Here is a 72,089-nt window from a genome sequence, read left to right as displayed (position 1 = left end):
ATGGGTTCGAGCCCTGGTCCAGGAAAATCCAACATACCGCAGAGCAGCTAAGTCCGTGTGCCACAACTACTGAGCCTGTGCTCTAGAGCCCGCGAGCCACAACTACTGAGCCCACGTGCCACAACTACTGAAGCTCACGCGCCTAGAGCCTTTGCTCTGCAACAAGAGAAGCCACGACAATGAGAAGCCCGGGCACCGCAACAGAGTAGCCCCCGCTCACCACAAAGAGAGAAAGCCTGTGTGCAGCAACGAAGACCCAATGCAGCCAAAGATAAATAAATAATTTTAAAAAAAAAAGATGGAGAAGGAGTTGAGGGCATAGTATTGGCAAAACCACTGACATGCAAAAAAGCAAAATAGTGCACTGGTCTCCAGGTGCTCCTGATGTTTCAAAGTGGGGATACAGGATTGACTTAAAATAGGAACACATCCATGGAACAAAGCAACATGTTAACCGAAAGCACAAAATCAACTCATTCCACGTGAAGAAAGGAAAGGATGAAATGACAAGGGTGTTCCACACTAGGATACTGACTGAGACACTGGGACACTCAGTGAAAATTTTTTTATCACAAATAAGTTTGACAAAGTGCCAAAGTGTATTGGGGAGGGCAGCTGTCTTTGAAAAGGTAATGAAAACTACGGATCCTCCCACGAAAATTAGATGTACCTAAAAGTTTAGAGAGTTCACCACCCTCCCCAAAACCTATCCACAGACCACCATGGGCCAAAGATTGAGAATCCTAATTAAGAGAAAAGAATCCCACTTAACAATAATAACAATCACTTGAATGAAAAGGATGCCTGGATAAAAACGTGGGTAGTTGCAATTCTGAGCTGTAACATTTTGAGTAAATATTTGAAGCTAAAGTTTACTCTACTAAAAGAAAGGATCCAACTGTCATGTCTTAAATGTCCAGTAGAATTAAACATCCCGAAGTTACCTCAGTGAATGTGTAAACTGAAAGTTTCTTATTGCTTGATATAAATAATTTTATAAAGTTCACAACGTAATCAGAACTAAGACTATGAAAACAGCAAACATTCCATCCAAACAGTCGGAGCTATCGTCTCTCTGGCTTGTGTACAATTTTATCATTTAGTGTCTTTCATCTAAATAATTCACAAAAATGATATTAATGAGTCTTGCTTCACTACCAAATACTCCTTCTCTCTGTACCACAGAATCCAGAAATAATTACAGGAAGTTCAGCTTGGATAGTTCTTGCTCAGCTATATGTCTGGAGAGGGATATGGTAAGGGAAGGGAGAGGGTCGTATTTACATCTAAATACAAACAGCTCTTTATTCGCTGAGACCATTTGCGACACTATAGTAACACGAATGCGAAGAACTCCTCTGTCTGAAATCTATTCCATATCCGATATCTGACTCCGATCCTTACAGTGATAAAGGCCACAAAAGCAAACCCAGAGGCACTGAATTTAAATATAGTCCTGAGAGGTCTCTCTGGTTGGTTTCTTTTCCCTGTTGACACTCAGAACAAATTTCCCAACAGCCATCAGCCGAATTCATCCAAGCTGGATGCAGGCCAAGAAGCAGCAGTATTGTTGAAATCTGGGCAGCGAGGGGGAAGGGTGACTGGCACATCAGTCGGGTGAAAACATGCGGGAACTGATGGGCAGCAGCTGGAAGAAGTTTGGCCACGCTGGCAGGGGGACATACGAGTGGTTAACCAGTGAACCGAGCCTACCTCTTCCGGAAACCCACCTGCAGGTTTGTACCTATGACTTATGCCTTTTCTTCCCCAAAGTATCTTTGTTAGCTTTAAAACCAACAATGCCTACATTTTTAGGAAAACTTAGTGGCAACATTTTGTATTACAGGTGTGACAAAAATATGAATTCACTGAATGGCTTGGTCTAAGGAACTACCTTGAAAGTTGGTATCTTCTGACAATGATAAACTCAAGTAAAACTTGTCACAAATATATTCTAAGAACGCTTGGTATATCAAATATATCAAAGAACAGCGAAGCTAGAAGTCAACAAATTTTTATGCCTTGGTATGACAACTTTGTTCTTTGCTCAGTCTACATTAAAAAAAAAAAAAGAGAGAGAGACTCCCTTTGGCTCTCCAGCTATTTCTAAGAACTAGCAGAAGCGAAGGATCTTACTTCAGGAAGGGCAGCAGAGGGCTAAGGACGCTTTGCCTCTCACTAAGAAATGCAGCAGCTGTTTTGCTTTACCTGGGAAATCCCCAAAGAAGTCTCAATCTGAGGCATCATTAAGGAAAAATATTTGTAGAAACCTAAAAACTCAGAATTAATTTTACGATCAGCAGGGAAATGAGTGATACTACTGTCCCATCAGAAAGGGGGAAACAAACCTATTTTCTTGTTTTCTGGAAAATCGAGTGGTGAGATTGGTATTTAAATTCTCTAAAACCACTTTTAACAGAAATAAGTTATACACATATATATGATATATCCTGCAGCAGTTACACTTTCTATTGGTTATTTCTTCAAAGTATTCCCTGAACAGCAAAGTCTTTGAGAAATATTAAAAGTTAAAAAACCACATTGAGGGTAGTGAAACAATTAGAATATTTGACTAAAACAAGACATCCTGGAAGGGTAAGCTGGGACAAAGTGAGAGAGTGGTATATACATATATACACTACCAAATGTAAAACAGATAGCTAGTGGGAAGCAGCTGCATAGCACAGGGAGATCAGCTTGGTGCTTTGTGACCACCTAGAGGGGTGGGATAGGGAGGGTGGAAGACGCAAGAGGGAAGAGATATGGGGATATATGTATAGCTGATTCACTTTGTTATAAAGCAGAAACTAACACACCATTGTAAAGCAATTATACTCCAATAAAGATGTTAAAAAAGACATCCTTTCTGCATTAACAAAATCCACAACAATTTGAACCAATAGACCATGAATCATTAAATAAACAAATTAAGGATACCATCATAAATTCGTTCATAGCTCTGTGATCTCTTAACTAGGAAGGAAGAAGAGTTCTTTATCTTAAGAAATTGTCCTAATCTGCGGTATTAAATAAGTCTTTCAGTGCCACTCAATATTTGGACAAAATAACCAATGGATGTACCAATTACAGAAGGGGACTGTAGCATCTCTGTTTTCACAAATTTTTGCAACTAATAGCATTAATAGCATAATGGTAAGCAAGAGGGTCTATTACAGAAAAGCTTTTAAATAGAATATTAACTATCTTCATATTCTATGCATACTGAAGTTAGAGAGTTTAAATAGAGTATTTAAAATTTGATGCCCACAACTGTTTAGAAACTATTATCATCCAGTTACTGAAGGAGAATGAAGGAAAAATCAGTTATGCAAAATGGCTCTTGTTTATCAAGGTTGAAGAGTGATTAAGTATTAAGAGATAATAGCTTTAACATTTTAAATGATTCATCTAGTGGAAGAAAATAAACATATTTAAATTGCTTTTTCAGTCCAACTTGATTTTTTAATAACTGTAGTAAATTTATTTGAGTTCTTATAGCTTTTATAATAAAAGTCCTTGTTACAGCACAACAGATTTTTAGTTAATAGTTTTGATAAACTAGATTATGTGTGAGAAAACAGAAAGAATTCATAGTTCATTGATGCATTAAATTCTCATGCCAACCCTCCAAAAAAGATGTTCTTATTCTCATTTCATAGAGAAGAAAAAGTAGATACAGAAGGGGCAAGTGAATGGTTCATGGTCACGCAGGTATCAGAAGGTCATATTGGAATTCAAGACCACAGCTGTCAAAGCCCAAAGATGATGTTCTGCTTCCCAAGAAAACCTTTAATTGTATGCACTTTAAGTTAAAATATCTTAACTCATATCTTAGAGAAAACAAAATATTTAGCAGTGTAAATATTAAATAAACCATCTAATTTTGAGTCAGAATTAACAACATAGTTGTAAATTCTTTAGGAATTATAAAAGATTATACGAACAACACTAGATAAGTCAGTCTCTTAAGAGGTCAAGACCAGCAAAACATTTGTTCTTTCCACCAAAATCAAGGCAAAAACCTCAGCTTTCATAGTTTTATTACTATAAGTTTTATTTTAAATCAGTAGACAAAGATCTTAATATGCACAATTATAAGGCTTTACACTGTTTTCTTTTCCTCTGTAGTAGTGTATACTAACATTCACATGTGTTGTGAGTGAACAGAAGCTTTTTAATACTTCATTATTTCTTAGTAGCTTTGTGTAAAGCAATGTGTATGCAATTTGGAACAGGACTTAATTTTTCATATGGCTTTTCTACCTTGCCGTTGGAGTATCATTTCATGCCTATTATTTGCTCCATCAAGAACCATCATTATTGTGAAAAATCAATACCTTTTAGGTTGCTTAAGAATGAATTTATCTGCAATTCTTGGGCTTCTCTGGTGGCACAGTGGTTAAGAATCCACTTGCCAATGCAGGGGACACGGGTTCGAGCCCTGGCCCGGAAAGATCCCACATGCCGCGGAGCAACTCAGCCCGTGTGCCACAACTACTGAGGCTGTGCTCTAGAGCCCGCGAGCCACAACTACTGAAGCCCGCACACCTAGACCCCGTACTCCACAACAAGAGAAGCCACCGCAATGAGAAGCCCGTGCACCGCAGCGAAGAGTAGCCCCCCACTCACCACAACCAAAGACCCACGCACAGCAACAAAGACCCAACACAGCCAAATAAATTTATCTGCAATTCTTTTTCTTGAGAGAATTCCAAATTTCCATATTTATCTTACAAATATTGCAAAAACATATTGAGGAAATTTCAAAATCTCAATCATCATAAGCATCAGCTATCCAATCGGATTTCAAATGTTGATTACATGAGATCTGAGCACATACCAACGGCAGATTTTACTCCAGAATTAAAGAAGTCAGTTCCATATAATCCTTCTGTGGCAATAAAACGTTATTGGTCTAATTCTAAACAAAATAAGTACATAAATAGTAAGAGCTCTCATTCAAAGAATGAGTGATGGACCTGCCAACTAAAACTTATCCTAAAATTTTTACTTCAGGGGAAATATTGTAGGGTACCCTTGTGTACTTTGGACATTCTGAATTCATACTTTATCAAGGAAGTACACTTTACTTCATGCAGGCTCAAGCTCATTGGCATAAATGAATGATTAGAGTGATTTTTAGAGTCAGTAAATGATAAGGAGAATACAAGACGAAGACAGAGATCAGCCTTAGAAATGCAGCGGTCTTCTTTCCCCATCTTCTAACTCAATTCCGTTCCCTAACTCCAGGGCACCCAGAAGATAAGTTCCACCAAGTAAGATGTGGAGCCCTTCCTGTGCATCCTTCTTCCAGCCACCGTCCTGCTCTTCCTGGCTTTTTTGCTGCTTTTCCTGCATCGCCACTGCCAGGCCTCTCGGCCCCAGGGGCAGGTTTCCAGCCTCAACCTTCCAGAGCACCCGCCTGCAGGAGAGGTGACCGACTTCCTGCCGGGCTTACCCTGGAGCAGCGAGCAGACCTTCCCTTACTCCCCACTGCCCAGGGAGGTAGCCCTTCTCTCGTGTTCACCACCCTCCTATGAAGAGGCCACCAGGAACGCCCCTGGAGGAGAGGCCCTGGATGCGGGCCTTCAGTATAAAGCAGGTTCACCTGGACTGGATGTGCCACTATAAACCGCTCTTGTAACCATTAAAACAGCTCTCCACCCTTCACTGAGCCCTCCTGAGCAGGGGGACAAGGGCCTCTGGACCTAAGAAGCTGCAATTCACCTGGATGAATGGGGATGGGGGGAGCTTGACAAACGTCCATCTTGTTAATGCATTTTCAAGTTCCTTAGGGAAAAGTCTCCCCAGGTCGTTCTAAAGATGACCGGGCTCTTTTATAACATATAACGGCCCTGAGAAAAACAAGAAAGTTCTATGTGAAGGAAAAGAATTACTAGTGAACATAGGAAGGAAAAGGAGAAAGAAAAAGAATTACTAGTGAACATAGAAAGGAGCTCTGAAAAGAAAAACAGAAAAATGTTGATAAGCCAAAGATAACTGCTTTTGCCACCAAAATAAAACTTTTCTTCCTACAGAAGTGTTTCAGGGCCTCATCATTCCACTTCTGTGTGAAGATGCATGGAGAGTTCTAGAAGGTGAGAAAAACACCTCTAGAGCTGTAGTAGTAAATAATGGTGAAATGTTTCAATATTAATAATAAAGGACAGTTGCAAACATTTTAGTTTAAAAAAAAATAAAGCTCTCCAAAATTCTCTCCTTTGTAGTGTGGCTCTTGCTTACTTTCTGATTTGCTTCCTAGAATGAGAGGATTTGGCTTAGTTACATGCGAATGTCTCACACTAGAATACTGTGGGTTGTCCGACTGTGCTGTGGCAGAACAAAGGGTAGCTGCTCTGACACATTATCTTGGGGGACACAGTGACAGTGTGTGTCCTCACCAAGCAGCAGGAACAAGAATAGAAATCAGTTTAACATTGGAAGGGAAAAGTCGAAATCTTGGATCCCATGGTAAAGAGAAACACAGATAAGCTCTAACAGGAATCTTATACATCGCATAGTTCAAACTCTTGCCTTGCCGATGTCAAAACTGGAGTTCAGGGCTTCCCTGTTGGCGCAGTGGTTGGTTGAGAGTCCACCTGCCGATGAAGGGGACGCGGGTTCGTGCCCCTGTCCGAGAAGATCGCACATGCCGCGGAGCGGCTGGGCCCGTGAGCCATGGCCGCTGAGCCTGCGGCGTCCGGAGCCTGTGCTCCGCAACGGGAGAGGCCACAACAGTGAGGCCCGCGTACCGCAAAAAAAAACAAAAACAGAAAACTAGAGTTCAGAGAGGTTAAGTAACTTGTCCAGTGTTAAATACCACCTAAGAGGCAGAGCTGGGACCAGAAGCCTGGCCTCTCCATCCTGGGCCAGAGCAGCTTCCACGGTACCAGCTGGTCTCCCAAGAAATTGCAAATGTGGAATTTCAGTCCCTGCTCCTGACTGGGGGTCAGCACTCACAACAGGATGGACATAGCTCTGAGTTTGGAATGGGATACAAATCTCCCTCCATGATTTTCAAATGGGGAGGTAGAGGTGGGTCATGTACCACTTGGAGGCTGTATCAGGATACCCATAGGGGTGGGTATCAGGATAAGAACCACACATGGTTTTTAAACTCGTACTCATTGCTGTAATTTCGGGGGGGAGAAACTATTTTTAGTGTTTTCACAGTATGAACTACAAAACTAAACAACATTTTGATGGTTCAAAATGAACAACAAATGACTCTTTAAAGCTTTTTTTTGTTTTTTTTCCCGGTCCGCGGGCCTCTCACTGTTGTGGCCTCTCCCGTTGCGGAGCACAGGCTCCGGACGCGCAGGCTCAGCGGCCATGGCTCACGGGCCCAGCCGCTCCGCGGCATGTGGGATCTTCCCGGACCGGGGCACGAACCCGTGTTCCCTGCATCGGCAGGCGAACTCTCAACCACTGCGCCACCAGGGAAGCCCCTTTAAAGCTTTTTTGACATGAACATTTTTGTGCTAGATATGGTACAGTTTTAGAAAAATAAAGTAGGATGCATTACTTTTCAAACATAATCTGATAGAAATAATTTCTTTGAGGGCTGAAGCAAAATATAATCTATTTGAGTGAAAAAAACCAATAATGTTTCTTTCAGGAAAATTGTACTGAACAATTCTCTAATGGTCTTTAAGGGAAGTAAATAAACAAATGGAAATGAAAAGCTCAGCAGACAGCCTTCTTTTTTTAATCCTAAGAATCTAGTTCTCTTGGGAGACTCTGTTGAGTCTTTCTCAACTGCCATTTCTTCCTCTTCCCTTGCTAGCAGAACCCTGATTTGGTTCTGGGATCCTGGAACCCCCTGTGAGAGGCAGACCAGATCCCGCCCGATGACAGGGCTGCATCATGATAATTATGGTGATCTCAATTCCTTCACTGGTGGCTGATTTGATCTTTGGGACTGAAGGAGAGATCTACACAGGAGGAGAGGCTTGGTCTAAAAAAGACTGCCTCATTTAAAAATAAACGCATGGAAGGAGATACTCTTCCTCTTTGCTGGATGTTATGTATCTGCATGTGACGCTTAGAGCCGCAACAGCCATCCTGCAACCATGAGGCAAGACATCAGCCAGGACTAGTATTGAGGATGGTAGAGTAGAAAGATGGAAAACACCTGGATTGTTGATTGTCAAGCAGTTGAACAACCCTGCAACTATCTATGTTTTAATGAGAGAATACCTTTCCTACTGCTTAAAGCCATTTAAGCCATGCTTGTTACTTGTAGACAAAAGCATCCCAATTGCCACAATTTCAAAGGCTAATAAGGAAATACATTGCCATGTTTAAAAATGTTAGATAGACTTACTTGAAATAAGTAGTCAATGTTAGGACTCACTGAAGATGTTGTGAATGATGTAGCTAAGGAAACATTTTCTCTTGTGGAACCAAACTGAAGCATTGAAGAAAATAAACTACAGCTGAACTATTGCCAAACTACAGCCCCTAGGCCAAACCTCACTTGCAACCTGTTAATTGTACATCCTGAGACAAGACTGATTTTTACAGTTTTTAATAGTTAAAAAAACTCAAAAGAAAAATATTTCATGACATATGAAAACTATATGAATTAGAATTTTGGCAGCTAGAAATAAAGTTATTGGAACCCGGTCACGCCCACTTACCTATGGCTGCTACATCAAGAGTTGGGTAGTTACAACAGAGACCATATGACCCTCAAAGCCTAAAATATTTACTATCGGTTCCTTTAGCAAAAAAGTTTGCTGAAACCTGCTGCACACCAGTGGACTCCAACCCTAATTCCATGGTAGAATTACTCGAGGAACTGCTAGAAATACTGATACCAAGACCCATCTAGACCAATTAAACAGAAATAAAGCCAGTGATTCTAATACGAAAGCAAGGCTGAAAGTCCTTTCTCTAGGTAATGTGGGTGGGTACAAAATACAGGTGAGCTTCATTGTGGACAGACGTACGGTAACAGGTTTAGAGAAAACTAGATCTGTAAATCCAGCTTTGAACCATCATTTATAACCCAGCATTCTCTGTAAACCCCTTCCCGAAGCCATCAGCCCAATGTGTATCTGCCACCAATTCAATTCACAAAGCAGGATTTCCAGCAGAGTATTAAAAACAACGGTGTCAACAGTGCATCCTTGTTCAAATGTTGACACAACTGGCACCCATGGGTAGTACTAGCTGTTAGCACTCTGAGACCGAGAGTGGAATTTTAAAAAAGATCCAGGGATGAAAGAACTAGACCTTTAACAGCTAGAAAGTATTTGGGGAAGCAATAATTGTAGCCAGAAAAGATTAAGAATGGGAGGGAGTATAATAGGAACAGTGACCAGTATGTGGACATTTTCACTAAGTTCTACACGGGACGAGAAAATATCACTCAGGTAACATTTTATACAAAGGAAAAGGAGTCCAGTTTCTGGTCTGGAGTGAAAAGAGCTTGAAAGTCATTCCTCCATCCTAACAACAAGAAAAAGCTGAACAAACTGAAAAATCAACAACTCTTCTTAAATCCCTCAGAGAACTGAGGTCACAAACCGCTGTCCCCCAAATTAGGCAGAAGGCAGATACAAAGAATCACAACTTACCTGAGCAGAAATCCGCAAGCAGAAATGTCCTCAGGGACCAGCGCCAGGGTGGGGAAAGCTAAACTGTAATCGAAGGATTGCTGGAGGATCAGAGTACACAAATTTAAGAATTAAAAACTCCAGAGGGGCCCAAACTCAGTTAGTCTTGCCTCTAGGAGCCCTACCAGATTCTCACAGTGGAGCTCTGGGAAGAAAACCGTCTCGTGCTTCCAGCAGAAGGAGAAGAGGAACCATTTTGAAATACCTCAGAACATGCCGATCTTCTTAACGAGATCTGCCCTCGGGAGAAACTACTTCACCAGGGCCCAGCCTGCTGGGGTTTTATCAGAGCCTAACTCACCTGGGGGGAGGGAAATTCCCAGCCCCAGCTGGTTCTAGTCTTACTCTGCAGAAGGGAAATACCCAACTCCAGCTCTGCTAGTTATCTTGTTCCAGTTAATGGGGGAAAAGAAATAGCAACAGAGAAGCACGTGTGAAGTTCACAGCCCAGCGGCATAGGCTCACTACAAAACTGAGACCTAATCATAAAACTATAAAACGTTTTCCCTTGCCCCACACCTAACCACCAGCCACCACATCATTAAAGGCCTATTTACTGCAGTCCCTTTTACCTAGTACGTTGAGTTTACCTTTCAAGAAAAAATTGTAAGTCATACTAAAAAGCAAAAAACACAGTTTGAAGAGACAGAGCAAGCATCAGAGACAGATTCAGAGATGGCAGGAATGTTGTTGGAATGATCAGACCAGGAATGTAAAATAAATATGATTAATATGCAAAGGGCTCTAATGGAAAAAAAATAGACAACATGCAAGAACAGATGGGCAATGCCTGCAGAGAGATGGAAATTCTAAGAAAGAACCAAAAAGAAATGCTAGAAACCAAAAACACTGTAACAGAAATGAAGAATGCCTTTGATGGGCTTATCAGGAGACTGGACATAGCTGAGGAAAGAATCTCTGAGCTTAAGGAAATGTTAATAGACACTTCCAAAATGGAAAAGCAAAGAGAAAAAAACTAAAAAAAAAAAAAAAAAATCAAAGCAGAATATACAAGAACTGTGAGACAACTACAAAAGGGGTTACATACGAGTAATGGGAATCCCAGAAAGAGACGAGAAAGAAAAGAACAGGAGAAATATCTGAAGCAACAATGGTGGCAAATTTCCCTACATTAATGTCAAACCACAGATCCAGGAAACTCAGAGAACATCAGGCAGAAATAATGCCAAAAACAGAGCAAAACAAAACAAAACAAACAAACAAAAGCTACACCTAGGCACATCATATTCACACTGCAGAAAATCAAAAATAAAGAAAAAATCTTGAAAGAAGCTGGCGGGGGGTTGGGGGAGAGAACCTTACCTATAGAAGAGGAAAGATGAGAATTACACACAACTGTTCCTCAGAAACCATGTGGTCCCAAAGACCAAATCAGCCCCTGGTAAAGGAACTGAGATCACCATCTTCTGATGTTAGAATAAAGTATCATAAAGCATCAACAAACTCTTAAGTCCCACCGTATTCTCAGTGCAGTGCAGGGCTCTCAATATAGAGTTAAAAGTTACCTTCTCCTCCAATTCCCCAGCGTTTTCAGACAATACACATAGTTGGGTGTTTTGAAGGGCCAACATTAGCATTCATCTTCTCCATCTGGATTCGGAACAAGGTGAGGCCAAAGTTAAATTTTCTCACTTCAAACACTGAATCTTCTTGGTTCTAAATTATTCATTAGTTACTCCTTTATCACATTCATAAGACCTGTCTCAGAGGGTTGTTAGAAGGATACAATGTTAAAACACACATCTGCCAAAAAGGCAGAGTCAGTACTAGCGCCTTTCTGTATTTATCATCCCCTATAATACATCATGTGTTCTTACTCTCTTGTAGGGAAACTAAGACAACAGGACCTGCCTGTCCATTAGCCTCACCTGGCACCATGCTTAGAGCTCACATTAGTTTTAGGGGCCCATAAAAATATTTTAATTTCTTTTACAATCAGAATTTTAAAAGTTAACTTTGGGGGTCAAAATTATATTCATCTTTATACCAGCACAGTCATAAAATATAATTTTTGTATTTTTCTACAGAGGAAGGGACCCACCAAGGCAAAAGTACCTTGGGCCTGTCACAGTTATAATGCAGCCCTGGGAGAGAGGCTATCCCAGTTCAAAGCAAGCCAGCTTCAGGCAAGAGAAGAGAGATCTGAATTTTTTCAGAGGAAACACCTGTGCTCTCTCTCTCCTCCCTACACAAACCCAATGGTTCTAGCCACACTTTCCCTCCCTCTCTCCTCTCATTTTGTTAACATCATCATAAAAGTAAACAAGTAAGTGATCTCAGTAAGTCTTCTGCTGTAGGCAGAATGTATAAGAACGCAATATGTGTGTTCAATAGGCAAGGGATCAGGTGAGTTCAAAGAACCAATTTCAGTTCTTAATGAACAGGTCCAGGGTTTTTACTCACAAAAGACCATACTAATAAATACTTTTTAGCAGGACACAACATGCAAAACATTGGGCTAAGAGATAAACAGGCATTATCTCTTGGAATCCTCAAAAATCATATGAGGTGAATACCATCCATTTGTACAAATAAAGAAACAGATTCAATAAGGCTCTGTCACACAAGGTCACACACCAGGAAGTAGGAGAGCTGGGATGGAAAGCCAGACTCTTAATCTTGAAGGAGGCACCTTCTTCTGATCTGGTGGAGGGATGGCTTTACATGTTGAAGGACGCAAGCTATAGAATTCATGACTATGGCAGGATTGAAGCTATTGTAGGCCCAGAAACTGATACCCAATTCCAGTTCACTGGTATTAAAAAAAAAATGTCAACACTTACACTCTCACAAGTAGAATGAACCATGTACAGACCACATATGCAGGCTTTGCTTTGGTTATCCTGTATTTCAAGTGCAGGTCCAAAAGAGTTGCAGATGTGAAAGCAACATTTATGGAGTCCAACCTGTCTCTACTGCATCCATTATGTTCTCAGCCCTAGAGAAGCTAATATCAACTCATCAAATGATATTCCATTTGTACAATAAATATGAACCTGGAAAAATTCCCCATGTTTCTAAACATTAAATTAATAATAAAAACCAAACTAAAACACAAAATGTATGTAATATATTTAAATATGAATTTATATTAATTTCTTTTAAGAGCTTTTTGAGAACATTAGCCACCTAGTTGTGGTGTATTTGGTTGTCTACTTTTACTTCAACGCATGAACCTTTTAAAATCAGTGTGGATATCCCTCTGTTTTTACAAACACCACAGTCTCAGAAGTTATATCAGCCTCATATTGATTAGAATTTATGTTTTAATTTTTAAAGACATTCCCAGCTTTAGACCTTAGCTTTCTTATCCTCAACCCCACATTCAATCAATGCCTCTTCATTTTCTGTGGCCCATGAGAAAGGTGGTTCACAAGTGCTTTCTAAAGACACTCGATCACGGTCTGTGTCTGATAAATTCTGACTGGCATTCATTCAACATTTATCAAGCAATTACGTGTCAGGCACTGAGCAAAGTGCTAAGTGTAAATGGAGCTTCGTGGGTTGTTTTGTGTCTAAATAATGGATGAGTATTAAAATTCTCACCAAAGCTAAAGAAGAAACCAAGCAAAATAAAACATTACATTTTCTGTTAGAATACCAAGCTGCTACCCATTTTATAGTTATCATATTTGAGATCATGGTAACTATAAAAAGACCAATTATTTAATTACATTGTGGGTACAAGAATGGCCTCATTTTAAACAATGACCTGAATGTAAAATATATGGAAACTAGGACCAAATTTTATACACTTCTAAAACCCACGAACACCTACTACAGCACTATACATAGATGATACATATAACTCTTCCAGTTAATATTCCTGAAAAAAAGTCACCTCAAACAGAGTGGCATAAAAAATAACCATTTTATTACGCTCACAGTTTCTGTGGATACTGCTTGTGTCTGCTCCATGACCTCTGAGGCCTCAGCTTGGAAGAATGGAGGCTGTCTGGAGGACAGGGAGTTGGAGCCATCTGAACCCTTGGTCACTCACACGTGTGGTGGTTGATGCCACCTGTCAGTCAGGACATCAGCTAGGAACCTATACATAGCTCTCTGTGGAGCTGCTTGGGCTTCCTCCCTTCAGCATGGTTGTTGTATTTCTAAGAGTAGGTGTCCTTAGAACTAGGTGGAGGTCTTTAATGACCTAGCCTCAGAAGTCACACAGTCTGCCCAGTTTCAAGGAAAGGGAGCAGAGACCTCATTCTCTCAATGGGAGGTAAGTCAAAGTCCCAGAATAAGAACAGCATGTTGGATGGGAGATAATGCTGCAACTATATTTGGGAACTAAAATCTGCCACAAGTATGGAATAATCAATGAATGACCAAACGATATCTTCAGCAATTGGCATCAGTACTTCTCTCAAATATTTGAAATCTTCTTTGACGACACAGTGTGACTGCGCTTTCACACCCCCTTGAAGTCAGTTAAGGCCCGATGACTTGCTTTGATCAATGAAATATGAATGGAAGTGACTAATATAACTTAGTGCAGGAAGCATTTACAGTCAATCCTCATTAATCACAGATTCCATATTTACAAATTCACCTACTTGCTGATATATATTTGTAACCCCCAAATCAATACAGCACTTTCTGGATTGCAGGTGGATACGTGCGTGCGTAGAGTGGTGAAAAAGCTGAGCCACTGGCTGCACATTCCCAGCTGAGGTCGAGCAAGGCTAAGCTCTGCCTTCTACTTTGAGGTCTTATATGGTAAACGAGTGTCCTTTTCACAGTTGATTTAGTGCCACATTTTTCACATTTTTGTGCTTCTTGTTGGTGATTTTGCTATTTTAAATGCGCCCCAAGCAGTGCTGAAGTGCTATCTAGTGCTCCTAAGTGCAAAAAGGCTGGGATGTGCCTTTCAGAGAAGATATATGTTATATACACGTCATTAAGGCGTAAGTTACAGTGTTGTTTTTTGTGAGTTCAATGTTAGTGAATTAACAGTATATATTAAATGAGTTACCTTTATACAATAACACACATAAAACGAGGTTATATATTGATCTGTTGATGAAAATGTTGTAACCAGAGGCTCACAGGAACCTAAGTCAGTATTTCTTCTAGAAGCGATGGTTCAGTATTGACTAATTCAATGTCCATGGTGACCTTATAGAACATATATACCTGCCGTGAATAATAAGAACCAGCTGGAATTCCTGCTGCAGGATTCTCCCGTACTTGCTCCCTGCTGGCATGAACTTGGAGGCCCCTGGTGATACAAAGGTGCCACAAGTGCTGTAAATCTTAAAATATCTTCATAATGTCACATAAACATCAATTAAATATGAGCTAACAGAAAGAAAAATTTTACCTTAATTAATCAACAAGAAAACTAGCTAGATTATTTGACACGTGTATAAAACTTGAGCCTTCTGAATTTCATTGTTTGTTCTAACTGAAATTATATTAGTTTAAAATAAATCCTTTTCTTTCCTTCCTTCTTTTATGACTAATTATCACCTTGTAAATATAGATAATTCAGCTTGGTCACCTGCTGTTATCTTCATTAATTGTATATTCCACACCCTATAAAATGAATGTCTATAAATTTAGCCTCAGTTTTTCTACAAATAAAATGCTCTTGCCTTCAAAAAGCATCAATAACTGTAAAAGGTACGGTGCAGTTGAAAAAGAACAACAGATTTCTTAAGCAACAGTGTAAATTACTTCTCTTTCCTCTTTAAAAAAAAAGAAAACCTTTCTGTAAAGTAAAATTGTATTCTTAGCTTTGCAAAGTTACCTACATAATGGATCACATCTGTTACATAAGTTAAAATAATAAGGCTATTTAAAAAAATAAGTCAAAATTCATTATTAAGTCTTCACTAAATAATTCAAATTTAGCTCAGCATAATAATAGATTTGCTGTAACACTAGAAAGTATCAGGTATCCGCAGGCCACAGCATACCTGTTTGGGCCAGGAAGGGGAAGGAAAGGTAAAAACATCAATTGCTTTAAAAGCAGGAGGCCCATACAACAGGGTATTATTCAGCAATAAAAAGGAATGAAGTACTGATACATGCTACAACATGGATGACTCTTGAAAACATTACACTAAGTGAAAGAAGCCAGTCACCAAAGATCACATATTATATATAATTCCATTTATACGAAATGTCCAGAATTGGCAAATCCATAGAGACAGAAAGTAGATTAGTGATTGCCAGAGGCCAGGAGGTTGGGAGTGACTGCTAAATTGTACAGGGCTTCTTCCTGGAGTGACAGAATGCTCTGGAATTAGTGATGATGCCTGTATAACATAGTGAATATACTGAAAAACAATGAATTGTATACTTTAAAATGGTGACTTTTATGTGATGTGAATTATATATCAAAACAAAAAAATGTAAAGCACTAGGCATACCCACTAGGATGGCTACAATAATAAAGCCAGGTAATAAGAAGTGTTGGTAAGGATGTGGAGAAACTGCCCATATCCCACTGGTGAAAATGTAAAACCACTTTATTTACTTTAAATTATTTTTTATTTTTTAAATTTTATTTTCTGGCTGCACCATGTGGCATGTGGGATCTTAGTTCCCCAACCCGGGCCCTGGCAGTGGAAGAGTGGAGTCCTAACCACTGGTCCACCAGGGAATTCCCATGGTGCAGACACTTTAAAACCCAGTTTGGCAGTTCCTCAAAAAGTTAAATATAGAGTTAGCATTTAACCTAGCAATTCCATTCCTAGGTATTTACCCAAGAGAAAGAAAACATATGTCCATATAGAAACCTGTATACAAGTGTGTAGAACAGTATTGCTACTCATAATAGCCAAAAGTTTGAAACAATTCGAATGTTCATCAGCTGATGAATGAATAACAAAATGTTTATCCAACTGAATATTTTTCAGCCATTAAAAGGTATGAAGTACTGATACATGCTACAACATGGATGAACCTTGAAAACATTTTGCTAAGCAAAAGTAGTTAGTCATAAAAGACCACGTTCTATATGCTATGTTTGTGTCCTCCAAGATTCGTATGTTGAAATCCTGATGCCCAATGTGATGGCAATGAGGTGGGGCCTTTGGGAGGTGATTAAGTCATGAGGGCAGACCACTCACAAATGGGATTAGTGCTCTTATCAGAGACCAGGGAAAGCTCCTTGCCTCTTCCACCATGTGAGGAGACCATAAGTAGTCCCACCAGGAAGAAGGCCCTCATCTGACCTTGCTGGCACCCTGATCTTGGACTTCCAGCCTCCAGAAGTGTAAGAAGCACATTTCTGTTGTTTATAAGCTACCCAGTTTGCAGTGTTTTGTTATAGCAGCCCAATGTATTGAGATACTGTATGATGCCATTTATAGGAAATGTCCAGAATAGAAATAAGGAGCAGATTAGCAGTTGCCTAGGACTGGGTGGTGGAGGATTGAAGAATGATGGCTAAAGGAGTTTCAATGGCATTTCTTTTGGGGGGTTGAAGATGATGACAATGTTCTAAAATTCATTGTGGTTGATGGTTACACAACTGTGAATATACACTAAAAACCACTGAATGGTATGCCTTAAGTGGGTGAATTATATGGTAAGTGAATTTTATCTCAATAATTCTCTTAGAAAAAAATACAGAATAAATCTAACCAAAAACTTTCAAAATCACTAGGGTCTGGCCACTGTCCCTTCTCTCTCTCCCATCCCACCTTCCCAGCCTGTTAGGTCTGGTGGGATGACTCAGAGGCATGGGGGTCATTTGGGTGGAAGAGGACAAGAAACCAGTACAGTTGAAGATTTTCTCCAGGTGGGACTGTGGTCCCGCCCACTTCCTCTCCCTAGGGTCCCTGACGGCTATTTGGGCCCTAAGCCGCCGTCTAGGTGTGAGTGGGGCTGCCCACTCGCCCCGGGCTGGGTCCCCGGATCCAACCTGCGCACGACCATTCAGCCCACCGGGGTGCGGACTGGGACGACCAAGATCAGAGTCAGTAGGAGCATTCCCCCTCCCCGCCCCCACTCCCACCTTTCACTGAAGGCACCCAGAGGGCGGGCCTTGCTCACTTCCCTTCCCAGGAGTAGACCATCAGCAGAACCAGTTCCGAGCGGGTGGGGCCGTGGGAGAGGTTCCCGGACTGGTTACACCAGAAACCCCACTGGCCCCCTGCCCGGTCCTCTGCCTCCGGCTCCCAGAGTGGATGCCTCTGTGTACCTGTTAATTAAAAAACAAGGGCGGGCCCATGCTCAAAAGTCACCCCCCACCCACCTAGGTCTGCCCCACCCAAAACCTCACCCTTGCTTATGGTCCACCCCCATGCCTAAACTCTGCCCCCATAGCCAAGGTTTTTTTTTTTTCTCTTTTAGATTGGGGTTCTGTTTTACCTTGCTGATTCATTGTTGGTTCTTTTATATTTTTATTTTTCCTAATAAATCTTTTATTTTTCTAACTTTATTTTATTCTCTATACTTTGTTAGTGATCTCTCCTTTAGGCTTGTTCCCCCACCCCCTTTTTTATTCTATTTTCTGTTGTGGTTTTATTTAACCTTGTTGCAGTTGTTTCAATTACAGTTTTATTTTTCCTAATACATATTTTTTACCTTTCTAATTTTATTTTGTTTTTTATGCTTTTATATTGTACTGCTCCTCTTTTTCTTTCTTTTTTCTTTTTTTTTTTTTTTTTTTTTTTACCATGCCACGAAGCTTGCGGGATCTTGGTTCCCAGGCCAGAGATCGGGCCTGAGCTCCTGTGGTGGGAGCACCAAGTCCAAACCACTGGACTAACAGAGAACCTCAGAACCCAGGGAATATCAATTGGAGTGAGGCCTCCCAGAGGCCCTCATCTCAGCACCAAGACCCAGCACTATCCAGCTACTTACAAACTCCAGGGCTGGATGTCTCAGGCCAAACAACCAGTAAGACAAGAATACAGCAGCTCCCATAAAAAAAAAAATGAAATGACAAAATATTTGTTACAGATGGTGGAGCAAGATAAAAACCTACAAGACCAAACAAATGAAGATGAAATAGGCAACCTCTGAAAATGAATTCAGAGTAATTATAGTAAAGATGATCCAGAATCTTGGAAAGAGAATGGAGAAAATACATTAAATAAATGTTAAAGCAACATTTAACAATGCTCTAGAAGAACTAAACAGCCATAAAAGGGGAAATTGAAAGTAACACAACCATAGTAGGGGACTTTAACACCTCACTTTCACCAATGGACAGATCATCCAAAATGAAAATAAATAAGGAAACATAACCTTTAAATGACACATTAAACAAGATGGACTTAATTGATATTTACAGGACATTCCATCCAAAAACAACAGAATACACTTTCTTCTCAAGTGCTCATGGAACATTCTCTAGGATAGATCATATCTTGGGTCACAAATCAAGCCTTGGAAAATTTAAGAAAATTGAAATTGTATCAAGCATCTCTTCTGACCACAACGCTATGAGATTAGATACCAATTACAGGAAAAAAACTGTCAAATATACAAACACATGGAGGCTAAACAATATGATACTGAACAACCAAGAGATCACCGAAGAAATCAAAGAGGAAATCAAAAAAATACCTAGAAACAAATGACAACAAAAACACGATGACCCAAAACCTATGGAATGCAACAAAAGCAGTTCTAAGATGGAAGTTTATAGCAATACAATCCTACCTCAAGAAAGAAGAAATACCTTACATAAACAACTTAACCTTACACCTAAAGCAATTAGAGAAAGAAGATAAAAGAAACCTCAAAGTTAACAGAAGGAAAGAAATCATAAGATCAGATCAGAAATAAATGAAAAAGAAATGAAAGAAACAATAGCAAAGATCAGTAAAACTAAAAGGTGGTTCTTTGAGAAGATAAACAAAATTGATAAACCATTATCCAAACTCATCAAGAAAAAAAGGGAGAAAACTCAAATCAACCGAATTATAAATGAAAAAGGAGAAGTAACAACTGACATGGCAGAAATACAAAGGATCATGAGAGATTACTACAAGCAACTATATGCCAATAAAATGGACAACCTGGAATAAATGGACAAATTCTTAGAAAAGCACAACTTTTCAAGACTGAACCAGGAAGAAATAGAAAATATAAACAGACCAATCACAAGCACTGAAACTGAAAGTGTGATTAAAAATCTTCCAACAAACAAAAGCCCAGGACCAGATGGCTTCACAAATGAACTCTATCAAACATTTAGAGAAGAGCTAACACCTACCTTCCTCGAACTTTTCCAAAATATAGCAGAGAGGAACACTCCCAAACTCATTCTACAAGGTTAACATCACCCTGATACCAAAACCAGACAAAGATGTCACAAAATAACACTATAGACCAATAGCTCTGATGAACGTAGATGCAAAAATCCTCAGCAAAATACTAGCAAATAGAATCCAACAGCACATTAAAAGGATCATACACCACGAACAAGTGGCATTTATCCCACGAATGCAAGGATTCTTCAATATACACAAATCAATGTGATACACCATATTAACAAACTGAAGGATAAAAACCATATGATCATCTCAATAGATGCAGGAAAACTTTTGACAAAATTCAACACCCACTTATGATAAAAACTCTCCAGAAAGTAGGAATACAGGGAACATACCTCAAAATAATAAAGGCCATATATGACAAACCCACAGCCAACATTGTTCTCAGTGGTGAAAAACTGAAACCATTTCCTCTAAGATCAGGAACAAGACAAGGTTGCCCACTGTCACCACTATTACTCAACATAGTTTTGGAAGTCCTAGCCACAGCAATCAGAGAAGAAAAAGAAATAAAAGGAATCTAAATCAGAAAAGCAGAAGTAAAACTGTCACTGTTTGCAGATGACATGATACTATACATAGAGAATCCTAAAGATGCCACCAGAAAACTACTAGAGCTAATCAATGAATCCTGTAGAGTAGCAGGAACCAAAATTAATGCACAGAAATCTCTTGCATTCCTATACACTAATGATGAAAATTCTGAAAGATAAATTAAGGAAACACTCCCATTTACCATTGCAACAAAAAGAATAAAATACCTAGGGATAAACCTACCTAAGGAGACAAAAGACCTGTATGCAGAAAACTATAAGATACTGATGAAAGAAATTAAAGATGATACCAACAGCTGGAGAGACATACCATGTTCTTGGATTGGAAGAATCAACATTGTGAAAATGACTATACTACCCAAAGCAATCTACAGATTCAGTGCAATCCCTTCAAACTACCAACGGCATTTTTCACAGAACTAGAACAAAAAATTTCACAACTTGTATGGAAACACAAAAGACCCTGAATAGCCAAAACAATCTTGAGAAAGAAAAACAGAGCTGGAGGAATCAGGCTTCCGGACTTCAGACTATACTACAAAGCTACAGTAATCAAGACAGTATGGAACTGGCACAAAAACAGAAATATAGATCAGTGGAACAGGATACAAGGCCCACAGATAAACCTACACACATACGGTTGCCTTATCTTTGATAAAGGAGGCAAGAGTATTCAATGGAGAAAAGACAGCCTCTTCAATATGTGGTGCTGGGAAAACTGGACAGCTACATGTAAAAGAACGAAATTAGAACCCTTCCTAACACAAACACAAAAATAAACTCAAAATGGATCACAGACCTAAATGTAAGGACAGACACTATAAAACTCTTAGAGGAAAATATAGGCAGAACACTCTGTGACATAAATCATAGCAAGATCCTTTTTGACCCACCTCCTAGAGTAATGGAAATAAAAACAAAAATAAACAAATGGGACCTAATGAAACTTAAAAGCTTTTGCACAGCAAAAGAAACGATAAAAAAGATGAAATGACAACCATCAGAATGGAAGAAAATATTTGCAAATGAAGCAACTGACAAAGGATTAATCTCCAAAATATACAAGCAGCTCATGCAGCTCAATAACAAAAAAACAAAAAACCCAATCCAAAAATGGGCAGAAGACCTAAACAGACATTTCTCCAAAGAATATATCCAGATTGCCAACAAACACATGAAAGGATGCTCAACATCACTAATCATTAGAGAAATGCAAATCAAAACTACAATGAGGGGCTTCCCTGGTGGCGCAGTGGTTGAGAGTCTGCCTGCCAATGCAGGGGACACGGGTTTGTGCCCCGGTCCGGGAAGATCCCACATGCCGCGGAGCGGCTGGGCCCGTGAGCCATGTCCGCTGAGCCTGTGCATCCGGAGCCTGTGCTCCGCAACGGGAGAGGCCACAACAGTGAAAGGCCCGCGTACCGCAAAAAAAAAAAGAAAACTACAATGAGGTATCACCTCACACTGGTCTGAATGCCCATCATGAAAAAATCTACAAACAATAAATGCTGGGGAGGGTGTGGAGAAAAGGGAACCCTCTTGCACTATTGGTGGGAATGTAAATTGGTACAGCCACTATGGAGAACAGTATGGAGGTTCCTTAATAAACTAAAAATAGTACTACCATATGACCCAGCAATCCCACTACAGGGCATATACCCTGAGAAAACCATGATTCAAAAAGAGACATGTACCACAGTGTTCTTTGCAGCACTATTTACAATAGCCAGGACACGGAAGCAACCTAAGTGTCCATCGACAGATGAATGGATAAAGAAGATGTGGCACATATGTACAATGGACTATCACTCAGCCATAAAAAGAAATGAAATTCAGTTATTTGTGATGAGGTGGATGGACCTAGAGTCTATCATACAGAGTGAAGTAAGTCAGAAAGACAAAAACAAATACCGTATGCTAACACATATATATGGAATCTTAAAAAAAAAATTGTTCTGATAAACCTAGGGGCAGGACAGGAATAAAGACACAGATGTAGAGAATGGACTTGAGGGCACAGGGATGGGGAAGGGTAAGCTGGGACGAAGTAAGAGAGTAGCATGGACGTATATATACTACCAAATGTAAAATAGATAGCTAGTGGGAAGCAGCTGCATGGCACTGGGAGAACAGCTGGGTGCTTTGTGACCACCTAGAGAGGTGGGATAGGGAGGGTGGGAGGGAGACAGAAGAGGGAGGGTATATGGAGATATACCTATGCATATAGCTGATTCACTTTGTTATACATTAGAAACTAACAAAACACTGTAAAGCAATTATACTCCAATAACGATGTTAAAAAAAAAAGAAAAAGAAGAAAAGGGTGGGGAAGGGAGAACCCCCCCCCCCCCCCCCCCCCCCAAAGAAAGCCTGGCCAAGCAGACCCTGCCATCGGGTCTCCTGGGGGACCCGCAGGGGAGCGGCCGGCCAGGGTTGGGATCGCGGTAGCAGCGCCCCCTCCCGGCCTGGGCCCCGCAGTGCCCCGCGGACTCGGAGCTCCTGCAGTGTGTAGAGGGGGCCGGGCGTCTACGGGGCGGGGACTCGGGGACACGCAGGCGGGGCGGTCCTGAGTGGTCCCCTTCCGGCGCAGCTCACCGGCCTCTTTCTCGGAGTGTCGGCGCTGCCCATGGCCGAGGTGCTGGAGCCCGATCCCGCTGCAGCCGACGGCTCGGAGGCCCTCGCAGAGACGCCGGGCTGGGAAGCCCCGGAGGACGCGAGTCCCCAGGTAGGCTCCACCCGCGGGCGCGAAGCGTGAGGGCCGGGGGGGTGGGCAGCGTGGGGCTGTCCTCGAGGTGATCTTCAATGCGGCCGGAGGGTCCCATAGGTTTAACTTAAAAGCACATTTTAAAAAATGGTCAGAGTCCCTAGCTCCATTCCTGCACAAACGGGAAGATGCGGTCGGTAAGCCGTAGTTACCCCCAGTCATTGGCCACATCTCAATTTCTTTTCTTTGCGGTTAAAAAAAAAAAAATCGACCACGTCCCAAAACCTGCGATGGGACCCTCCGGGCGGGGGCGGAACAGTTGCTTGCTTTTAACCCGAATCGAGCCGACTCTCCCTACCCCTGCTTGTGGGGCAGAGGCCGCCTGCGTCTCTAATCCAAAGATGGGAGCCGCGGGGGAGGAGCCCTGCCCGGTGCTGGGAAGCCAGAACCTCCGGCCGGACCCCAGGGGAGCGCAGCCCCTGGACTGGCTGGCCCAGGTGGACCCGAGATCAAGGTACCTGTACTGTTGCATCTCACGTTCTGCCTTCTTAGAATTGCTTCCCCAAGCTCCCCCTGTTCCATCTTAGCCTGGAAGTTATGAGATCCGACACTACGGACCTGCGAAGTGGGTCAGCACTTCGGTTGAGTCTATGGACTGGGATTCGGCCATGCAGACTGGCTTCACAAGGCTGAACGGCTACATTCAAGGCAAAAACGAGAAAGGTGAAGGCACTTTACCTTGTAATTATACACACTGTATTGTGGTTGAGTGCCCTGGCTTATTGAGTTTTCGCTGATTAAATAAATACCTTTTAGAATAGAAAAATAACCAGATCATCAAAGACTTAATGTTTGAAGAGGAGGACTCTGCTCAGGACCCGAGGCGTCTAGAGGAGTGTAGTACTGGGCAGTGCTTTTTAGCCTCTGTTCTCCTTGTTTGTGGTTCTGCTGGATGAACTGGGCCTCTGTGTAACCAGCATTAAAGCCTTTTCATGGCTGATGCTTTGAGATAATTTGGTGACTGACTGGTAGGGTAAGAGACATTAGGAGGCAGGAAGGGTCAAAGAACACAAGATCCAGGGTGTCAAGATATATCTTCTGGTTTGGCTTTCATGCTATTTATGTTTTAGCAGGCCACTTAGCCAATGGGACCTCTGTTTCTGAATTGTAAAAGTAAAGAATGAACTGGACTATGTGATCTCTCATTTCTCCTTCTATCCCTAAAACTATGGAATTTATTAATGAAAAATATTAATAATACAGAAAGTGTTTAATGTGGGCAGTGGATAATTGTCATTTTGCCCTTATTATTTTTTTAAGATGAAAATTATCTTAAAGGTTAAATATTTATGTCAAGTAAATCAAGAAACTCAGGTCAAAAAATAAGTTTTTAAATGTAGTCATAAATACACTAAATCTGCGTTCACGGTCTCCTTTGCATTTAAATATATATTTTTTGTGGCACAGAGATGAAAATAAAGATGACAGCTCCAGTGACAAGCTACGTGGAGCCCGGTTCAGGTCCTTTTAGCGAGTCTACCATTACCATTTCCCTGTATATCCCCTCTGAACAGCAATCTGATCCCCCCAGGCCTTCAGAGTCAGATGTCTTCATTGAAGACAGAGCTGAAATGACGGTGTTTGTACGGTAAGTGGTAGATAATTTATAGCCTTTCTGACTGTTGGTTTTACTTGCGGGCACTCATAGTTTAGCTCCTGTGCAGCTTTGCTCCTATGCTTTTCCCCCTTCCGTAAAAACAGGTCTAATGCGTTTTGTGCTGTTTTCCTAGTGACTTAGTTTTATACGTTACTGAGGGTCCTTTACAAGAAATAACTAATACATTTAATGAGAAGGCTGATGCACACCTTCCACAGATAAGACGCAATACAAGCACACCGGACCTTCCCCCACAAAAGCAAAAGACTGTCCTTACCTGCCCTCTAGTTAAATATGGAGAAAAATACCTTAAAACAATGCATGGTACCCCTCCCCTCAACTCGTAGTTTCTGATAGCCTCAAACTCTTCCCTTTGTTCCCCCAGCCCAAAGGATGGCAGCTGCTTCCCGCAGTGACTGCCTCTGTTGGTTGGTTTACTGGTTCCTTACTCTGACCTTACAGTGCCTGTCTCAGTAAAGCGAGTAATCAGCCTGCCAGCCTCCCCCGCAAGGACTGTCGTAGCCATCGGCAGCACACTCAGCCCCTGAATCTGGCCCATTCGCCTTAGAAAGGGGCGTGATTCCGTTCCCTTCCTCCCCACTGTTACTTGCTCGGGCCCTCACCTTACAGGGACCGCAGCTAAGTCCTCTTTGCTACCCCAGTGCTCGGCACATGCCTGACACTCACCAGATACTCCGACGTTTTTCAGTCTCAGGTTCCACTTCGAGAGCCTCCCAGCTGTTCTCCTCTCCCTGGCCCTCCACTCTGGAACGCCGATCGTTCTCACAACGACAGCAACAAAACCCCAACCTATTACTGTGTTTAAACATCTGTTGGCTTTTCCTCTTGCTTCCGCGTGACATTCAGACCGTTCCGCATACTGCATCACCTGCAACACGCGGCCCAACCTGTCTCCCTGACGACTCCCCCCCCCCCACCTCCCGCCCTTCACTGAGTAGGCTGAGTTCCTCCACGTCTCTGTACCTTTGACCTTAGGCAAGTTACTGAGACTTTGCTTGACAAAAATCTCATCTGTAAAATGTGTCTAATCACAGTACCTACCTACTATCTCACAGGGTTGCCATGAAGATCAGATGAGTTAATTTACCTAAAATACTTAGAACATGAGCATATTACTACCAGCTCCAGCTCCCTCTTTCTTCTCTTCCTGGAGAGCCTACTTTCATCCTTCAGGACTTAGATCAATTGGTACCTTGTCTGTGATGCCTTCCTCAGTTTCTCCAGTCAGCCAGCCTCTCGGTGCTATGATTCTAAATTCTAATGACCTACTGATAGACTGTAATTTCCTCAAGAATGTAGCAACACGTTACTCTGCCCATATCCTTTGGCTGCTGGTGAGGCAGGTGTGTGTGGGGAGGCTCAGTATATGTCTGTGTCCTGAATAAAGCCGTGGATAGATCATTGTAGAACAACGTGTATTCAGAGGACAAGAGATGGTTTCTAAGTAAGAGGCTCAAGATTTGATTTCAAGGAAGAAGTGGAATCTGAAACAGATTCCCTTTAGGCAGAACATTCCTTAAGGAAATAAATAATAAATTTAGGAGCAGAAATGTTTCCTAACACATGGTTCAGAATTATCATCATCAGTCAACATGATGGAAATTATAGAACAGATTTATCGATTTATCTTCAACGTTTTATTTTATATACATGTGCATACACAGATTCCTCTACTTACTCAACTGGGATTTAAAAGGTACTGCAGGCCAGGAATGACTAGGTGCCTGGTAGACATTGTTGAACAGAACAGGCCTGGTTCATACCCTCGAGACCTTACGTCTTATCTGAAGAATGGTAGGAATGATCTTTTCCACTGGCACATTGATAATAAACCTTATTTATGCTAAAGAAGGCATATTAGGAATGTTTTTGTGTCTGTTTTTCCTATTCTCAGCCTTCAAATTCATCATGTTTACATTTCAGCAACTCAGCTAGGTCGGTGTGCTGTCATGATTTAATCTCAGGGTATTTTTGTTTATATACTTTAAAATCTACACTTAAACGTCTATTTTCCTACTTTTTATGCAAATCTTTTGACTGTCTCTTCATCCTCATCCTCTTAGCAACCTCCTAACTGGCTCCTTCTCTACAATCTAGTTTCCATCTCTCTGCCTATATTCTTACCCAGATCTAATCAAGTTACTTTTCTGCTTTTCCAACATCCTTTGGAATAATCTCAAAAGACCTTAGGATGATGTACAAGTTTCCTCCTTCCAGCTCTGACTCACCTTTCTTTCTTTTATTAATTAATTTATTTATTTTTGGCTGCGTTGGGTCTTCGTTGCTGCGCGCGGGCTTTCTCTAGTTGCGGCGAGCAGGGGCTACTCTTCGTTTTGGTGCGCGGGCTTCTCATTGCAGTGGCTTCTCTTGTTGTGGAGCACAGGCTCTAGGCATGTGGGCTCAGTAGTTGTGGCATGTGGGCTCAGTAGTTGTGGCATGTGGGCTCAGTAGTTGTGGCATGTGGGCTCAGTAGTTGTGGCATGTGGGCTCAGTAGTTGTGGCATGTGGGCTCAGTAGTTGTGGCATGTGGGCTCTAGAACACAGGCTCGGTAGTTGTGGCGCATGGGCTTAGTTGCTCCGCGGCATATGGGATCTTCCCGGAGCAGGGCTCGAACCCGTGTCCCCTGCCTTGGCGGGCGGATTCTCAACCACTGTGCCACCAGGGAAGTCCTGACTCACCTTTCTGACCTCATTTTATGCCTCACTATGAAATTGCTTTGTATTTCTGGACTTTTGTTCTTATCCCTCCCCTTTCTCTGCCCAGCAAAACTATCCTCCATTCCAGGCCCCACTCAGAGACACACCTTGCCCAATGTAATCATATCCTCAGTGTTCCCAAGCACTTTGGTTCTGTCTCTGTTAAAGCTTTTCTCAGACTGTACAGAGCTGCCAAAATGTCCATCTCTTCCATATAGGGTCAAAACTTATGTTCATCTGTAATACAGTGCCTGCTCTTTTTCTAAGGAGAAAAAGAAAGGGGAAATGTTCAATAGAAAATAGAAAGACTGAAAGGGAGGCTGCTAAGGGGGATTCATTGTGGCTCTCTGACCAGGAGCATCAGTAGGACAGGAGACTGTTGGAAATGCAGGCTCTCGGGCCCCAGCCCAGACCTCCTGAACCTGCGTTTTCCCAGGTGACTCCCATGCACATTAGAGCTTGAGAAGCACAGAGTTAGAGCACAAGATGGCATAACTTCCAAATCTGCCCAACAGCTGGGACGTATTGCCTCCTCCCAGGTCCCCTCAGTGCGTGTGAGGTCACACTGAGCCTGGGAACCAGAGGAAGGGGACAGTCAGTTCAGCTGCCAAGAGGGAGGGGCTTTGAAACTGCACTCCATCCAGGTTTCCTTGTATCAGCTCCCACTTTTCTTCTTAGACTGACCTTCACATCAGTATTAAAATCATTTATGGTCATTTACTTTCTCCTTTGTAGGTCTTTCGATGGATTCTCTAGTGCCCAAAGGAATCAAGAACAACTCTTGACATTAGCAAGCATTCTGAGGGAAGAAGGAAAAGTTTTCGATGAAAAGGTTTACTACACCGCAGCCTACAACAGTCCTTTCGAATTGCTTGATAGAAAAAATGAGGTGTGGTTGATTCAGAAAAAAGAACCCTCCAAAGAAAAGGAATGAGCAAACGAGAGGAAGGTCCATTGCCAGGGGCAAAACCTCTGTTTAACATAGACGTCAACATTACCCATAAGCAAAACGTGTCTAGTAGCTCTACCTGAGAGTACTACTATGAATTGAGCTTATTTCCACTGTGCCTTTTTAATGCTTGAAGCTTTAGATACACAGATAACAGGGGACAGTATTCTATAAACATGTAAATCGATCTTTATTTCTATGAGGCTCCAGGGAAACGTCATGTTACTTTCCCCTTCTTCACTGTATCACAATCATGTTGCCTTATTTCTACTTGGATTTGTGTCAGTTGGATGTTACCTCCTCCAGATATTATCAATAAAAATGTTAAAGTTTACCCTGTGTGGAACTACAAGGCCGTCAAGCCTAGAGAACTCAAGTTCAGTTGGAAACAAAAATCAAAGTGTCTTTTGCAGCTGCCGCTGTTACTTTTTCCGTTGAGCCCTCTTTCCTATCTGCCCACTGCTCCCCACACACGAGAAAAGCTCTCACAATACTCAGAAGTGTTGCTAATATTCCGTGACAAAAAATAAATGTATGAAGTTAGGGACTTCCTATTTTATTTTGATACTCAAGAGAGGCATGTTTTTTCTGAAGTAATGTATACAAACGTAGACTTTTAAAATTCACTTGAGGGGCTTCCCTGGCGGTGCAGTGGTTGAGAATCCGCCTGCCAATGCAGGGGACATGGGTTCGGGCCCTGGTCTGGGAAGATCCCACATGCCACGGAGCAACTGAGCCCGTGAGCCACAACTACTGAAGCCCTCGTGCCTAGATCCCGTGCTCCACAACAAGGGAAGCCACCATAATTAGAGGCCCACGCACCACAACTAAGAGTGGCCCGCGCTCTCTGCAACTAGAGAAAGCCTGTGCGCGGCAACGAAGACCCAATGCAGCCAAAAATAAATAAATAAATTAATTTAAAAAAATTCACTTGAATTTTTAAAGTGTTTTATGCAGTATTTTTATATACTGAATCAGTATATAAAAATGATTCAGTATTCAAAGAGGGGTTTGCTGCAAAATCAAAAAGGTTGAAATTTGGACCTAATTGTATTGGAACACACTTGTCCTGGAGAAGAGTGTCAATATCTGGAAGCCTGTCATGGGAAGGTCATAGCTTTACTGTGGGCTCCTAGTGGATGATGGTTGTAGGCACGAAGGAGAAAAGCAGCTTGGAGCTCAGTGACTTCCGAATAGGTAAAGCTGCCCACAAATGACATTACTTCCCGTCTCCATCATTGTGTGTGTTCAAGCAGGCACGTGATCACTTATGTGGCAGGTGTGGGTCTCCAGTGGATGAAAGGGTGGGGCCGGATGATGCTCAAGGTCCCTGCAGCCCCAACATTATACGGTGTCTCTTTAAAATTAATCTCCCTAACCTGGGTACACTAGACCAACGTACCAACGTAGTTAATGGTTTCCATAGCTAACATTTATGGATTGCCTTCTAGGTGTAGCTTTCTAAGCATTTCACCTGAATTCCCACAGTCGACCCTCAGAACAACCCTGTGTGCCACCTTGTGTCATCTCCGTTTCACAGATGAGGACATTGAGGCACAGAGATGTAAGGTAACTTGCCTCCCGCTGGAGCCGTAAGGGCAGAGGCCGATTCCATCCCAGGCAGTCGGACTCCTGGGTCCAGACTGTTAACCACTGCGCCCACTGGCAGTCAGTGTTCTAGAGTGCAGCTTTCTCAGGCCATCAGTGGGCTAGGACTGTGTTGAGGGGTCCTTCCTGCGTGTCATGCATGCATAATCAACATGATTATGACCTCAGAGATACCTTTTAGATTATAATTTTTGATACGAAACAAGCTAGGTTTCCGGTTTTGAAATTATTATCTAGATATAATTTTTTAAGTCTTAGGCAATTATTTTCCAAAGGTATTTGCTTGCATTGATTATTTTTTTATTCTTTGCCTTTTTGTGTTTGCCAAAAAGAAATTAAATTTCTTTCTTAGCTCATTTACCAAAACCAACTGTGGGTCACCTTCTAGCCCTCCTACTAATGAAAGTCCACAGTACTCGCCTCTACTGGTATGAGGTAAATATTTATATATTTACCCCGTAGTTCTATAAAAATAGACATCTCTTATGCAGTAACTTCCATTTTAGATGAGAAGAGCATATGTCTGATTGCCAAGATTTAGTCGTAATCTGAAACATGGTCCATAAAAACGCGATTTTGTACTATTCATACCAAGGTATCCCATTTTCCCCTCCTGGTCCATAAATCATAAATAAAACATTTTTCAGCCCTCAATTAATCCAGACCAGAGAGTATTTCTCACAGCAATGAATCAGTTATTTTAATTATGTGGCTGGCACTGACTACAAAATATCCCTCAACATTTCTACTGAGATTTTTCTTCTCTTATCAATAGGAAATTCATGTCTAGATTCCTTTCCGAGGCTAAACCATCCACCTTCCCTGTTGGTCTAATTCATGCTCCATCAATTAGGCCTTCTCCCATCTTCAGGCTCTCCCTCCCAACATGCTCCAATCACTCTGCTTACCAACAGGCTCTGATTTGGCTTGATCCTCCCAGCTCCCCAGAATAAAATCCTAGTTCCCCCTGACCCTTACATAGGACAATAATTCCCATTTCTCCCTTACCTTGATTATCCAGTTTCTCTGGAAAGAGTTGTCCAGAGGCTTCCTTGCAGCTCTAGGCTGTGAGGAGGTATCTCAGGGACCATGACAGGGATTGAAGGTGGGCAACACCCCTCCACCACCACCACTGTGCTTCCCACAGACCCATCCACGTTAGTCTACGTGTATGTCAATTTTTCATGCTTTTAAAAGCCTGAAAATAATCCTTTAAACTGAGTGCATTCATTCATTCCTTTCTAGTCATCACTTAACCCTCTAAAAATCTTGCTTTTCCTCCTAAATATTTCACTGGAATGCCATTTATTTTCATTCATTCTTCAAGAAGCCTTATGGAGTCCCTCCTGGGTCGCAGGCTCTGTACACTATCCCAGGGGCTGGGCTATGGTGACAGGCAGAAATGCCCCCAACAGTGGCTGTACCCATCAAATCCAACCACGCCTTCCACTCTCCTACTCGGTCCACCTTCCAGCTGAGAATACAACAGTGAACAGGACACGCAGGGCCCCTGTCCTCGTGAAGTGTTCTGGAGTGCGAATACCAATGGGGCAGTGAGATAGGGTGCGGCTGGGTGGAGTGCAGTGGCTGTCACGTGGGCGGGCAGGCCAGGCTTCCGGAGGAAGAGACACAGGAGATCTGAATGATGAGAAGGAGCCACTCAGATGACAGCCTGGGGGCGGGGGAAGCCTTTTGAGCAGAGGTGACGTGTCAACGGGAGAAGCCTCCTTCAGCATCCAGAACAAAGCTGCACATACTGCTTGCTGAGCAGGGAGCGCTGTGCTTGCAGGACACAGTCTCTCTGGACACAGAAAACGCTGACTTGTACGGAGCTTCTGGAAGTGCAGAGTTCAGGGATTAGCGGACTTTCGGAATCACTTAGGAGCTGACTGAGCTTTAGTTGTGGAGGTGCGGTTACCAGAGCAGGGTCGCTGCTGCTGAGCCTGATTTAGGAGCCTGGTTCAGAGGCGAGGTTACTGAAGCGAAGCTGTCATCAGTCACTTCTGGTACTTATTTCTGATCGTGGCCAAAGAATGGGCATATCTCTTCTGGGATTTGGAGTCATGGCTGGCAAGCACGGGGTGGGGGCATGCCACTCAGATCCACCTTCATGAAAGGACCGCTGCCCAGCTTTGAGGGGTGTGGTTAGCCGATGTCTCCAGCTGTGACTTTCTTCAGGATCCACTGCAGATTTCAAGATAAGGACACACTATTTTCAGGGGGGTACCTAGCCTACAACGGAGCGAGGCAGCAGGAGCTGATGGCATGCTTTTTTACTGACATCTTTCAGCCAAAGACTGAGCAAGCTGGTGGTACAAAGGCCTAGCCACTTCTGTCCGACTCGGGACCCTTCCTATAAACAGTCTTTGCTCCAGAGCTCCCTGGCGGGCTCGTAGAAAATGTCAGATCTGTGTTGCAGTCTGACAGCTCCCCTGCCCAATCTTGTTTTTCCTTTTTCCTTTCATTGGTATGACATCACCATACACCTTTTGTACTCCCAACTCTGTCTCAGCATCGAACTGGCACAGCTGGTATCAGTGTGGCCCCAAGATTGTGGGCAGTAAGACAGCATTTGGGGGACTGGGTCATGCACTGCCTGGCTGGTTATGAGTTCCCCATCCCTGTGGACAGGCCGTACATACACAGCTCATGGCACGAGGCTGTCTAGTTATTAATCCCTTAAATGGAATAGCTTACTGGTGAAAAGGAATGCAGTGACTGGTGAATGATTCAGGAGCTTCAAAAATTCGGACTGGGGTAGATAATGAGTACAAGGACAATAGACTCGAATGGTTGTTACGAAGTTGGATTGCTGTCCTGCAGGTGGAAAATGAAAAGTTGCGGTCAGTTAACAAAGAATGTAAAACTACATGTGAGGGCCAGAGCCTCTTTCATAGCTTGCTAAGAAGTCCTCACCTCATGCAGAAGGCCAGCATGAGGACTGGATGGTGAAAGGAATAACCACCAACGGATGTTCAACCAAGCCCGATCTGCCGTGTCAAGGTCAGGACCAAACCTGGAACATGAAATGGGGACATCCGGTGGATGCCCCCAACAGTTTTGACTCCCTAAAAGTTTCTGAACATTCTGGGCCTGTGGAAGAGGCCCACCCTTCCCCCCATTAAGAGCTAGAACTACCCTCTCTCCCTCCTCCTGCCCTAATGTGAGGAAAGACAATATAGAGGTCTTTCGCCCACAAGGCAACAGGTGCCTCTGGGAGCTGTCCCCACCCCATCTCCCGACTATCCGGCATTCACCCAAGGTTAAGTCACAGCATAACCTGGCAGAGGCCAGGCTGGGCCTGATGAAGGAAGAGATGGACGACGTGCAGAGGTTGCCGCATAGCCTAGCCAAGGTGTACTGGCAGGGGTCAGGAGACTAGGGGGACTAGGCTCTGAAGGTGCTCAGTACCTATACTGAGTACCTGTACTCAGTACCTGTACCCTGGGGACTAGGCTCTGAAGGTGCTCAGTCAAAGGTGCCAGGACACAAGACTGGATAAAGGAAGCTTACTGACTTGGGGATATTGCTCTGGATACAGGAGTTAACACCATGAGTAGAACTCCAGCGGGTACAGCAAACTCACTGCTTTAGGGAGGCACCTAGTAGCCTGAAAAAGTGATAGAAATGTTGAAATGCCTGAACTGATGGAAGAGGTAATAGAGGAAGGACTGAAAAGGCTCACGGAAGGGGCATGCTGGAATGGGTATATCATAGGCGGCAACAAGGCCCATCGGATTTTTGTCGTAGTCTGTTTGGGCTGCTATAACAGAATACCACAGACTGAGTGGCTTAAACAAGAGAAATGTATTTCTCACAGTTCGGAAGGCTGGGAATTCCAAGATCAAGGTGCTGGTCAAATCAGTGCCCGGTGAGGGCCCACTTCCTGGCTTGTAAATAGCCATCTTCTTCCTGTATCCTCACGTGATGGAGAGGGAAGGGAAGCTCATAAACTAATCCTACCTTGGGGACTCCACTCACATGACCTCCCAAAGGCCCATCTCCAAATACCATCACCTTGGGTGCTAGGGCTTCAACATATAGATTTGGGGTGGGCACAATTCAGTCCATAGACATTGTGTTCCGCGAGAAGGCCCAGGGGAGCCATCATTTACCAAGGCCAGTAGGAACGCACTGGTAGGAGAGGTGTGAGCATCACCAAGGACTCTGTGGCGGATCTCCTCTGCAGGCTGGGCTGGCCGGAAAGGCTGGGGTGGAACTTGGCTTGCTGAGAGCAATGTGCATGATGACGAGACCTTGCAGAGCCCGGGTGGCAGTGCTAACCACAAAAGTAAGGGTGCGTAAATTATATTAAACACCAAAGTCAAAATGGCAGCCACGGGGGCCTGACCTGTGAAGTCTTACGGAGGTAGTTAATAGAACATGGCATTCCTAGGGGCAAAACAGAGAGGGTAACCAATAAGGGTAATTCTTTATAATCAAGAGATCAAGGATGGACAAGCAGGAGGCTGAGATCACCCCCCCCCAAAAAAAAAACCTCCAAGAAAACCCCACAAAACTGTGATCCCTTGCCCAGTTTCCAGACTCAAAACCCATTGACTGGGCCCTTAGGAGAATGGTCACTGCAATAGTTCAGTGCATACAGTAATGATTCCCCTAGTATTTTTCCAAAAGGTCCTATGGCCATTTACTCAGGTGGCTACACATCGGAGAAAGAAAAATATCCAGATCCGCCGGGATTCAAACAGACATTCGATACCCAGAAGCTCAGTGTCATCCTAGTTCCCCTTCCCATTTAAAGTGGGAGCATGTGGGCGTCAGAAGATAAGTGGAGTACCAGTCAAAGTCTGGCTTATGTGGGTCTGCAAACCCTCATTGTTATTTCTCCAATCCCTGGATATATAATTAAGACTGACGTACTTGGCAGGTAGGATAAACCCACACTGATTCCTTGACCTGTGAAGTAAGAGTGTAAGCCTCTAAACCCCCTTTCCCTCAACCAGGGTGGTAAGTAAAGCGGTACTCCCTTGACCAATGCTCTTTGAAACTCCCCAGATGAACATCCATTTCTGGCCATGATGGTGAAACAGGAGCCAGACGTGGAAAGTCCATAGCACACCACTGTGATCTCTGAGAGAAGGGGAAGAAAGGGAAGTCCAGTGAGTGTTCAAGCTTACGGCTTGGAGGTATAGTTTCCAGGCAGCAAAGCAGGAAGGGAGGAGGAAGCCAAACAGAGGCCAGTGGTCTCACTGAGTTGAGGAGACCGGGACCAGTGTTATGGGACGCCAAGGTGGCTAGGACTTGTTGGGCCGAATAAAGGAGAGGAGGAACACACACACACAGAGCGCTCCGTAGATCTGCGGCGAGTCCCTCTGAGTCTTGGCTGAGCACTAATCTGTGAAGGTGTAAGAAGAGACTATCCCTGCCAAGAAATGAACAACTGGAAAGCAGCAGAACAAATGAGTCACAGATCACATTTGGGGCTGGGAATAGCTTTTGTTCCCACTAGCAAGAGTGGAAATAACTCATAACGCATGGGGCATCAGGTAGAGTTTTCAAAAGGGTATGGTGTTCGTCGTGAGGTTAAATTGTCTCTAAACCAAAGTCTTCTCTGGAGCTCCCCTAACAAAGCTTAAAAGCCTTGAAAGGATCAAATTGATTCCAAAAGACTTGGCTGTGCACCAGAATAAAGCCTAATACTATTTAAAGGAATACAGTAAAATCTGTCAACGAGCAACCTAACATTCACAGTTCCCACCATCCAACAGAAAAATTACTGGAAAAATATGCAAAGAAACGGAAAAATATGACCCATAATCAGGGGGGAATCAATCACTAAACACAGATCCAGAAGGGGTAGCTATGAAGGAATCAGCCACTTGGACCATGTGGTCTGGCAGACCCTAGGGTACTGGAGGTGTCAGTGGTGAAAAAAATTGCAGTGTGGAATTTATAAGACCCAGTGGGACCACACAATGCAGGTCCCTGGGGTCCTGAAGCAGGGCTGTGCTAAGTGCAGGAGAGAACCGCATGCTTTCTGAAAAGCAGCTTCTGGAGTGCTGTTGGGTCCTGGTAGAGATGGACCCATGAGACCCCAAGTGATGATACATCCAGAGCTTCCCATCTTAGCTGGGCCCTGTCAGAACCACCGCGTCCTAAGGTCTGTGGGACCTTAGGCGGTTCCATCGAGAGATGGAAACGATACCTCGAGGAGCAGTCATGTGCAAGAGTGGGGCACGCGAGCAAGTGACGTGAGCGGGTGGCCCAGATCCCCATGTCATTACGGTTGCCCCCACGTTGCTCCCTCCCTATGGCCGTTGGGACCTGTAAGATAGGCTGAAGGCGGGGGGCAGGGACTTGAGCCTGCTCTTTGGTCAGTGGGTTGGCTTACTATGTGGGCCTGAGCTGGAGATGGACAGCAGTTGCATTACACCCCCATTCAGGGGTGACGTCGAAAGAAAGCTTCAAGAAAAAAAATCTTCTGCAAAAAAAAAAAGGTAGAATTTTTGGTGATGGACCTGGTCACTCACTTCGTGAGAGAGAAAAGTTAAAATAGATATGGAATATCTTGGCAGTGGCCAATGGCTTGTCCAACTGGTCAGGAGTTTGAAAAGAAAAAGAATGGAATTGAGACAAGGTCTGCGGGTAGAGGCATATGGTTAGACATCTGGGAACGGGCACAGAGCCTGAAAAACCGTATCATATGTTAAGGCCCACTAGAAAGTACCCACTGGAAGAGGCACTAAACAACCAGGTAGACGAAATGACTTTGCCCGTTGGTATTAGCTCTTGTTGGTGCCCACCCCAGGGCTGGTACAATGGGCACACAAATATAGTGGCCGTGGTGGCAAAGACGGAGGCTATGCATGGACCCCCAAAAATACAGACTCCCACTTACCAAGGCCAACCTAGATACTGCTGAATCTGAATGTCCAACCTGCCAGCAATACATACCAATGCTGAGACCCTGGTAAGGCTGTCGGAAGCCTGACTTGTCATTTGATACCAAGTTGAGTATATTAGACTCATTCGTTCCTGGCAGGCCAGCAATCCATTGGCACGAGGGTTAACACCTATTCTGGGTATGCAGCTTTCTTTCCTGCTCACAGGGCCTTGCCCAGCACCACAGTCTAGAAACTTGCAAAGTCTCTGATCCGCTGGCGTGGATTTACAGAACGTGTGATCTACACATCATGACATCCAATCAGGGAGAGTTAGCTCATGGCCGCAGGATCCACTGGTTCTCTGACATACTGCACCACCTAGAAGCTGCTGGCCTGATAGCATATTGAAATGACTTGCTTTAGTGCCTGGCTGGACGCAATACACTGCCAAGATGGGGCGCCATCTCCCAAACACAGAACACTTACTAAATCAGAGAACCTATATGGTGCTGTGTCTATAATAGGAAGGACACGTGGATCTGGGAACCAAGGGGTAGAAGGAGGAGTGACCTCACTTATCATCAGTCACTCCCAATGAACCACTAGGGATGTAGGACTTTCCACCCCACAACTCTGGGCTCTGCAGAGCCAGAGGTCCTTGTTCTCAGAGGTGTACACTCCCCATTGGCAATATAGCAAGGGTTCCATTGAACTTCAACCTACTGCTTCCAGCTGGCCACTCTGGTCTTTTTGTATCCAGGGACTGGCAGGCAGGCAAGAAGAGTCACCATCTTGTCAGGGGCAACTGACCCTGAACTGTAGGCAAGCCTACAGTTGCATGAGGTGGGGAACTAGAGGGCCCACTTGGGGCACCCTTTGTACTCCTTCCCCAATTGTCTATCCACAGGCAAGTACAGCCACCCTGGCTCCCAGGATTTCAGAACACTCTGGAATGAGGGCTTGGTTCACACCATTGGAAAAGCCCCAAGCCCAACAGAGGTGATAGTTGAGGGTGAAAGGAATTTAGAGTGGAGGTGGGGGATGATGAGTGCCACTTGTGTCCTGGAGATTATTTGCTGGAAGGTTCTATAGTTGGTCCTATCAAATTCTTTTAAAATCTCTCCTCAGGAAGAGAGGTCCACCAGAGCCCTGGAAGAGCTGCTCTCCACATGCTTATGCGGAACTGGATCCAAACAGTGCACGTGGTGGAGTGTGGCAGGCACGGAGATGTGCCATTATATCCCCCCTCAAGAAAAGACTTGCCATCCAGCTGCAAGAAGTGTGCATGGTTGACAGCCTCCAACTATTGGCTTCAAAAGGTCCACCTTAGCTGCCAAGCTGAGGCCATGCTATTTCTCAAGGCAGGCAGGATAAGTGGTCAGTGATTTCACTAAGCTGTGGAAATTGAGGGCACGCTCCTCTCAGGGTGGCCTCTTGCAAAAGACCAAGCAAGACACTGATGAAGGACCTAGCTGACTGATCAGTACTGCAGGGTGATAGCTCTGCCCGCCCCATTCTCTTTCCTCCCTTTTCCTTTCAAATGTGTTACAGTGTCTACTTCCTAAGGAACCTAAACCAGCATAGAAACACAGGCACCTTTCTTTTCAATAGTTAGAACAAAGTCTCTAAGTCCAGAAGTAGCATCTATCAGGGCACAGAAAGAAGAATGAGGCGAACCTTTTGAGTGAGGGGAATAGTGGCAGATCTTAAAAGGCCTTGCAGGCCACAGCTAGAAGTTAGAAGCCTATTCCAATTGTAACATCTAGTCTTTGGAACGTTTCAAGCAGGGGAGTGCTTGAATTGTTTTTAAAAGCAATTTTGTAAGGTGAATTGAGGGTGGTTGAAGATGCATGATAAAGGGAAGAAAACCAGTTGGGAGGCTTCTGCAGTAGTCTGAGATAATAGTTTGGACCTGAGAGGTGGCAGTGGAACTGAGGAGAAGTGATTGGATTTGTGATATATTTTGGCAATATGGTTGACATGACTTGCTTCTGGTTTAGATGTGGGGTGAAAAGAGAGGCCATAAGGATAAGCCTAGACTTGGGGCCTGAGCCACTGTGTGAGTGGTAACGCCCATTGATAAAGGCTTGGATATATTTAAGTTTAAAACACCTCTAAATGCAGATTCTGAGGAGGCAACTGATACACTGACGAAGTCAGGACAGGAGACACTCAGGAGTGACGGGTATATCTTACATTAATGTAACGCTATGGGATTAGAAGCAGTTACCAAGGGAGAGAGTAGCTTGAGAAAAGGCTAAGACCCCAGGCAGGTCACGTCATTCCCCTTCTTAAAAACCTTCATTGTTTCCCAGTACTACAAACATAACCCAAATTACCTGGGATGACATCCCAGGCCCTCTACATTCTTGCCTGAGATGACCTTTCCAGTCTCATGTCCCACTTTGTTTTTCTAGAGACTTCCTATTTTAGCTCCTTGGTTTCCTCTGAACACTTTGCTTCTGTGCCTCTGCTCATGCTATCCCCTCCGTTTGGAGTGTCTTTCGTTTGCCAGCTTCCCCCGTCCAGCAAAATCCTCCTCATTCGTACACTCTTAGCTCAGGTTCACCATAGCCAATCCCTCTCTTATCTTCCTCTGAGAACAGTACCACTCAACTGCAAAGCAGGTGACAAATGACTTACCCAGTGGGTCTGGAGGTAGACAGCCCGAGGCTGGTGCAGTGACTCTGGCTGTCATCAATGGACCAGGCTCCTTTCTCCTCCGCCTTCCACAACATGTGGCTTCTTCCGTCCTTATTGGTGCCTCAAAGGTTTCAAGAGTACTGTTCCTCCTCCAGCCTCCCACCCACTCTAGGGATAAAAGGAGGAAGGGGATGGCACCTACATAAGGAAAGCAACTCTCTTGGCAACTCCTAGACTGTTGCCAGTCTCACTGGCCAAAACCGTGCCACATGGCCCGTTGGATTGTGGGAGCTGGTGGGGTGGGCGGTACTAGTATGTTACTTGGTGCATTGCTAGTCTCTTGCCGAAGACCAAGTGAGACAGTGGTAAAGGACCTAGCTGTTTCTGTCCACCACAGGACTCCTTAGGTAAGTGATCTTTTCCCCAGAGTTCCCCATTGCACTGGCTGACTGATCAGGTGTTCTGTTGGTAAAGGGGAACTCACACGGTGCGGGAGGGCGCGCAGCAACGTCTGCCCAGGGTTCTTCCTTTTCGTCTACTCTGACAGTTCACTGTGTGTCTTCTTCACCAGGCTGGAAGCACCTTAATGATCTCTCATCCACATTTTTCTTAGAACTCTCTCTTCCTTACCTAGCACATGAGAAGTATTTAATAAAAGGCTTTTTTTTTTTCAATGCTGAACAAGTGACTACAGATTGCTCTAGTTCTTGTTCTGTGAATGAAGGCTGGCCTGTGTGGAAGGCAGTTTAGGGCAGCTCACTGAAAGAAACTATGTTATAGTAACTGAATAGCTTATTACAGAACCTCAAGAATCGGGTCCATGTTTTATTCGGAAGACCCTCCTTCCCCCTACCCGCCCAGCAATATCCTAATGTCTGCGAAATTATCCTATTGTACCCATTTCATGATGGCACCCCAGCAATATAAACAATTGTTCAAATTCAATTTATGTGCTGAAAACACATTAATGCAGAAAACTAATCCTGTGTTTCCCCTGTCCTCCTGGGACACCCGCCCCAGAGCTGGGCGTGGTGTTGGTGGACGGGAAATAAGATCGAGAAACAGAAATGTCTCCTTTTCTTTCCTTGTCCTTGTGATTCCCCAAATACGCTCTCATCCCCACAGGAGAAGCAATGGCTTCAATCAACATTTTTCAGAAACAGGAGGGCAGAAATCAGATGCAAGTTGAGGCTGCTTCCAACCAACAGACCAAATGGTCATCTGTTTCTCTCCCAGCTCTTAGAAAAACAAGGTGGAAATAGCTTAGCCCTGGGGCTTTAAAGTCTCGGGCTATAGGGAAGAGTCAATAAGTCTGTCCTCATTGAGTTTTTAAGTACATATGGGGCATTAACAGTATCGAGCCCCACAAAGTAGCAAAGCTGGAGGTGCCGTGCGTTGCCGGGGTAAGTCTAGATCCTTGTCTCCCTATATTTTAACCATGCTGTGAGAAGTTCTCGCATCTCTCTACACGTCACATCACCTGAACTCTCCGTCGATACCTTACTGGGATTTTATTCAAAAGTCCATAGGACACCTCTTAGAGTTGCTTTTCCCTAGTTCCTTTTGGACGGCACCACCCACAGTGTCTGTGATGGTCTATTTCCTCTCTGTTGGGTCCCCACTTCCCACAGGCACCTTCTGGTCATCACTGCCGTCCTGTTCGTATCCAGTGAAGCACTCAGCAGTTCTGTAACCAGAAGACCTAGCTCACCATTCAAAGATGCACGTACAAACAGCAAGAACAAAAAAGGTTCAAATGTTTACTTTACAATTGTTTTATTCAAAGCAAATTAAAAAACTTAATATATTTTTCCTTTAAAAATGGGGATTTTAAAAAAAGCTTTATAATTAGTTTTGAGGGTGCTTATCTTACCTTCAACATAAATGATTTATATATTAAATTTGTTTTCTGATATCCACGTACATTCTCATCCTTTTTAGGTAGCTATGAAAAGATTTCATATTCAAAAGCCAATGCCACTTTTCTAAAATTTAGGAGGAAAAGATTCTTGCGCCCAATGTAGCAGACGCTTTGCTCCAAGTGGTAGAAAGTCCTTTTGCTCTTGGCCAGATGTCAGGTCTTGATTTCTGGTTGTGTGAAAAGACGTGTTTTGTTTTCTTCAGAGGATGGAAGGAGTCTCAATTCTTTAGGTTTGTTTTTGTCTCAAAGACGTGTCTAAAATGGGTACCTAATGTTTTACTGTATAAACCTTGTGATGGTTGGGCCTGTGCAGTCCAACTTTTAGATGATATTTTCATACCGAAAAAGGTGATAATTGGCAGCTGCCCTGTATTTAGGCTGATAACCCCAGTGCTCTCATCTTACGTCCTTCTGATGAAGACAAGACTGATTTTACTTAACCAACAAATAAAGGAGTCTATGTACATGGCAGTTGGAAGTGGTCACAAGAATATCACATAAAAATAAATACTTTACACACTTTTCTTCCATGTCTAAAAGTGTTAAAATTCTAACCGGAGAAGATTAGAAGGTAATTCGTGAACTCAACTATTTGTAAAAAAATATAAAAACACACAAACCAAATGATGCAAAAAATCTTTTTAATCTAAAAATTCATTTCCCAGGGCTAATTAAGAGCCAAGGCCTGCCAATTTTTATCAGTTTATGTGACCAAAAAGAGCTCTTCAGCATTTTCTTCAAAGTAAGATAATATAGAATAGATTCTGATAAACCTTTCTAAGTGAGGACACGATACGGCAGGCAGTTCAAGGAAAAATAGCATTAACGTTTTCTTTGGTGTAACCAAAAGGATATCCAAGAGTTAGCAGATGTTGACGTTTCAAGTGATAAGAAATCGTCAAATGGAAGTTTAAACTCTGGTCTAAAAAAAAAAAAGTTGTAAAAGGAAAGGCTCCACCCACAGTTCTGTAGTGCAAGTTTTAAAATTTAATTCTGAAAAATAATTTCATTTAATAAGCAGGAAACAAATTCCAGCAGTGTATCACTTACTCCTCTCCCCTTTCTCATCTCTGTTACCCTCTCTGTATGTGCCACTGTCATTTCAGCTCTCCAAGGAGGTCTCAGCTGCTGCTCAAGGAGGAAAGTCATTAAAAAATTACCTACATTTCTACAAACCAGGCTAGAAGTTGTGTGTCTGTGGCTGCACAGCAGCAGACTCCGAGTTACAGCGTTGCCATGTCCACGTATCTGTCATTTTTACAAAAAAGAAACAAAGCCTTTTTTCCCCAGAAAAAAGTACCTGAACCAATGAGTCACTTAGCCCCTTACCAACTTTTGGGGGTAACCACTACATGGCTCCCCTTGAAAGCACACCTGTGCACATCCCCACCCGTTCTGTGCGCTCAGAACCAGCAAATCTACCCCTTCTTTCTCAGAAGTAATGGTCCTCTCCCTTCTGGAACTCACTAATTTCCATAAACGTAACACTTTTAAAGCAGTTACCACCTCGCTCAGAAGGCTCCATTACTCTACCTAGCTTAACGCTGTCTCTCCTATTTCTGTACATGCTGTTTGTATTTTTTTTTAACATAAAAAGTGTTCCAAATGCACACACATACACATCCCTGCACACACACCCAGCATTTAGAGGAAAAAAGAAAAAAAAATCTTCCCCAGGAAGCACTTTGAGAAGTTAAGCTTCTACTTGCTTTTAAGCCACAGGGCAAGTGCTAAGTGAGTCCTAAATAGCCCTCCCTTTCCGCTGCGGGGCCGGCCGTGCCGGGCCCACAGCACAGATGCTGAGCGGGATCCATGGACAAGGCAGGGAAGGGTACCTGTCAGGCTTCCCAGAGCGATGCACTGCACATCTCCCCACGTCACCTGGGAGGTTCTTGCCCTTAGCTCTCTTCCCTCTGGGGACCTCCACGCTGTTCTGATGGATCCGTGCCCTCTGCGCTGGGCCGCCCCTCGGTGGGGCCAGGAGCCTGCGCCCCCCGCGAGGCAGCGGGCTGCCCTGCACAGAGCAGGCTGCCCTCACCCACTCCATCCCCCACCAGTGCTTCCAGCGAACGTCCCCTCAGAGTGCCCAGGGGCCGGAGCGCCCTGCTGTCTACGGGCTCCGTGGCTTCCCCTTCGCCCTCTGAGATGACGGTCATGGGGCTGCTCTGGATCCGGTTCCGCACGCTGTACCGGCTGCTGGCGGCGGAAGGCGGAGTTCGGCTGCGGCCGTACCTGGGGCCAGAAAAGGACAGACTCCGAGGCATCGAGCCTTCGTTCTTGGCCCACTCCTCCTGGGCCCTTCTGTTCTTGCTCGGGGAGCAGCTTGATGGGCTCTCGGGGGTGTCTGGCGAAGGCTCCGACTTTGACCTCTGGAATCTGGGGTCTGTGTTCTTGAGCATCTCGGCTGCGGACATGCGGGCACTGGTGTCTGACCGACTCCCTTTTTTCAGCAGCAGAGCTTTGAAGTTGTCACTGCTGGTGCTGGTCTTCCGGATGCTTCTCTGAATCGATCCCACTTGCTTCTGGGAGGCCAGGCTGGGGGCAGCACCAGTGGGCGTCACTGGCGGGGAGGGAGAATGGTTTCGGGAGTGATCATCATCGGAATCTTTACGGCCAAGGACTTTCCTCTTAGACCTGAGATTTCAGAACGTTAAGATGAAGGTTAATTCCCGGTGGGCCACTGGATGCCCACCACATCCACCCTGCTTCTCTCACCGCACATTAAGGTCACCATCTATTATTTTCACTATGGAAAGTACCAAACACCCAGGCACAAAGAATAGTTCATTGTATTACTATGTGTGCCCAGGCCCCAGCTGTGATAATTATTAACTTATGGCCACCCTGTTTTCATTTCCACCCTCACTGGATTACTCTGAAACAAATCTCAAACATCATATTATCTTACTTTGGATAGGACCATTTCCAACGTTTTTAATCATTGCCATTTCTTACTTAACTCTTCATATGGGGCTGAGGCTGAGTGAATTTCATGGTGCTGACACTCGAATGGCCTAATACAGGGGTCTCCAATCCCCGGGCCGCGGGGTAGCGGGGCCTGTTAGGAAGCGGGCCGCACAGCAGGAGGTATGCGGCGGGCGAGCGAGCGAGCAAAGCTTCATCTGTTGCTCCCCATCGCTCTCATTACCACCTGAGCCATCCTCCCCCCCTCACCCCACCCCGTGGAAAAACCGTCTTCCACGAAACTGGTCCCTGGTGCCAAAAAGGTTGGGGACCACTGGCCTAATAGATAAGCCAACTCCTAGAATGTCCCACATACTGAGACAGGCCCCCACCTCAGGTTCTAGAACAACTCTGCAACTTTACACTCTCCATCATTCTAGAGTTTGGCATAAAACCAGCTCTCCTTGGCTCTTACTGGACCATTCGTCAACTCCTAGAAATCCACTTTTCTGGAAAATAAGAGTGAATCTTCCACATCAGATCCTGTTGGCTGACTGCAGAGAACCACTAGCCGAGCAAGCAAACGTGAGGGATGTGGGTAGCATGTGAAAGAGGAGGGGCCTTCAGGAAAAGTAAAATTGTCCTGGGGGAATTTCTTATACCCAGTCTCTAAGAATCTCCTGGCTCAACGTGTCTTCTGCTGAGAATGCATTAGAGAAAATAAAGCAGATGTGCCAAGTGGCCCCTTGCAGGTCTCTTCATACCAACAACTCAGTGTGGGAGGAATCTCTCAGCTAAGTGCAGGTGGACTGGCTGTAAGGAAACTTGATATATTTACTAAAGATGTGGTTATACCTCTTTTTCTGCTATAAAATTCTAGAACACGCAACAGGCAAAGGTTGAGAGGATGCTGTCTGAACACAGAGATTAAGAGTTGAATCTGAGCAACTTCTAGCTGTGTGACCCTGGACCAGTTACTCATCTATTTACAAGTTTTCCAGACTTGTAAAATGTGGATGATGATAACAACCTCACAGGTTTGTGAGGATTCAATGAGATAAAGGACCTCTGGAGTCACACAGACCTGGGTACACCCACAGCTAAAGCTTCCTTGCTCTGTAAACTGGGGCATGTTACACTTTCTGATCCTGGTTCCTGTCTGGAAAAGAGGAATAACAGCAGACAGTTCAGAGCTTATCAATAAAGATAAATGCATTCATAGCCATAAAGTGTCAGGCATAGAGTAGGTGCCTAGCAAGCCTTTCAGTGTCATTTAGGGAAATATAATTCTTCCTTCCTGCTACCAGCTCAGGCTTCAGTGCTGTTTTTACCTGTCCTGCACATCGAGGCACAGGGGAGGATGGGCCCGTGATGGCTGCCCTGGGCTTGGTGCTCCCAGGGTCCTCTCTGTGCTCTGGCCAAAAAGAAGCCACTAAAATGGAAGACAGGAAGTGGTAAAAACCCAATTAAGAGGCTGAAGGGGGTGGCCAGGGCTGACATAGCACCAGCCCCTTTAGGACAGCAGAGACTGGCCTATGATACTTTGGTTCAACAGTTCTATTCCACTGTCATCAAGAGCGTTGCTCTGGAGTTAAGTTGCTGACCCACTGACAAAAACCACAGAAACAATAACACCTCAGAATTTCAGAACTGGAAAACATTTAGGCGGTTTGGTCTGACCAGAGAAGGTGTTCGAGGTCTAGAGAGTGAAGTCATACAGCTTAATACAAGAAGTAAGACTTGATGGAGTACCTTTCCAGTAGAGAACATGACCTCACAATTTATACTGTTTGCTTCCCAAAGACATCTCTGCTCATCTGATTCTTGCAGGTATTGGTTTGTGGCTTTTAAATGTGGCTTTTCTGTTTGGCTTTTAAATGGAGAAGGTGTGCTGAGATCCACATAACAAGCCATAGCTATGCTTGATTAAAGCTACAACCTTTAACTGTCGGGAATTTATAAAAGTATTGTTGTTTTTCAAGAGTAACTGCCCACTAAAATGAGAATTAAAACTAAATATATGAATTCTCTGCATATATGTATGTATATATACACACACAGACTATAAATATGTGTGTGTGTGTATTTCTAAGGAAAATGGCTATAAAAAATGCTTGAACAATTAACACTGGCTTAAAAACTAATTACTTCAAAAAAATTTTTAAAAATTAATTACTTCAATAAAGATAAAAACTTCACACCTCAACTGGTGTTCTACATTTTCCATCTGGCTTTAAATCTGAAGTGAATTAATTTGCATTATAAAATTTGAAAGCTGTGTTTCAATTTAGATATTCTTTAATTTAGATTATTAGCTTAGGTACTGAAGGATATAAAATAAAGCCCTAAAAATCACAGACTTTAGATGGCTTCCTATTATGTCTGCTAATATATTAACTATAACTCCATCTACTAAAAATTAGCCTGCATCTATCTGTCCATCCATCCATCTACTAAAAATTAGCCTGCATCTATCTATCTATTTATCTATCTGCCTATCTATCCATCCATCCATCTACTAAAAATTAGCCTGCATCTATCTATCTATCTATCTATCTATCTATCTATCTATCTATCCGTCCATCCATCCATCCATCCATCTACTAAAAATTAGCCTGCATCCTTACTCTCACTCTGTAATCCATACCCTACTCAGTCTTTCCTTCTGTCGTGTACACGGAACAATACAGACTGGCCAACTTCTGCATCTGCAGCAGATGTAACTCGTTGGTAGGAGAAACCACAGTCTTTTAGTGCCTTAAGAAGGTTGCCACAATAAAATACAGAGGAGATCCTTGGTATCTTGTTAGGAAAAGTGTGTAGTAATGTGGCCCCACAACAGTTGGGGTTCTCTCTGAGACCAAGTATTTAGTGCACAGAGCAACCAGGCAACACATCTTCTCTGTGGATGCTGTTTTAAATATATATGCCTGCATATTTAGCAACCCAATGCATCCCATACCTAACGGGAGAAGTTGATCCTTGGAAGAATTTCCTGACAGTTACACAGTCATTGAGAGCTCGTTAGGTGTCCAGCATGACTCGAGTTAGAAACATCAGCGTAAACCTCTAGACATGTCACTGAAGTTGCTTTCAAAGGATGTGGAATTTTTATTTCCCTATTTGGAGGAATAATGTGATCACTAGCTACCTTTTTATTTCTAATGAGAGCACAGAGAGCAGTCAGACAATGTTAAAGAGGCAGTCTTTAGAGTCTATTGGGACATTATACCAGTAGTGGAGTCAAGAGTTAAAGAACATAATTCTTGACAAACACCTCAATTCATCAGCTTGGTGTTTTCCCCCCTAAGTTAGATGTTTACATGTTGCACGAGGAATCGCAGGTAGGGACTGCACAGCCTCTGCTTTCCATCTCATGCAATAACAGTCTTTTCAGTTAGATTCCAAGAATTGGGAAAGCACTGCTGACACAGGTTACTTACACAGAGAATCAAATGATTTTACAGGATGTTTAGTTTCAGGAGGAAAAAAAAGGGACCTTGATTCAGGGACCTTGGCAGCGCAGGGGCATTCGTAAGAGTTATCTGAAAATACTATGGTAAAGAATTTTAGAAGGAAGTAAAGGGTTTATACAGCATATAGTTTAAAGTCCTTGCACGAACACAATCATATCCATTTTTACAATGAAACCGTTGTGGGAGTACTCAACTGTTTATGGCCAGAAAAATGAGGTAGTAAATAAAACTTTAGTGCTAAGTCATATTCACTCTCCAAGGTGATCACATGTAAAGAGTACAACAGTTCAAGCAGTTATTCTGAAAATTTTACTCTACATTTTTTTTAAACCCAATAATTTCTTAGGCCAGTAGATGGCACTAGCAGTATATAGTAACAAGCAAGTTTAATTCCTTTTGCTCCTGCTTAAAAAAGATGCACTTTTACTGAAACATTTAAGTAGCCAAAGATATTACACTATAAAATCCTAGTTTTTCTGTAAAATGAAAATAATAACAGCAATAAAACCAAACACTGTTAGGAAAGAAGAAGTCCCGTACGGCTAGTTTGTGCATCTTAAGTCCATTAGAACACAGCATCCCTCATCCTAGACTGGACCACCGTCTACTCTAACCCAACTCCTGTAAATATCCAATCAAATACAGCGACACTGCCTTTCTTGCTAGTAAGAGAAGGGCAAACCAAATGGCATCCCCACGTTGAGCCTCTGTCCCCCATATGATCATAAAAATCAGTGGAACTAAGTAAAACAGAAATTGGAGTCAAGGCAAATAAAAATATAGAAACAAACTAAGAAATCAATAATCAGGTTAATGAAGCCTAACTGGGTGACAGCAGAAACCTCAAGAAAGAAAAATACATCGAGAAACGATTTGGAAAGGGGGACTCATAAAGTAGGTGCAAAAAAGAGGAAGGAGTTTTGGATACCTGTGAATAGCTGCAAAAAGGTCTTCCGTGGTCCGGGGTCTACTGGGGGTCATCACCTCATCACTCCCATCTTCCTTACAGAAGTCACAGGCCTCTGAGGAAGAACCGGCTGTGTCAGCCTCCGGTACCCCAGCTGTGGAGAAACAAGCAGGCAGACACAAGATGCACAAATGACTTGAATTTCAGTCTTTAGCCAAGCTCCCAAATATGCTTCCCTACAATTCCGACAACGGGAGAATCACAGGGAGAGGCAGTAGGGCCTGTAGTTGGATATTTTACAAAGATGGGGAAAATGACACAAGCACGACAGTCACAGCTCAGGCTTTTCTGTTAAAGTCTAGATAAACTGACTGAATCTCCCTTAAATTTTGTTAGAACATTTCTTTGCAGCTCTCCAGGGGATTACTCACTGCTATTTAATACCCAGCCTGCTGCCGACCACTCCACCCCCTCTATTTTCTGCGCTTCTGTAAGCTCTACCCTTAGATCTAGGTTAAAAAAAAAAAAAAAAAATTTCATAGAAATGCCAAGTTGGTAACCTAAGTACGAGGCAGCGCAGGGAGTCCACATACTGCTGGCTTGAACGTGAACGTGCACCAGCCCTGTTCGCCTCAGAGGCATATGGTCAGAGGGGAACAAGAGAAAACCAGACTCACGCCCTGGGTCCTGCAGAGACAAACGGCTCTCCACGTTGTCCCCGGCGTCCGCACAGCGCTCGGCGCCCGGCTCCTCCCGCGAGCGGGCTGGCGAGGCATCGGGCTGCACCATGGGGACATTGGCTTCCACTCTGCCCGGGGACTCAGGTCCTGAAGCTCCTCCCGCAAGAACCGAGCTGCCAGAGTCGGTCTCATCGGAACCAGCCCCGGCTGCACACCCCTCTCGTGCCTCTCCTCTCGTGGGGCTGGGCGACGCTCTGCTCACGTTCTCTGCGGGCTCCGCCGTGAAATCTCTCTGCGGAGGTGGCACCACCAGGAACAGTTTGGGCTTCTTGGAAACAGGGGGGGGCTTCCTGCTGGGCGACGGGCTGGGGGGGTCATGGGGCGGGGCGGTCCCCGGTCCGGCCTCTGTCTCCCCGGCACGGCCCGGGCTGCGGCTCGGGAGGCCACGCTCGGCTACACTGTCCTGGTGACCCTGAGTCGAGCTCTTGGCAGGAGTCGGGAGCGAGCTTGTCGCGGAGGCAGGCTGGCTTTCACTCTCCATTTCATTTATGCTATTTCGGGATTTCAGGAGAGCAGATGGCTTTACATGATACTGGGGAACAACCGGAGTTCGTTTTTCCTGAGCTGCATGTTCACGTAACTGTGCCACCTCGGTTCCTGAGTTCTTCCCCACCGGCCGCAACTGCACCATCTGCAGCGCCTCCGTGGTGATCAGGGGCATGGGGGGTCTGCCGCCCTCCTCCTTGGTGGAAGGCTGCCTGCAGGCCTCCCGGGAGGGCTCTGGCTGGCCAGCTTTTTTGAAAGAAGGCCTGGCATCTTTCATCAATTTGGGGTCAAGCGGTGGGGCAGGCGGGGGCACCGAGGGGGGCAAGGCAGGTGGTGGAGGTGGCAGGGAGGCAGATGAGTGCAGAAGACGGGGGCTGAGTGCTGTAGGTGTCGGAGGAAAGAAGGCGTTGGTGGGGGGACAGAAGGGCGTGAGAACTTCTGGCGGCGGAGTGGGGAAGAGGGGAGAGTCCGGCAGAGGCGAGCCCTCGGGGAAATCTGCCGGTGGAGGGGGAGGAGGGAGGAAAGGGGACCTGTCCCTGGGACAGGGAGATGGGAGAGAGGGCAGAGGAGGCGCAACAAGGGGAACGGCCAGCACCGAATCTAGCCTCTTCATGGTTCCGCTTCCTTCCGTAGAAGTGCTGGAGGAAAGAGACGTGGACGAGGAGGAGATGGATACTGAAGATACCAGAGAGGACTTCCTTTCTGGCACCTTGGGCTTGGGCTTCCCCCTCCCATTGGCTGGTGACACTGACTTTAAAAACACAGGCACAGGGGTGAGAGTCGTGGGTGTGTTCGACTGGCTGGAATACCCACTGGATGGAGAAGTGACCCTGTGTGACTTCTCCGGCGATGTGATCTTTGGTTTGACCGCGCCATCGGGCACCGGGGCTACCGCGGCCCTGGACCCGTCCGGGAGATGGCGGCCTGGCCCGTTTCCGGGCGACGCGGTGCTGCCGACTGGACCCGCCCCGCCTGGGTTCCCCGGGTCCTCCTGCACGCCCGTGTAGTCAATGTAGTAACCCCACGGGTCTGTGTACTCGGACTTGACGCTGCTCGTGTCGCTCTGTGCCGGTGTGACCCCGGACGGGGCGTAGACGTTGGGGGTGGTGGCGGAGGTCAGGCTGCTGCCCGCGCTCACTGTGCTCTGGCTGCGGGAGCGAGGCAGCCAGGGCTCTTCGAAGTCACTGCACGGGCTCTGGGAGGGCGAGCTGCCGCCCTTGCCCGAGAGTTTCAGCTGCAGCGAGTGCTGGAGCGAGGCGATCAGGCTCTCGTTCAGCACCTGCCCGTTCGACTGGACGCTCTTCTTGGGAATCCTGCGCAGAGAGTCTGTCCGAGAGGGTGGCAGGGGAGGCTTCTTCGCTTTCTTCAGAGAGATGTTTCGAGAAAGGTTTTTGTCTTGGCAATTCGACCGGTCCCCTTGGCTCTTCCGCGCTCTTCCATCAAAAATACTGACCACGCTGTGCCTCGGGTTCCCAAAGCCATCGTGGCTATTGCACACCTTCCCAGGTCCGTGTCCAGAGCTGGTGTGCAGAGAAGTGTAGTAGCCATCGTGGTCCTCTGGATACACGGCCCTGGCATCATCTTTGTTGGACGTCTGGTCCAAACTGCCACTGCTCATGTTACCTACAGGAGTTGCCAGATGTGGCTTCCGTGGGGACGCACGTCCACTACCCGAGGTACTGCATTCCCAGGGCTCTGCACTGCCGCCGCGTCCCCTGCCTCCTGAATGACTGGACTCACTCTTGCTGTTCAGATCCTGGGGGTGGGCCGGGAAGCTCAGGTTGTTTCTACAATTATAGGCCATGGCCTGGGACCCATTCTCCCGATTTGCGGGCGTATTTAGAGAGACTGCAGAATCACAGAGGGACAGCACAGTGGTTGCACTGGACGAATGAGGATCTGAGGCCTGTGAAAAAATGGTGGGGTGCTCCTCAGTCCAGTTACCACGGGGAGAATGATGACCATCTTTCTGCCTGGAGAGGAAGTGGTCTCTGGATTTGATCTTTGTGTATGAAGATGAACTGGTAATTTTACTGTCCAGCTGCCCTAAGCTCTGAGCAGTGTGAATCACAATAACCTCTGAAGAGGAGGAAAGTGTGGCATTTGGGATGATACTGGTGGAGTAGGTCATGTGAGGAGAGACTACGCACGCCGGGCTTGTTACGTTTTCACCCTCCAAGTACCCCAGCTCCTGGGATTTGGGCCTCAGAAGTGTTCCAGCCCCTGGGGCAGCTCCTAAATGTCCGAAGTCTTTGTCTACTTGCAGGTGACCCCTCTGGTAGGCGAGAGTTTCGTCTGCGTCTTCTGCAGGGCGCAGGGCACCCAGCCGTGGCTCCAGGGACTGAACGTTTGTCCTCGCTCCAGACCGGGGGAGACTGTGGAAACCAGTGTCACTGTTGAGACGAGAAGGGAACACGACACCCACAGAGTCGCTCAGCACAGACATGTTCCCAGAGGAGCCTGGGAAGTGACTCATCTGGGCAGCAATGCCTTGCCCCTTCTGCGCCCTGATTCTTCTCATCGAAGGTGGTACGATTTTCACTTCCTCAGTCTGACAGCTAGAATCCCTGGTTTCTGAGCGCTGCCCAGCAGATCGATAGCCATCGAGCCTTCCAAGCGTAGAGTAGTGGTCTGGGGTGTCCACTGAGTGGCCACTGACATCATCTTGGCCAGTGCCCCCCGAAGCTGGAGATAAAGCAGAAAGAGGCTTGTCACCTAAAAATAAAAATCAGTATCTTAGTTCATTACCTTGATCTCTCACCCTCTTCTGACTCTGTTCTGTTGTACTTAAAAGAAAAAAAACCTTTTCTATTTGGTCTGGTTTCTTTTTTCCTGTAAGCACCTAAGAGAAGGTTTAAGTATTGACAGTTACTGATAGCCCCTAAAATGAAAATCCTTATTATGAATTTTGGGCACTTCTCTTAATATATACTTCAAATCCTCCTATAGATTAAGTGCTGCATATGGGATTCTCAGGTACTGCCTTTGAGATCAAAGCTGAGTGCTTCTTGGAAGGTTTACTTTTCACATAACCTCCTTTTCGTAAAGGTAGCCTTTCACCCACGTGGTCATTGCACAGAACAGCCATCAAGCAGTGACTGTCTTTTCCAAAGACAGATAGATGGATGTAGCAGTTCACAATAGGGCTACAGAGATACCATTTATGAGGGATATTGGTATAAAACATTGTTAATTACATTAACTTTTTATGTCAAAAGGAAATCCTAAGAAAAAGAAAAATGATTTACAGGCCCATCTGTGTTTCAAACATTTCATTATCCATGAATAACAATGCTCTTCTATCCATCTTAAGCCATTATCATCTGTCTGCTGATGACATTCAAAATTCAGCAGCAATCTGCTGTGTTCTGGTGGAGAAAAAGCAGCAGGAACAGATCCAGGGAACACTTCCTCAGATTAGGATTATTCATTTCTTGGAGCTTTACAACCGAACAGAAAGAATAGTATGTTTAAAAAGAAAAGAAGCAGCAGCAGCATTTACAGAGAGGGAGGAAAATGGATGAGAAAAATCCTGAAGTGTAGGTAAAGGCTTCAAGCTACCTAGGAAAGAAGAGAAGCTTAAAAAAAAAAAAAAAAATCATGAAGCCAAGAACTTACTCAAAGTATAAATAGAAAAAAAAAAAAAATCAATCCATGCAGAGTAATCTTTTAGGACAAATTAAATCTTGAAAAATAATAGCAAAACCATAATTCTTTCTATGTCGTTATCATCCAACAAGGAGCAACTGGCATCCCTGTTTACCTGGACAGGGACACTGGTGATGATGGGATTCCTGAGATCTCCCTCCCTACCCCACTTAAATTAACCATCATATGGCACATGTCCCTGACTGGATAGCACAGCTCATCCAAGGAGCAAAGCATAATGCTAAAATGGCAGCAGTGGTCTTGTATCAAATGCACAGGAGATGTTACCCTGCAACGAAGGCTCCCAGCATAAAGCTCTTTCCTTCACTGGGATGATGGAGAATCACGTCTGTACCTGTATCTTTGGCAAAGAAGATCTATTTCCTCCTCCTACCCTCTGCCAAGTATACTTACTGCACACACACACTCACGTGCACATGTGACGTTCTGCCTCAGAAAGAGGGGAAGTGGGCAAAAGGGCAGGAACAGAAGAAAAACCCACTTTAAGGAAAGAAAAAAGGTGCAAGTTTTGGCAGTTTAGTATTTTAGGGGGGGGGTTGACCTGTAGTTCTGTATCAGTTTGCACCAGTTCAATTCCAAACATTCAGCATACCTTATTATGTTAATATCTTTTTCTTTCAAATTTGTAGTAATTTTTACATGAGGTCAGTGGTAGATTTTTAAATCTCTTTAAGGGCCATAAACAAAGTCTTGATTCTTTCAGGTAACAATTTTGCATGTGAAACCATTCTAGCCTTCTGAAAATGGGACTACAGCCATTTCTTTACCACCTAGAGCTCAATACTATTTTTTAATTAAAATAACAATGCTTTGGGCTTCCCTGGTGGCACAGTGGTTGAGAGTCCGCCTGCTGATGCAGGGGACATGGGTTCGTGCCCCGGTCTGGGAAGATCCCACATGCCGCGGAGCGGCTGGGCCCGTGAGCCATGGCCGCTGAGACTGCGCGTCTGGAGCCTGTGCTCCGCAACAGGAGAGGCCACAACAGTGAGAGGCCCGCGTACCACCAAAAAAACAAAACAAAACAAAAAAAACCAATGCTTTTCTAAAGACCTCTAAAATATACATATAAAACAACTCTGATATTATTTATCACAGGGACCACCAAAATTCTATTCCCAAGACAGATCCTCCAAAATTTTCACAGTACAAAAAAAGTGTGACAATATTACAGGACACAGATGAATGCTATCTTCATTAAACAGCAAAAATTATAAAAATAGGACTACAAACAAATATAGTCGGCTCAGGTGCTGCTAAAAATCTTGATGGGATTTACCTGACTTTAAAATAATTACACATATTTTTTCTTTTACTTATTATATAATACTACAAGGACTGCCCAATTTTTAAAAAACACATGTAATCAAAAATGATAGAAATCTACAAGCTAGTTTTACTTAAGGTTTAATGTATTGTCAGGTCTAAAGTAATGTTCTTAGTACAAACCAGCAAAAATTATTCAGAGGGGATTCCTTTAAACAACGCCTTTTCTGCTTGGGGAATCCACCTTGGGGTAAGTTCCAGGAGTGCCCACATGATTCTGCAGCCAAACAACCATTATATACCAACAAAATAATCTTATCTGCTTCTAAAAGAGGAACCCTCATAACAGGTCATTCAAATACAATTCTATGTACGTTTAAGATGAGAGTAAAGAAAGAGTTAGAAATTTTGGCCTTTTATTTAAACGGAAGGCAACACATTATATACCATCAATATGCTTTAAACAGAAAATATCATACCTTGATTTTAAAGCTTTATATATTGACTGGTCTCTCGAGGCCACTAAAGATTTTGAAGTAAAAGATGCATATACTTAAGCACAATTAACTCTCTACTTCCGGGAGCATCCCTGGTTAGATTTTAAAAATCCAAAGTCCCGGGCTTCCCTGGTGGCGCAGTGGTTGAGAGTCTGCCTGTCGATGCAGGGGACACGGGTTCGTGCCCCGGTCCGGCAAGATTCCACGTGCCCCAGAGCGGCTGGGCCCGTGAGCCATGGCCGCTGGGCCTGTGCGTCCGGAGCCTGTGCTCTGCGGCGGGAGAGGCCACGACAGTGAGAGGCCCGCGTAGCGCCAAAAAAAAAAAAAAAAAAAAAAAAAATCCAAAGTCCCAACAACTTGGGCAGTGTTTAGTGGACAGGTTGCATCTTTCCTATTAAATTTCTTTCAGATAATCGTATCCTTTAAAAATCTAACTTGTTTGACTCAGCCATCCTTCCCTACGCTTTATATCTAAGGAAGACTAATTTTTTTTTTTTTTTTTTTTTTTTTTTGCGGTATAAGGGCCTCTCACCGTTGTGGCCTCTCCCATTGTGGAGCACAGGCTCTGGACGCGCAGGCTCATCGGCCATGGCTCACGGGCCCAGCCGCTCCGCGGCATGTGGTATCCTCCCGAACCGGGGCACAAACCCGAGTCCCCTGCATCGGAAGGCGGACTCTCAACCCCTGCGCCACCAGGGAAGCCCAGGACAACTAATTTTTAAAGAAAACATGAAGTGTCTATTTTTGATAATCATTAGTTAGGTAGCACAAAGCTTTCCAATCAGACACCTTATAAGTACAAAATATTAGAAGAAAGGGCAAGGTCAACCTTTGTCCAAATGAAGGAAGAAAAGATCTAATTTTTTTGCTATATGTTACTGTATTCAAATGTTACTTTCCCTTACTCTACCCACGAATCCTTCCAACTACCCTATCTATAAAACTAGAGTGGGGGCTTCCCTGTTGGCGCAGTGGTTGAGAGTCCACCTGCCGATGCAGGGGACGCGGGTTCATGCCCCGGTCCGGGAGTGGCTGGGCCCGTGGGCCATGGCCGCTGAGCCTGCACGTCTGGAGCTTGTGCTCTGCAACGGGAGAGGCCACAACGGTGAGAGGCCCGCGTACCGCAAAAAAAAAAAAAAACAAAAAAAAAAACTAGAGTGGTTGTCTAATTGTCTTGTTTTAAAAAAACTAGCTCTAACTTAGATACAGCTGTCTCAGTTGACCTCCAGTGGTGATCCAGGACATGTCATCAACTGCAATGACATCAACTGTCTCACATCTGGTAACACTCACAACACAGATGATGTAGGGAAAGCTATTGTCTTTCCCCTAGGATTAGTGGTGTTCCTATGTTACGGGCAAAAGAGAAATGAATGCAGACCCTAGAGACTCTATCATTGATTTTAAAAATATTAAAATTACAGAAGATATGATTTACCTAGCTGAACAGATCCTTCCAGTAAGGTCAAAGAGGCAGCTGAGTTACTGGCTCCATACTGGTTGGTTCAGTAATAAAAGTGATAAAAGTTCTTAACTCTGAGGCTCTGGAAATATAGATAGATAGATAGATAGATAGATAGATGGATGGATAGATAGATAGATAATTCATATTGAATACTTATGTGTATGTCTAGCTTTATTCAGGCCAAACTATTCTTATACTCTGCACAAAGCGATCCAAAACCTATGCATATTGGTTGGAAAGCCACTCAAAATGTAGCCTACCTGGAAACATCAACCTTGTTATCTTGCAAAGAGCTGTCTTTAAAGTCACTTTTTTAGGTTAAGGCTCATCTCCTAGAAGATCAGTTAAAATATAAATATTACCTGAGTTCTGTAAAAACTTAGCCCATTAATATCTGCTGAACATACTAGTACATATTATTTTTTCTCAAATTAGTTAGCTGTTATTTAAAGGAGAGAGAAAAATAGAGCCTGAAAGAATGGGATACAGGAGCCCTGGCCCACTAAAGGAGGCAGATGTGAGGGCATGAGCCAGAAGCAACTTTCATAAATCCTGTGGATGCAATCTTGCCCTCTGTTTGTGATTAAACTCCTGTGTTATGGGATAAGATGAGCACCCGTATGTCATCGGGGTTACTGGAGCTACCTAGAGCAGAGGAGAAGCGTCGCTACTCTTGTCCCATTGCTGTTACAGTCTGGAAGGCAGAGACCACATGCTGTAGAATTGGATGGCAGTAAGAGAGAAGACGCGGGGTGCAGAAGAGTGAGACTTCCTTCCCTAATACAAAGCATTTAGGCAAGGGTGTTAGGAAAAAACACACAAGAGTATGTCTGTGGCACCTGGAGGTTGAAATGCTACCTCAAACTGCTATAACATATACCAATATTGCTAGGATAAACTCATCTTGATTCAAAGACTAATAGGCAAGTTCAGAAATAATGATTAGGAGTTTCTAGAGTATAGCCCTCAATAGCAAATAAAAGTAAAAAGACCAGGTGAAGTAATTACAAGGAAAGACGTCCACAGGTTGGCCAAAAAGAAAAAGGCAAGTTTCAAGATAGGTAGTATTTAGTTGAATACAATAATTGTAATTGTAGCTATTATGTTTATAGTACCAGGCACCAAGTGCTTCATCTGTATAAATTCATTAAATCCTCAAACAACCCCATGAGGTAGGTTCTAGTAACATCACCAGCCACGTTTTTTGAATGAAAAAGTAGACTCAGAGAGGTGAAGTAACCAGCTTGAGGCCACCCAGCAAGTAACTGGCAGAGATAGGATTTAAATCCAAGCAGCCTGGCACCAGAGCCCCTGCTCTTAGCCCTGCTATCTCGGCAGACATTCCTGATGGGCCACGAAAAAACAGGGAGAGGAAGTGAATATAGAAAGAAAAGAAGGAAAGGATTATCCAAAGCATATATAAAGAGAAGCAGAAACAAAATGTATGAGCGAATAATGAAGTAAATCACCCTCTCCACCAGCCGAAAGTATTTTTCGTTTTCTTTTTTTTTAATCAAAGGTTGAAAAATACTGAATCAAAAAGCTATGAAATTGTTTCACCAAAGTACCAATAAAGCACCAGCCCACATAAGTGACTATTTTCTACTGTACTGGTATTTACTAATTATGCTATACTGCTGTCTCTGATGACAAAATGCCACCGATATTGTCGGTACAACTAATGAAGTCTCTATTCATAATTTGAAGTCCCAGAATAAGTTTTTGGTTTCATGAAGACGTAAGCTCTAAATTGAAAGTAAATTTTATGGTGGGAATGCCCACTGCTCAAGGTACATAGAGATGATGACATAACTTAAATTTCTATCATCCCAATTAATAGTCTTCTCTTACCTTCTCAACAAAACTGAATACATCATCTGCATGGGATGTTAAGATTTGTACCCAGTGCTTCGTTCAGGAAAGAAGCTGGCCCTTTGGGGTACCAAAAGGCTATCAGAATGTATCGATTTCATAAGCGCCACCGATGAGGTTAGCGTAGTAATGGTGAGTAGCAATGAGGGGCAGCAGAATACAGTTCTGATGGGCCATACCTAGCTCCTTCTGTATGCTGTCAGGGACTCCTGTAATAGTCTTTCTCCTTTTGACTTTCTTCGGTCGTCTTACCAGAGTGTCTGTGTAAATTAGAGACCGCCGAAGGCTGGCCTGGCGATCGAAATTCTCCCCTAATGTAGAGCAGTAGAACAAGCAAAGCAAGGTTATTTTCAAGCAAGCCGACACCATGCACTTTCTTCCAGAAGCTTGTTGTAAAATGATAAGAAGGTATTAATAATGATGTTAGCCAGTCATACGATGATGAATGAATGCTGAAGGGCAAAAAAGGAAGGCAAGCACATCAGCACCATAAGGCTATTTTCCAACTTCCGTGTGTGTCCTTCCGAAGGAAGCACCTTGAGCTCATTTGCAAATGAGCTGGAGTGGCAAATACAAACTGGTGAATAACACACTGGAAAAGTGAGTTTGTGTTCTTTAAAAAACGTATCATTTTGGAAGTACTTTACAAAGGTCTTCTGGTCCCTGAAATCACGCTTAACATCAGTGTGTGTGCGGTGCCAGCGATGAATATGTTTGACTCATCTGGTCCTCTCCAGAGACCAGTGTAATGTCTTGTCCTATGTGATGAAACAAATCAAGAATTTTGGATGAAGAGCTTTCTCTTCCATCAAGGAGGCTGATAATTTGGATAGACTGTGGTAATTGCTATGGTGTGAGATACAATGATAATGGAAAAGAAAAAGCCTTATAATGATAAAGTACTTTTATCACAGTGAGACCCAGAAGCACTGATGTTGTTAAAGCTGGACTGCTTCTTGCCGTTTCTTAATCACTTTTTAAAGCTGATCTAAACCAAACCCAGAATGCCACATCCACAGGACTCTTTTTCTTTCTAGCGTGTAAGCTGTGTGATTTAACACATCATGGGAAACCATAAAATAGTAACGTATCGGTTATTGATTGGTCTGCTTTAAATTTATCAGTTTAATTAAAGAAAGTTTTATAGTATTGACCTTGTTAAATGGTTCTTCTCAAAGAGATTAAAAAAATACATAAACAAAATACATACTTTTATGTTTTAAGAAAAGTATAAAAATTATTCACTCTTTTTAGCAATATTGACGCACATTCAAAGTGGGTATGTTGTAAACAATGTATCTTCTATTTTAATGGGAATGAATTGTGAATAGAACCAATAAGGTTCTAGTCAAAACACAGGATAAAAGATCTAAATGATCAAAACACATTTCACCTACAAAGCAACAAACTTAGATAAGCGCTTGCAAACTTGAAAATGCTCACACTTCTGTTCCTAAATGGAGAAAAACAGAAATGACTTAGAGAAGACCCTGAAACGCTGGAAGGTACCATCCCTGTGATAAATGGGTCACTATGTACAATAGCATACATGGCGCTTGTAAGGGACAAGTCAGGAGTTCACTGGTCCACCAGTTCCCTGAAGCAGAGGAAAAACATTTTCTTGGATCAAGCCATTAAGAATGGACAGAACATTAACAGATAGCTGCATTTAGTCTCCAGTTTTGCTTCCTAAACTAAAACAAAGATAAACCACCCAAGCTCCAAAGAAATTAAGAAACAAATCATGAAGATGAACATCTGAGACATACACCGTTACTGGTGCCGACACTCCATCTTGAATCGTGACCTAAAAGGACTGTCTCCCCCACTGGATTATACATTTCTGGAGGGTAGGGTCCGTAATCATGTACTGTAGCATCGCCTGTGGCATTCAGCTCAACGCCTGATACAAAGCAGTTATTCAGTAAATATCTACTGAATTGAGAGGAATTTAATCATTCCTTTTCATTGAAAAATGGCATTAGTTGGTCATGGTTACTACTTAGAAATCGATTTAGCTAGCTCGAACATCAGTACAAAGGCAGTTTGTAAGAAGTGCTTAAGTATGTTTACCCACTCTATTTATCTTCCAGGTGGAAGAGTTGCTATCCCACATGGCCGACTATGGGACACACTCATATGTACATTTTATTTTAAACATTTTTTTCTCAACTCTTAGAACATGACGAGTCCCACAGGACTATGACTAAAGGGATTAAATTGATTTTCAAGCCAGCAGATCACCATGCTAACGTTCTACCTCTATGCCTGGCGAGCATCTCTCTGGATTTGAAATAATATATTTATTGGCATTCTTCCCTCTGCTGAACTGTACTGCAAACCAAATAGAAGGTCAATGTTCACCCAAAAAAATGAACACATGACAATGCCCTACAGGAAGCTACATTTTTATTTCAAAAGTCTTCTAGGGCTTTAGAAGTATATCGTTTAAAGAGCAGGAAGTTGTATAACCTATGTCAATTCAACCACTAAAAGTAAACATTTTAAATTTAATGCTTATTTATACCAGAATATTAGGAAAACTACTTCTTTATGAAATATGTGTGTATATGTGAACACACGGATCTAGAAAATGGATCAATAAATACATAATTAGGTATTTGCTTTCTACATTTCCAAAAACGTTAACCACTCAGAATTAAACTGCATTTTTTCCTAACTCATGCTGCTCATTTGTTTATTGTCATTCACCTTTCCTGTGTGACATTTTCAAGCCCTCCTTTTAAACTCTATGCAATTCATATCCACTTAGTCGTCACACAGGAGAGAATTAAGTTCAAAGAGACTGACAGTGTCTGCTGTTGTGACAATGTATTTCACTGCAAATTATTCTTTATTCCTGAAACTCTAGTTACTCTGTTTTAAATTTCCTAATCTCACGATAATGCATTTTACCCTAATTCCATTAAGGACTGTCACATTTCATAGCACAATCTTATCTTATAATATTATTTCTGAGGCATTTAATCATATATAATGTAATTACATTTCTGCTGCATTTAATCAATCAAATAATGTAACGCATTATCTTGTAGAAAATATGCACCATGTATTTCATTGAGCAATAAACATTGTACTTTGTTCTGAAACGTTAACTACGTATAAAAATATCTTTAAAATATATGATCTAGGGCTTCCCTGGTGGCGCGGTGGTTGAGAGTCAGCCTACCGATGCAGGGGACGCGGGTTCGTGCCCCGGTCTGGGGGGATCCCGCGTGCCGTGGAGCGGCTGGGCCCGTGAGCCATGGCCGCTGGGCCTGCGCGTCCGGAGCCTGTGCTCCGCAATGGGAGGGGCCACAGCAGTGAGAGGCCCGCATACCGCAAAAAAAATAAAAATAAAAATAAAATATGATCTAGGTAAATGAGAATCACGCTCAGAAAAATCAATGTTATTTTTATAGAAAATGGAATGAAATGCCATGCTATTCCTTTAAGGCTTAAGTATAGTAAATATGGAAAAATGCACATGGAATTTAAAATAATTCAGGTACTTATTTATTAAATTTCTCTGGAATTCAAAATAGAGTTTTAAATATAATTTTTAAACATCCTGTAAGGTTTTAAAAAGTTCATCAGTAACTATCAAAATGTTTTCAGTTCCTTACAGAATGTTTTTAGTCCCTTACAAAATGGTTTTAGTCCCACCAATGCCATGGCAAAAAGCTTTCTAAGTAGTCAAGAGCAGTTGCCTCAGAAACGTAGCAAGGGTGCTATGGGTTTTCATCCTAATTTTTTATGAAAACTTATCCTTATTGGTCACCTGATTTTTTATAGGTTCTGGCCCTATAAGCCAGGCTTTGTATGGACTGATTATCAATATAACTATCAGTAAACTATTTCTCTTGAACACATAGTCTAATGGCTGAAGCTACTAACTCTTAATGTGTCTATTTTGCATTTTGTACACTCCCCAAACCACTGACCTAGCTTCTCTGCAGGCTATGGAAGTGATAAAGTACAAAAGTTTTGATATCTTATAACAGTTCTTCTACATTTGTGAAATACTGTCTTTGAACTTTATGTACCTTGTTGTCACTTTAATTATCATAGATGATATTTTTAAATTCAGAAGGAATGGATTTTTATTTGACGGTTATAGAATTCAAATTATGGAGCTCAAGATATAATTTTACCACTCTATTAAGTTTTTAAAAATATATATTTATAGTTATTATTAATTCACTTGATATTTTTATTTCAAGTTATTTTTCTCTTTTTCTACTTGAGAAAACAAGAAGGTAAGCAAATCATTCAGAAATATCACTAAAGTGTTATATCTTCACTTCTAAAAATCAGTTAAAATAGCCCTTCAGAAGGTAAACCTAATTTTTTCTTACCCAAGATCACATTTGGAAGATATTCCCATACGGCCAAAATATTTTTAGAAGGCAAATCAATTAAAAGAAACACTTCAGCTGAATGGCTGGACCACTGAGTTCTTTGACATCAACCTTTGATGACATAGAGTCTTCTAATCTAAAAGCAATATATATTTGACATGCACACACATATATATGTTTTAGTATTCCCTTCATTAAACAAAGAGCAGGAAGTCAGACCACAGCTATTTACCTGGGATGTATAAATGACATGCTAAGAGCACATAACAAACAAAGAGCCATAGTCATTCTCCCAGAACATTTGGAACCTGTCTGCAGAGCAAAGCATACCAGTTATATTAATAGGAACTACATCAGCCTGGACTGTTTGGGCCTGCTGTCGCATCTTCTCTTCCGGTGTTGGCAAGGGAAGTGATTTGGTCCAGTTGGTTTGAGTATTAAATTCAGAGAAGTCACTTGAGGTTGGCGTTTTAGGTCTCCTGGTAGAAAGTCTTTCCTCTTCCGACGAAGAGATAGAACACTGCAGGGGAAAAAAGTGAGAGGAAGCCATAGTATGTGTAAATGCTGGCAGAAACATTTAAAAATACATTTCTTTAAAAAAATTTTTTTAACTGATTTGAAGCAAGTCATAAAAAAAAATTGGTCACATTTAGGGACAGAAGCAACGGTTTGCAAGAGAAGTGTTCATCACCTTGTGTATGACTCATAATATATATGATTTGCAGAGGCCTTAGTCTCTAAGCCATGAGGACTGCAAAAGGTTTTGCTGACCAACAAAATTTTTTAAGCCTCAATCTCATTTCCTTTAGGCTCTGGCCTCAAAGAACAGTTTGAAAATGATAGAGCTTTTGTTGCTCAACTATCTGTGCTCTTCGGAAACCATTTATATGGGGAAAAAAAAATCAGTGTGAAATTGTTAAATTATAAGAAGCTGACTGAAGCTCTGCTTGGAGCCTTATCAAAGTCCCGTGAAAACATTTCTAGCAGTGTCTGTTTTTATACAGATTAACATGCTAACTGGGGAGCCCTCGTCAATACCCTTCCTCCTGTAACATCTTAAAAAGTGTAAGCAGGAAAGTTGTTTTGGCAAGCATTTTATGATGAACTTCACCATGGCTCCAGCAGCTGGTTCTATGACAAGAAAACACCAAGAACTCAAAAGAAATGTGACGGTCTCAGGAACAGCAGCAACAATAACAACAAAAAAGGGTAATTGACTTTTGTTGGGAAATGGCAGGTTATAATCATAATAAACGCTTAAGGACTGCTCTTCAAGTCAAAAGCATTTAAACTAACTACCACCTAAGGCAGTTAAGACAGGTTTTCCTTAAAAATGAAAAGTCAATAAACCTTCCCAAGGGAATTCCTAGAATACTAGCACCCAGGTCAATTCAGCACCCCTCAACCACACAGCCCCCCAAAAGGGTAACTGCTATCCTGACTCCTAACACCCCAGCTTCATTTGCCTGTAATTGAATTTTCTCTAAGGGAAATTATACTGTATTTTCTGTTTCGTGACTTATTTCTTTCATTTAACGTTATGTTTGTGAAGATTTTTCTATCTTTAAAAAGCACGTGTTGGGCTTCCCTGGTGGTGCAGTGGTTGAGAGTCCGCCTGCCGATGCAGGGGACACGGTTTCGTTCCCCGGTCCGGGAGGATCCCACATGCAGCGGAGCGGCTGGGCCCGTGAGCCATGGCCGCTGAGCCTGCGCGTCCGGAGCCTGTGCTCCGCAGCGGGACAGGCCACAACAGTGAGAGGCCCGCGTACCACACACACAAAAAAAAAGCATGTGTTGATGCATTTCTGGATTTAACGCAAGTTTCCAAGAGGACATCAGTAAGACATCTACAGAAATGCAGTAGGTAGATATCTCAAACAGAACACTGCCATCTCTGTTTACTGCTATTGAATTAACCCTCCTGCAAAATATCTGTATTTATCCTACAACTACTAGCACTCCACAAATCTGAAAACGACTACACAAGGGCTAATGAAAATGGGATGGTGCGGGATTAGGGTTCTAGGCTAAGAATCCAAATACTCAGGTCACTCACTTTACAGTTAATTGATCTTGAAGCTGTTCCTAAACACTGAAGTTTACTTGGCTGTAAAAAAGGGCTATCCTCCCTACCTTCCACATGCCACTACAGGTATTCGTGAACCTAGTGACATGAGAGCTGTGGGAAAGGCACTGTGGAAATAAAAATATAAATCATATGAATAGACACCTTGATATTTGAGACTTTATATTATTAGTACATAAAATGTATAAAATGATAACCTAGTTTCTCTGCCACCTAAGGAAAACATGAAATGTGTCTAATTAAATTGACAATATACTCAATTTATAATGAGCATATGTTACTGACATCCTATTATGATACTAAAGTGCACCATATCTATTCATATTTGATCCAACACTGGTTAAAATGATCACAACTCCTAAGATCCTTGAGAGGCAATCAAAGGGGTTTTTGAATCAGCAGCAGCAGCTAAGCCATGCCGATGTAAATCAATTATTTCTATCCTTTTTGCAGTCGTGACACTCGCGTTGGGTTTGATTTATAATACTCATGATCTACCCTTACGTTGCAGATACACAAATTAAAATTAATTTTATTTGAGAATTTCATGCAGTTTGTGTAAAGGTCACATGTCTGAAGTTGAATCTCAGTTTAGTATATTAGGTTACTCTGATTTTCTGATATCTATACACAGAAATAATTTTTCAGGCAACTTTGAAATATAGCACAAATTTTAAAGGCCATAAGAAGCAAATCCTAATCAAAAAGGTCTGAAAGAAAGAAAAGTAAAGCTTCAGCTTGATGGAGAATAAACAGCATGGTGACACCCTACCAAGAGGGTTCCCTTTTCCGTGTGACGTCTGCCGAGGGAGGTGGAGAAGCACTGTTCTGTGGTCTGTATTTGGCTCAATGGGGCTCATCAGCCTTAGTAACCTACCTTTCTTTCAGTTGACTGAGAGTGTCAGAATTGAAAACTGTCACAGTGCAATAGTACTTCAGTTTAGCCTCGTTGTCATGGGATGATGACTAGGGACCGCTCCAGTATGACAAGTGACAAAGATCATCTTTTTTTTTTTTTTTTTGCGGTACACGGGCCTCTCACTGCTGTGGCCTCTCCAGTTGCGGAGCACAGGCTCCGGACGCGCAGGCTCAGCGGCCATGGCTCACGGGCCCAGCCACTCCGCGGCACGTGGGATCCTCCCAGACCGGGGCACGAACCCGTGTCCCCCGCATCGGCAGGCGGACTCTCAACCACTGTGCCACCAGGGAAGCCCTAAGATCATCTATTTTATAAAGTGCTCCCTTCCTTTGCAAGAAAACTTCCCAGACATGCAGGTCACAGATAAAGTTATATGCAGATGGGACTGTTATACAGTGCCACAATCTACTAAAGAGAAATAGAAAACCAGGATGGTACAACTTCCAGAATGATCTGGCTCCCATCCTTCTCAGCATTTATAAATGCAGCAGGGGAACAGGAGAAACCTCAACCATCTCGATGGCAGAACACATCACAGTTACTCCATTAAGATGGATACTGTAATGCTCTGGATTATTACCTTAGCCTCTTAACTGGTCTCCATGCTCTGACCTTGTTGGCCACCCTCCCCTTCTCCCCACCGCCCCTTTAATAGTCTACTGCTCAACACAGAAGCCAGAGGGATCCTTTTAAAATATGTCAGATCCATATATACACTACCAAACGTAAGGCAGACAGCTAGTGGGAAGCAGCCGCATAGCACAGGGAGATCAGCTCGGTGCTTTGTGACCACCTAGAGGGGTGGGATAGGGAGGGTGGGAGGGAGACGCAAGAGGGAGGAGATATGGGGATATATGTATACACATAACTGATTCACTGTGTTATACAGCAGCAACTAACACAACAATGTAAGGCAATTATACTCCAATAAAGGTGTTAAAAATAAATAAATAAATAAAACATGTCAGATCATGGCTGCTCCTGTGTACCCTTACTATAACCTACCAGACCCGACATGACCTGTGAACTGGCCCACTGCTACCTCTGACCTCATCTTCTACTATTCTATCCCTTACTTATTCTACTGCAGCCTCACCATCCTCCGTCCAGTTCCTTGTACAAACCAAGCACTCTCTTGCCTCAGGGCCTTCGCACTTGCTCTTCCCTTAGACATCCTCACAGATAGCACCTTCTTCTTCTTCAGGTGCTTAGTCAAGAGTCCCCTTCTTGTTGAGGTCTTACCTGTTCACTTACCTAAAATTTCAACTCCTCCCCAATACTTTATATCCCCCTTCTCAGCTTTCTTTTTTCTCTTCAGTACACATCGCCAGTAGGCATACATTTTAGTCATTCACCTTGTTTGTCTCTCCCATGAGAATGTAAGTTTCAGAAGGCTTTAAATCAGAATTGCATAGAGAGCTATTTCACAATTTTAGCTAAAAAAGGGGGTCATCGTTTAGTAACTGATTGTTCAATGCCTTGCCCTGGGTTACAGGCTTTATAGGAATTGGTACCTCATTTAATCTTCACAGCATTAGCCTTGTTTTGTAAATAAGGAAATGGAGTAAAGCAACTTCACTTTTGGGAACTTCACAAGTGGGCAACTGGGACTAGAACCCACGTGTGCCCTCAAAGCTTCTGCTGTCAAACAGTGTAAAATAACAACTTGGCAATATTTGCAATAAATTACTAGGTTTTCTATCTAAAATTAGAATCTCCAGACTTCCCCGGTGGCACAGTGGTTAAAGAATCTGCCTGCCAATGCAGGAGCCATGGGTTCAATCCCTGGTCTGGGAAGATTCCACATGCCGGGGAGCAACTAAGCCTGTGCGCCACAACTACTGAAACCTGTGCGCTCTAGGGCCCACAAGCCACAACTACTGAGCCCGCGTGCTGCAACTATTGAAGCCGGCGTGCTTACAGCCCACGCTCCACAACAAGAGAAGCCACCGCAACGAGAAGCCCGCGCACCGCAATGAAGAGTAGCCCCCACTCGCCGCAACTAGAGAAAGCCCGTGCGCAGCAACGAAGACCCAACACAGCCAAAAATAAATAAAATAAAATCTCCATTTATATCTCTGAATAAGAACAAAATCTTTAAAAAAGCTAGAGTAAAGTCAACAGTGTGGTGTAGTAGGTGGAACACTACAGTCTGGAGTAAAAAACAGTAAGTATCAGTATGCTGGCTCTGCCACCTACCAGCTGTATGTTCTGAGCAACTCAAGCGCCCTGTGCTGAGAACAGAATAACTTAAACAGCATCACTATGCTTCATGTTAAGGGATCCCTCGGTACAGGGTAAATTATTTTTTTAAATATTGAGTTTAAAGTGGTCTTGCTTTCAGAACTTAAATGCAGTTGTAAAAACTGTAAATTGATCAGTGATGTTCATTAACACCCCATATCCTTATCCTGGAAGGAATGGACAGTCACAAATGAAACATCAGAAACCTCGATTTCTTGTGTCAAATTGCTTAATTCACAAAGGGAGATCACCTGCCATACCAGCAGTTGTTTTGTGAATTTTGGATGCTGTTAAGTCCTGCATTTCAGAGACTACTAGGTCCTGTCTGGAAATCAGACAAGCTCCCACCAGATGGATGGTGGGGCCTGAAACATGGTCTCTTTGGCAGACGGCCAAGTTACCAAAAAGTGGGCTTAACTATGAAACACATGTGCCCACCCAGGCTTTTTTTTTTTTTTTTTTAATCTGCTATGCTTTTAAAAATTAAAAAACCTGGGCTTCCCTGGTGGCACAGTGGCTGGGAGTCTGCCTGCTAATGCAGGGGACACTAGTTCGAGCCCTGGTCTGGGAGGATCCCACATGCCGCGGAGCGACTAGGCCCGTGAGCCACAACTACTGAGCCTGCGCTCCGCAACGAGAGAGGTCGTGATAGTGAGAGGCCTGTGCACCGCGATGAAGAGTGGCCCCCGCTTGCCACAACTAGAGAAAACCCTTGCACAGAAATGAAGACCCAACACAGCAAAAATAAATAAATGAAATTTTAAAAATTAGAAAACCTAATTATAGCCAGAGTTAAAGTTAGCATTCATTTAGCAATTATTACATAAAAATAGATACAGAACAGATGAAACTATATAGAGCACCATTTAAGAGGAAAACCACATACATTCCGGTCCTTTTTACAGGACACTTACTTAGTCCATGGTGTTTTTCTCTCCAGAATTAAATCTTTCTTGGGTCAACTCTTTCTTTTTAAAGATTCTAGATAGTTTTATAAGGTGCCAAAATGTTTGGAGTCTTTTTTGGCTATATGCTTCTTCCACCGTCAATACACTGAGACACAAGACATCCTGGCTTCATTCTCTTCTCTCCTTATTCCTCCCCCGGGCTCCCTGGGCCCTGGACCCAACAACAAAAACCAAGGGTAGTGGTTTGGGGGGATCCACACAGAAGCACAGTTCATGGCCCATCCAGCAGCTCCACGATGGCCAGGAGGTGGTTTCCACATTCACATTATTAAATAATTTCAATTGTTCCTTCTCTCCTACTCAGTATATTACCACAAACCTAGCCTCTTTATCATGGGCTCTAAACTTTCTTACCCTGTACTGAATTAAAATATTTTGGATTTACACGATCACATATTAAGTGAACCTAAATGTTCAAAGTGATAATTTCCTACTTTTAATGACCTTTTATTATAATAAATCATATATACAAAATAACATGAATTTTTAAGACCCTACTACCCAACTCATGACTTAAAATAGTACCAAAAAATTGCATCCACCCCAAACTCTTCCCTGCTTCCCCCAAGGTAACCATTCTCCTGAATTCTATGTTATTTATCATTCCCTAAATTGTTGTTATGCATAAATATGTCTAAATTACATATTTAGACTTTCTTGACTTTATAAAAATGGTACCATTCTCTTTGTAGTGTTATTTACTTACCATTGTTTCGAAGACATATCCATGTTGTTGTGTGAGCTATAGTTAATCCATTTCACTGAAGCCTACATTCCATTCTAACACATTTATTTATCCACTCTTTTACTGATGGATGATGCGTTGAAAAAGATGTTCTTCCTATTATCTCAACAATTCAAAACTCCCCTAAGAGAGTAGTTAGCAGGAAAGAGCTGTAGCTAAGCCTCAATTCCGCATACACTCATTGTTTGAGGGAAAACAGGGGCTGTGGAGTCACAGATTTGGGTTTTAATCCTAGTTCACTTTTGGGGGTGAAGGGTGTGTTCACTATCTTGATTGTGGTGATGGTCTCCTGTATGTATAAATATGTCAAAACTTATTAAATTGTATACTTTAAAGACGTGTAGTTTACTTTATGTAGATTATACCATATAATGCTCTTTTTAAGAAAGAGAGAGAGAACTCTGTTTCAGGGTTTAAAAGTTATGTGATCTTAAGCAAGTGGTGTAATCCCTCCAAGATGCATTTGTGACATGCACACAATGCAAGCTACCTTGCATGGTTGCAGTAAGTATTAAGTAGACTCACACACAGCACTGAGCCCAGCCTCTGAGCTTTTCTTTGTGCCAGGTGCTTGGCTCCATACTGGGAATAAGAGATCAACACAATGAGAATGCTGTGTGTCTGTCCCCCCGTCCTGCCCCAGTCTAGAATGGAGGGCAGATATGAATACAGCCCATTCCAATTTAATGGGATGTGTGTCGCAAGAGAAACCGGAACAAGTTATGAGAGACAGCCTCACTGTTGGAATGTATAAAGGCCTGGAAATGGCAGACCCCAATCTTCTCACCCTGCCTGCAAAGGTACAGAGTAACAAGGGCCACAAACCGCAGAGCAGTAAACACAAGGAGACAGCAAAGACTCCTCTGTGCTTCCACTGTGTCCTCCTGAAACTATTCACCCAGAGAGACCCAGTGAGAAGTGACTGTATCTAGGATCGTCGTAAAGGTTTTCTCGACGGTAAGTTACCCTAGGCCAGGGGCCCTGTCTGTATACTGAGACCAAGCAGGACTTAAATGGTTTTTGAAAACAAGAGCATGAATGAATGAACACCAGACAAGTCAAAAATAGAAGGACAAATGACCACGGCAGGCATAATGTGAAGGCACTGGGTAATTTAGTAATCTTGCCCTTTTATTTCACCAATATGGTGCAACGAAAAGAAATGAAATATAAGGTGAGAAGCCCTGGGTCATGTCCTCTGACTCATTCTGGCTATGTGATCTTCTTGGGAAAGTAATTTCATATATCTGAGTCTCAGTTTCCAGATGGTTACAATGGTAGTAATAATTATTAAAGTACCTATTTCATGGGAGTTCTTGTGAAAATGAGATATGATTTTGAAAAAGTTCTAAAGCATTTTACTATCATTATAAAGTTAGTACCAGTATAACCACTGGTAGTGCTACACGTAGATAACCTGTGAAGACACAATTAGAAATTTTTTAGTAATTGCTGAAACCTCTCAAATTCATTGCCTCAGATAGGAAATTCTACGTGGGTGGAATAAAAGACTCAGAGTGACTGAAAGAGTGGCCAATTTTCATAAAACCAGACAGTTTATAAGACACTAGTCGTCATCATTTGAGCATATACTGTGCACCAGGCGCCATGCTTAAGGATCTTACAAACCTTAATTCACTTCAACCTCACGATCATCCTCAAGGTGGGTGAGGTAATCGTGCAATTTATGATCAAAACCAGAACACCTTTGAGAGTGAAAGGGGTGCTTTGAATAATCACACAGAACAGCAGCTGTAAACCAGACTGTCCTGAGCAAAACCAGAACATGTAGTTTATGACTCTGCACAGTTGAGGAAACTGAAGCTCACAGAGGGAAGCAATTTGCCAAGGCCACCAGCTTCGACGGGTGGAAAAGCTGCCCCGGACCGGTGCTCTGAAGTATCACCTTATACAAGCCTCCTCCATGTGCAGTCGCAGAGTAAGGCTACTGTCCTTCTGCCGTCTTCTAAGTCCTCCTCCAATTTAAATACCTCTTATCA

At 43.3% G+C, this 72,089-nt stretch overlaps 3 protein-coding genes and 1 pseudogene across 4 annotated transcripts in view; 3 read left to right on the top strand and 1 right to left on the bottom strand.

Moving 5' to 3' along the window:
• The first annotated feature begins 1,625 nt into the window (after positions 1-1,625).
• SMIM28 (small integral membrane protein 28) lies at positions 1,626-5,597 on the top strand. Its single transcript, XM_065889237.1, is given in 3 exon segments — positions 1,626-1,736; positions 5,251-5,572; positions 5,575-5,597. Coding segments are annotated over 3 exon segments (456 nt in total).
• Positions 5,598-12,308: 6,711 nt separating this feature from the next.
• On the top strand, positions 12,309-12,586 carry LOC136131834 (ATP synthase membrane subunit K, mitochondrial pseudogene; annotated as a pseudogene).
• Positions 12,587-22,998: 10,412 nt separating this feature from the next.
• On the top strand, positions 22,999-29,102 carry HEBP2 (heme binding protein 2). Its single transcript, XM_065889072.1, has 4 exons — positions 22,999-23,167; positions 23,734-23,869; positions 24,614-24,794; positions 28,257-29,102. Exons 1-4 carry the CDS (start codon positions 23,069-23,071, stop codon positions 28,453-28,455), a joined length of 615 nt encoding a protein of 204 aa, XP_065745144.1. The 5' UTR covers positions 22,999-23,068; the 3' UTR covers positions 28,456-29,102.
• A 14,283-nt stretch (positions 29,103-43,385) lies between these two features.
• The window catches only part of NHSL1 (NHS like 1), a 128,319-nt gene continuing 99,615 nt past the window's right edge, over positions 43,386-72,089 (bottom strand). The window contains exons 4-8 of one of the 2 annotated variants that reach the window (XM_065889102.1): positions 63,458-63,647; positions 58,946-59,077; positions 49,452-52,685; positions 48,796-48,928; positions 43,386-44,121 (exon numbers count right to left, since the gene is read on the bottom strand). In XM_065889102.1, coding sequence (XP_065745174.1) covers positions 43,386-44,121; positions 48,796-48,928; positions 49,452-52,685; positions 58,946-59,077; positions 63,458-63,647 — 4,425 coding nt within the window. The remainder of the gene's footprint in view (positions 44,122-48,795; positions 48,929-49,451; positions 52,686-58,945; positions 59,078-63,457; positions 63,648-72,089) is intronic. The other variant, XM_065889101.1, reaches the window with a different exon arrangement.

The sequence above is a fragment of the Phocoena phocoena genome, chromosome 12, assembly GCF_963924675.1.
Source record: "Phocoena phocoena chromosome 12, mPhoPho1.1, whole genome shotgun sequence".
NCBI lineage: Eukaryota > Metazoa > Chordata > Mammalia > Artiodactyla > Phocoenidae > Phocoena > Phocoena phocoena.
The sequence above is the reverse complement of the archived record's forward strand: the minus strand, read 5'-3'. Positions and strand labels throughout refer to the sequence as shown.

What these genes read in the sequence shown, in the direction of transcription:
- HEBP2 (XM_065889072.1), top strand. Translation starts at nt 23,069, where the DNA reads ATGGCCGAGGTGCTGGAGCCCGATCCCGCTGCAGCCGACGGCTCGGAG. An exon ending in CGGAGGACGCGAGTCCCCAG is followed by an intron (nt 23,168 to 23,733) that starts GTAGGCTCCACC and finishes GTTCCATCTTAG; the next exon opens with CCTGGAAGTTATGAGATCCG. An exon ending in GAAATGACGGTGTTTGTACG is followed by an intron (nt 24,795 to 28,256) that starts GTAAGTGGTAGA and finishes TCTCCTTTGTAG; the next exon opens with GTCTTTCGATGGATTCTCTA.